This window comes from Tyto alba, unplaced genomic scaffold, assembly GCF_018691265.1.
Source record: "Tyto alba isolate M040663 unplaced genomic scaffold, T.alba_DEE_v4.0 Super-Scaffold_41, whole genome shotgun sequence".
Taxonomy (NCBI): Eukaryota; Metazoa; Chordata; class Aves; order Strigiformes; family Tytonidae; genus Tyto; species Tyto alba.
This window is the reverse complement of record NW_024881317.1, coordinates 8,889,198-8,954,776: the sequence shown is the minus strand read 5'-3', so window position 1 is coordinate 8,954,776 and position 65,579 is coordinate 8,889,198. Positions and strand designations below refer to the sequence as shown.

Sequence of the window (65,579 nt, the reverse complement as noted above, 5' to 3'; positions counted from 1 at the left end):
TCACGGCTCTCAGTTCAAACCCATCTTACTCTCAGGATGAAAAAGAGGGGTTTGTGTCCCTAGAACACTTACAATTTCTAGAATTATTGTATCCTTTTAAAAGCTAATTAGGTATTAAAAAAAAAAAACTAGCAGGGACATGAGAAGGAGGTATGGGATTCCAGACACTCTGTGCAAAGGTAGTTGATAGGGTGGTGCACAATTTAAGCCTGTGACCTGTCTCCAGGAAAAGGCACTGGAGGTATGGGGGATAACCCAGGAGCTTTGGGCTTGCTCATTAAAAGTACTGTTCATGCTTTTACAGTCAGTGTCTGAGGAGTTCAAAACACATTGAAACAGACATTTCTTGATCAGACGTCACAGGTTCCTTTAGATAACAGCATTTGTGTTCTCTCTGCTCCATGGTGCTGCTGAAGCCCTGGCACTGCGTGGAACTGAGGCGCACAGAGGCAAGGTGACTCGCTCAAGGCTATGGGTGAAGCCAGTGTCAGAGCCAGAACATCTCCCTTCCCAGCCCTCTTCCTCCTTTTAAAGCCAGGAAAGGCCCTGATCAGCTGCAGCAGCTCATGAGCAGGTTTGCCTGCACTGCTAAGCTGCCTTTTCTGAAGCAGTGATGGGCAACGATACTCTGTCAAGGTGAGGCTGCCACTTAGAAACCTCTGCTGTGCTTTGATCCAGGTCCAAAAAAAGTATAAAGCCAGCTCCCACCTACCTGCCAGTCTGGAGTTCATCTCCCAGCAGCAGTGGCTGGGAAATAGGGAGCGGAGGAAGCAGGTTGACATCCTCCACACCTCCCACGGTGGGAGGGAGACAAGCACTGTCAAAGCCAGCACAAGTCCTGCCCTGACTGATGTGAAACGAGCCTCTAATTGGGAGGGTGGGGAGAGGGCCGAGATGGCCCATTTTCTATGTTTCTGCTCAGGTGTTTGACACTTCACATCCTTTCTGGCTTTCAGCTTGAGTGTGCAAGTATGCATGGGAGAGAAATGCTGGGAGTTTAGGCACTGACATGTGCACTCACACAATTAGGTGTTCATACGCATCCTTTGGGGCTGCTCAGTACTGCTGGCAGACTGGACCATGCACACAGCCCTCGCTGCATGGGTGCTGCTGCAGCTCCCTCTTGCTTACCCAAGGGACAACCGTGGCTGTTCTGTTGGTGAAACTCCTACACCAGGTGGAAGCCCCTCCGGAGCTCATGCTGGGGCTGCATCAGCAAGGGTTGCCGCCAGTATTTCATGGGCAAAACCTGAATAGCCATTGCCCAAGTGCTGTTGTCAAGGTGCCTCACCGTCAGATTTGACCCTCATGTTTGGGTCCTGCACTTCTCCAAGCCAAGATCCCAGGACTGGGAAAGCATGGTGTGATGTAGAAGTGTCTATGTCCCTGCATAGCCCATGTCACTGGGTCATGGAGGCACACTGTATAGTCTTGCTTTGGGGTCCCATGGGAGGGTTGGGAAGAGACAGTGCTGAAACTCCTCTAGCTAAAAATTGGGAGGGTTCTAAAATCTCCCAGGATAGGCTTTACCCACTGAGATGTTATCCTGAGAGCATGGGAGGGGATTGAAAAGAAATGAGTCAACATCTGGGGATAAAATGGACACAGAGGATCCTTCCCCAAAAATGCAGCACCTGTCCCCCTTTATTCCAGAGTGAATATCAGCCTTGTTGGCGCAGGTGGAAAGCTCACCCCATATTTAAAAACAAACCCCATACACACACACAGCTTCTCCCAGCCCTGTTTGCATCCCAGATTGGAAACAGTGCCCTTCCTGAACCTCCCTCACTGGACAATGTACCTATTCAACCTGCAGCAACCAGGATGATCCAGCCCCCACTGAATGAGCTGCCTTCTGCTTGCAGCGGCCGTCCCTGTGCTGGCAGACATAAACAGCGGGGCTCGCCCCCACCCCGATATTGTGGCTTGTTCATCACCTGATAAAAATAGAAGCCCAGGATGGTGAGTGGGATGGTGCACACAGACTGGCGTTTGTTTGGCAGTGGACGTTTTAAAAAATATTTTCTTCTTTTTGCTTCTCCTGTCCTCTTGGTGTCTTTTGGATTGCTCAACAGGGCTGTACAGAGGGAGTGGGGATGGACACCTCTGGTCACGGGTTCGGCGCTGGGCAGGCTCACCCAGATAAGGCCTCTTGTGCTCTTCTTGGCTGCCCAGCATCTCATCATCATCCTCGGATGGCCACAGGCAGGGTGTGAAGGGAGGGTCTGGAAGGAATGGGCTCCACGAGCTTAAACATGCACAGTGTTGGGGCTTGCACTGCCATTTGGGCTGGGACGTGGCACATAGAGGGGATGGCTGGTGCCCTGGTGCTGCTCATCCCTCTGTGCTCACCGAGAGCACCCCAGGGAAACGTCCTCTTGCGTTTGGCTGGGGCTGTCGGGGTGCGGGGAAGGCTGACACCTCCTTGGCAAGGGGAGTGGGCGCTGGCGAGGCTGCAGCCCGGGGTGACAGGGCTGCACGGGGCTGTTAGTCAGCTGAGACGTGACTGCAGGGCCCATCAAGCTCCATCCACAGTGCCCCCACTGCACAAGGGACCTGCTGTCCCTCTTGCTGCACAGATCCATGCTCAGAGTGTGAAGTACGTGTCCGGCCTTCCTGGACATCCCTGGGTGATGGTGAAACAGCTTTTGCCCAGGAGGCACAGTGTGGACTGCTCCCTTGGCCAGGGTGATGCTGTGTGCCCCTCCCTGCCCATGCATGCTCCCCTCGCACACTGCTTGCATTCGAACACAAAACCCAGCTCTCCCTTTCTCCTTTTTTTTTTTTTCCTTTTGCACACATGCATGCCCTCACCTCACCTTGTTAATCAGCTGCTTGGGCTGAACCTAATGTCGCCCCCCCCCCACCACCCTCCCTGATGGAGACTTGCAGGCTCAGCAAGGAAATGTGGGGGTGGGCACCACGCAGAATATTTATACAATGAATGAATGAAAACAGTGCTAATTTTATGTTCCTCCCAGCCTGGGATGGAGCAACACGGGAATACAGCACCTTTTGTACAGGCATAGGACATCTCCTCTGTTTGCTTTTCTCCCAGAATGCCTCTTCTCGCCCCGCGCAGTATAAACAGGTCGCTGTTGACCTTGGAAGCTGGCGGAGAGATTACGTCAAACCCGGCAGGTTTGCTGGGCTGGATATTTACGGTCTTGCACCCTTTTGCTTTGGCTGCAGAGGTGACGTACGCTGCACACACTCAGCCGTGTGCCGGGCTCCAAAGCGGGGTCGGCCGCCTCTCCCTGCATGCCAGCACGGCAGCGGGGAAGCCCGGAGAGTCTCCCTGACCCCCAGGGAAATTGGCCACACAGGGGAAATTCAGCAGAGAGTTTCTCCTTTTTCTTTGTTTGCTTTTATTGTTGAACAAGGTTTTTGTGGTGTTTGTTTTGTTCCAGTGAAAGGTATTTGTTTGTCTGAGCTTGGTGAGGAAGAGGCAGGGAGTGGATGCAGGAGTGCAAAGAGCAGGCAGCAAATAGGGTCAGGCAGCAGGTATTGCTCCGTCTGCCTTCTTCAGAAAGGTTCTGTGACCTCAGTGGGCAGTGTTGGGCTCTTCGGATGCTTTGGAGGTGGGAGAGGCCACTGGAGAGGCTTTTGACACAAGCATACCAATGCCTCTCCACAAAGAAATATTTTAGCTGATTTGGTGGTGGTGAAATGGAAGCTCAACAGAAATGATAGCCTGACCCTGTGAAAGGGGCTGCTCAGCAGCTCTGGGTACGGCTTGTTCTCTGGCCAGTCTGGCTGAGAAACAGGAGGAATGAACCTGTGCATCTCAGTGCTGAGAGGTGAATGAGGTGCTCCTCACTCAGAGTCACTTATTTCTAGAGGGGGAAAGGCTTCCTCCTAGGAGTTAGAAGGAATATCTTATGCATCTCCCACTCAGGTGGTCATGACCATTGTGCCAGCAGCTTTAAAGTTCCTGCAAAGGACTAGGCCAAGGCGCCTGGTTGCAAAGAGATTTCTGCTTTCCAGGAATCCTCCAAGCTGAGCAGCTTCAGCTGATAAATAAGGGGATCTCAGACAGACTCAGTTTCTTTGGCAGGCAACAGCCCAGAGGTAATTTTTTAAGCAGAAAGTCCAAGAACAGTCACAGCAGGCAGTGGGCTTTTCTTACTGCCGTTAAATGTGTTTTTAGTCCTTCAGCAAGAAGTGTACACTCATCTTTTGGAGGTCAGAATTTTCTCTCATCCCATTAACACAAGAATTCTCTTGAGCCTTTTAACCCTCTCAGTCCTGCCCTGGAGTATTCATTTTCCCTTTCCCATTTATATCTCAGTTCCTAATCTGCAAGTGAAACAGGTTTCATGCTGTTAAACAACAAAATGTTGTAAAAAAATCAGTCTCAAAACCAAAATCCCACAAAAAGCTCCACAATTTTAGATTAATATTTATACAGACCAGCATATAACAGGTGTGAGTTTAAGATCACTGATGGACATTGCTATCTGACACCAGCCCTTTCCCACTTGAGTGGTCAGAGCTCAGTAGCAGACTTGTACAGAAGGAAAAGAGTGTAAGGGGCTTCTGCAGACATGGCACCTGAATACCTTAATAAATTATCCAGCCCCAGGGTTGACAGAGAGTTGGCGCCTTGTTCCTTCCACTTTTCTTACATTTATTATTAGTCTTTCCCTTTTTTCATTTTTTCACCTGTGGAACCTCATCCTCTGGTTTCAACATTTCACTCCTTGTTTTTCAGTCTTCAGCAAATGTATCTTTTTGTTTGCTGTGGAAGAGAGGACATTTCTCTGTCTGGATTGTAGGGTGGGTAGGTGGAGCTGGAGTTTTAATTTGGAAGGCCTAGAAATATCCTCAGGGTTACTCCTAATAGCACATCTCATCTTTTTCTGCCAGTGGAAGGTATAACCTGCCTCACCTTTTAGCTCTGAGTATTCAAGGGGATAGATCGAACCTTCCATTAAAAAAAAAACATGGTTGGAGAGCAGGTTGTGGCCCTTCCATCCTTCCCCCAGCACTAGAGCCGCTCTCTGGGGAGCATCAGGTGTTAGATACTCATATGGTCCTCCACCACCAAACACACCTCCAGACAGCCTCTTCCTTTTCCTTAGCTACTTGCAGCTGAGCCCTTTGCCACATTTTGATGTCTCTGTGCCCTCTGCTGAGTTTCTAGGCTGATGAGATGAACAATAGATGTTTGAGCCTGGGTTGAGGCATATGTGGTGTGGCTGGTAAGAAAAACTAGCCTTGGCTTGCGCTTGTGTTAGGACAGAACATCTTGAACTGCCCTAGGTTTTTGCATCCATGCTGGGATTAGATCCACACTCACTGTCAAATACTGGACCAGGTAAGGATGCAGAGGAAAAGTCCTCAGGACACCTTCCCAGCAGTCTGTATGCTTCTACTTTACTGCTTGCTGTTGCTTTCTTAAGAACCCACTGGGACTGTTCTCAGAGCCTTTAACAGGTCTCTCTTTGACAACTTCTGCTTCCTGGCATCTGTACTTTTTTTGTGAAACATCCCTCACTGGGCTGCGAAGTGGTGGGTGCACCTCCAGGAGGCATTTCTGTGGGCTCTCCAGAGGTTCCTGGTGCCTGAAGCTGGGTCAGGGTTGGACAAGTCCACCTGAGGAGAGGAAAGCAAAGGACTAAAATCCAAATCCTGCCTGTTCAACAGAGAAGCTCTGCAGATCAAGGGCTCCCTGAAAATGTTATTCCTCGGCTGAGATGCAGAGATCTCAGTGTCAATATTTGCGAAGTAGGAAGGGTCCTGCCAGCTGCAGCATTTCCAGAAACAAGCCTCTGTGCGCAGGGCCAGGGCAGCTGCTTGGGGCTCATCCTGGGACACCTGGGGCTGGGGCTGCTGCAGGAGCCCCCGGCCAGACCTGCCCTGTGAGGCTGGGGGGGGGCCAAGGTGGGATGGCCCTCCTCACAACCCTAATCTGCCCCTTTTGAGGTTTGGGTGAGATTTGTACTGTTCTTCAGAGAAGCAGACAGCAAGTGTTGCTTTGATGCTGTGGTATTTCTGCTACAGCAAAATGCATGAGTGAACCGGCTTTGATAAGGTGACAGTTGCCTGAGGGCATGAGGGAAGAGCCTTGGTGTCTGTAAAGGAGTAATGCTGCTCTGGTGCGGTCACTGTGTCAAAACACTGCTTACTCAGAGTGACAAGTTAAGGGTGACGTGAATCTCACAGCCCTGAAGTGGGTGAGAGTGGGCAAGAAGCTGAGTCTTGACATAATGATGCTGATGGCAGGCTGCAAGAGTAACGTCATTGTCCCCAGGAGGGGACCAGCCACCCCCAGAAAGAATGGGCTAGTAGCTTGGACCTGACATAATGCTGGGACCCTTCAGACGAGCGAGTAACAGACCTGGCATAGTTACAAGCTCAAGACTAGCAGCTCCGATAGCATGTAAACACGACTTCCTTCCCTTCTTTCTTTCTTCTTTGTGGTGTTTCAAATAAGTTCTAAATATGGGTATAATGTTCCCTGAAGTGTTAAGTGCTTGGAATTGATTTTGAAAAAAAAGATGTAAGAATACTTCCCTGTGTAGAAGGAGTGACAGCTATACTTTGTTTTGAAGATCATTCACTTTCTGGACCCTCTTTTCTCAAGCACTATTAGAAAAGGCCAGTTACATGGCCCAGATGGCAAGCAAAAACAAGAGCCACTGCAAGGGAGACTGGAACTGAGCAGAAACTGGAGGTTGGAAAAAGTGAAGCAATAAAGCAGAGCAGAATTAAGCAGGCTGAGGAAATCCCCAGCTGTGGGGACTCCAGATCGTTGGCAAAGTTGCCCTGAGGAGAGCTGGGCTGGAGCAGAGCTGCTACAGGGCAGGACGGAGGTGCAAGGAGAGATCCTTGGGCTGCAGGCGAAGGAGCACTGGGAAGGGTGCAGGGTCCGTAGGCTATGGCCAAGGTGCATTGTCAGGGCTGTGTGCATGCCTGGATGCTTTCCAAGGATAGAGCAGCAAGGTGTTGAGGTGCACTGGTGTGGCAAGGAGATTAAGCAGTCCCGTCACCTTCAAAACACAAAACAAATTCTCTTCCTGGATACTGTGAACGCATCTTGGCCTTTGTGAGAATAAAAGACTGACTGACCCATCCCTGCTTTTAAAGGATCCCCAGTTGCTGCCACCCTACCCCATATCCCTCCTTCCTTCAGAAACAGTCCTGGCATGGAACACACACATTCTGCCATTCAGCAGACAGCCTGTCCTTTGGCTTTGGACTATTCAGGTGAAAAAATAGCCTTCCAGGGCTTTGTGATTTGTTTTACCCTTTCCTTTGTTGGGTCCTTTTACAGGAACCAAAAACTAGCTGTTGTGAAAAGACAGCAGAGACTGTGTGGACCTTGGGTAACTTTTTTGAAGACGGTGAGACCTGCCAAACAGCCTGAGAGAAAGGATCTTACTGTGTTGATTTGTTTTCTTTGGTTTATGGGGGGAAAAAATATTTCACACATAATTAGAGCAGCCACAGAGAGATTGTATTAAAGGCGCTTTACTGGAAATTTCAAGGGACAGAACAAGGGAAACCTGTGTTAACACTAGCAACCAGGAGAAGGACCTTGCCTGCAAAATGGTGGGGAAGGACAATGTGGAGTGTTCAAGCTGCAAGAAAGAATCTCTTCAAGAGGGCAGCATGTGCATCAGGGTCTGGGATTAAACTAAGCTACTGCAAGCCATGATGCTCCCTGATTCCCTCCTCCAGATCTGTCAAGTGCTGCAGACTGCCAGCCTGGGTGGTCAGGTGTGGAGTGCATGGGTAAGACACCACTCCAATGGAGGGAGGAGAGCAGGGACCAAGAACCCAACTTACTTCTCAGTATCAGAAACCTTGGTGTCTCCTTTAGCTAAATCTACCCAGTTTCAGCCCTGTGTTGGTGGGTAAAACCAAGCCAGTTCTTTTGTGTTGAAGACCTCTCCAACATACTGTAAGAGCTCTTGCCTGCTTCTTTCATCTACTGATCCTACTCCACAGATAACAGTAGTTCTTTTAATGCAAAAACTCCCAAGACAGTTTGAAGTTATTCAACCTTATCCATACTCTTGTGACAAGCCCACCATAGACCTCTTTCTCTCCAAATGTTTCCATGAAATCCATCACTGGGGGCTCTGCATCCCCTGGAGTTCTGAGTTCCATGGTGGACCTTGCTGTGTCTGTGACTGTGTGTGTTTCCCTCCAAAAAGAGAGTTGTGTGAGTAAGGCATGACCTTATTTAAGTGTTTTTTTTTTTTTTTTGCTGTTGTTGGGATTTTTGTATCTCTTGGGCTCAGTGGTATCCCTGAAAATTAAGATCTTGAGTTTCTTGGGTTCTTGAGTTACTCTAGTTTGAGGGAAACCAATATGGGGAGTAGAGGACTGGTGTGTCCATGAGACCCATGTTGTTACCTTACTGGATGGCACCTATTGTTGATCTGTCTGGGCTCTCCACCCACGCTGAGGTGTCACTTTAGCTTGTGACACACAGAAGTACCATTATTCCTGCTTTATAAGTAGAGAAGTGAAGCACACAGCCTTGCCCAGGGCCATGTTAAAAATCTCTGCTTTACATGTATTTAGATGCCTACAAATATCCTTACAGTGGCCCGGTACACTTGTTACCAGGCAGGGGAAGCAGCATTTAGACTCTCTTGCTTGTGAATCCTGAGCCTCCATATGAAAACAAAGTGCTTGCTGCTGGCTGGTTTGTCTCCTTATTGTTGCTGCTTGCTTCATTTTTAAAGCTTACATCATTCTGTGGCCAGCAATGTCTTGGGTGTCTTACAAGAGCCACTCTTTCCCAGGTTACCTAAGGGCAATGCCAGAACTGAACAGCAGCTCTACAGAAAGCATGAATATACTGTGGCCGTTTATTTCCTACTGTGCTTAGGAGATGAGTGAAGCATATTTGTGGTGGTTGCTATTAGACATTAGGGAGGAGCATTGCCTGGTGGTTAGCGTAGGGCCGGGCAGTCAAGAATCCTGTGTTATATTCACAGCAATGCCACTGACTTGAAGGCAAAGTGACATGACCTGGTCTCTTCATCCTTGACAGGGACATCAGTACATTTAACTACTCCACAAGTGGGTTGGCAGCACCCAAATAACTCAGTAATTCAACAGCTGCCCAATTCTTTATGTGTTGCCTCAGCTGCCATACTGTGTTGCTCTGGCTATATGGTGGTGCCTGGCTAGAGGACATGGTTAAGGGTGTTGAGCATGGAGGACTGGAGAGGTGAAGCAAAGCACATGAGTCACTCAGCACTACACTCAAGTTGTGCCCATCCCTTTTTCTTGGAAGCATGTCTCCTTTTTTCTTCTCCTCTTGGACTTTGTACCTTACCCTGTCTGATAGTCCCTGCTGGAATATCCCTCTGGCTCTCCTGAATTTTCTGTCCTATCTCAAATCCAGAAAGCTGTTTCTCTGTGTGCGTCCCTGACTCCCAGCCCATGTCCTCTCTATCTTTGTGTGTGCCATGTGGGAAGAGGCAGCCAAACGTCCTCCATCAGTGCTGGGTGCTGTTGGTATGGAGGAGCTGGGGAGGCTGAATTTGAAGGCTGTGTCTGAACCAGCTTCTGGAGACAAGGAAGTCAAGGGAAAGGAAGGAAGGTAGAGGAGCAAAATCCAGATAAGATCCAGATTGTGGCAAGGAGGAAAATGAAGCCCCAGGCAGATCCTGCCTGCCTAAGCCCAAGTATCTTGGACTTTGTACCTTAATATTCCCTGCTGGAATATCCCCCTGGCTCTCCTGAAGTTTCTGTCCTATCTCAAATCCAGAAGGCCATTTCTCTGAGCGCATCCCTAACTCCCAGCCCATGCCCCTCTGTCTTTACACCTGCCAGCTTTACAACAACAGCTCTACAGAAAGCACAAACATAATGTGGCCGTTTATTTCCTACTTTTCTTAGGAGATGAGTGAAGCATATTTTTGGACATTAGGGAGGAGCATTGCCTGGTGGTTAGCGTAGGGACCAGAAAGATACTTGGGTTTAGGCAGTCAGAATCTGCCTGGTGAACCCCGTAAGTCAGAGGGGAAAGTGATGCTCTAGTACTGCTGGGTCTGAGAATGGACCCGAGGAGCATGGCACGCATCCAGGCTCTGCTGGCCAAGGAGCACGCAGGCATTAGGAATTAGATTAAGCAGGTGAGGATTTCTGCCCATTATTAAACTATTGCATGAAGCTCAGGATGCGGATTAATTGAGAAGCAATACCAGGAGGCAGGGAAGGCTCTGGGACAGTGTTTACAGCACTCTTCCCTGGTACAGGGAGAGGGTGGCCAAGAATAACCCTCTGTTAGCCATCAGCAAGTTGAGCTGGTTGGATTTTTCCATTTGCCCTGTGTGTGGCTCTCATCTTTGTCCCCTGACACTTGCCAGCCCTGGAAAAGCCACTGCCCCTGTTTTCCCCAGACAGGCTTCTCTATTCAAAACTGCTCAGCTTGTGGGGAGGATGCTGAGGTGTGAGGAAGGACAACATGCATTCTCAACAGCCCGTGAGACACTTAGGCGGCATCGGTCTCTTCGTTGCCACTCTTCCCTCGTTTATTGCCACACTGTTTACCTTCCAGTCTGGATGCAGAGGTGGAGGGCTGGCAGACATGCTTTGGCTTATGGTACCCTCAGGGTAAGAGACAAAAGATGGAGAAGGGAAGCAGAGCTGATGGCAGAGCAAGCCAGGTTGGCAGGGATTTTCCTTTGATGTGTGTCTCTGGGCAGCGCTGTTTCATACTCCCTTGGCCACTGCAATTATGCTGCTCTCTTCCCTGCCAATTTTCCATGTCCGTTAGTGCTGAGGTTGGTTTGTGACATTAATTCTTTCTCTGCTGAGGTGGGCGAATAAGCTACTGGCATGTCTTTGGTTTAAGAAAACCAGTGGTCCAGCACCTTTGCCATAGCCATGCAGTGTGTGGCACACCACAAGCAGAAGAGAGTGTGCACCAGAGCAAAACAGGGCAACACGAGTGGTGGGAAAGGGACATCTAGAAATAAAGTGGCCCACAGCATGTTCCCTTCCCATGCCTGGGCCTGGTGTTGCTCCACACCCCGGGAGTCCTCTGCACAGACCCCACAAACCGCAGTACTGCTCTCAGGTGGCATCCCTGCCAGCCAGGTACGTGATCACTGCACCAGCAAAAGGCTGGTAGTCCCTAGCCACAAGCACACTCAGAGTAAGAGTCCATCACTGTCCCTGCCATTTAGTTGAGCTGATGCTGAGAGCATCACATCTCCGCTGCTGTCCTTGCCAAGCTCTCTCACCCTTGTCATCTCCCATAGTCTCAAAACAAACCAAGGCACCTTAATTTTATCTTGCCTGCATAACCTGAACTAGAAAGGCAGTTTGAGCACAGGAGGAAAACTACCCCCTTGCTACATGACTAGGAGTTACTCAAGGACCCCTTTGGAAACCCAGCTTTGAGCATAAGGCTCATTTGAAAAACACTTAACAAGGAAACATAAGCATACACTGTGAAATAACAAATCAATTATTTTAAGTTCCATCAAAGCAGCAAGCCTGCAGAGAGTTGATGGGAAACTTCTGCCCCAAGATCAATGTCAGAGAGCCAGGATTAGAAACCAGTTGAGAGAGATCAGGTGGATTGAGAATAAATGGTGACTTTTCGATATAACAAAAGAGAGATGTCATGAGAGATTTACGAGGCTGAATGAAGAAGGGGCTGATCTGGTATAACAGCTTCTGACTCTTTGGACAGCAATATATTTTTGTCCCCCACCCGGATACAACCTCCCCATGGTACCTCTGTCTGTGCTGCAGCAAGCTCCTGCTCAGGGAACTTCAGGATGGAGAAAGAGGTTTCCTTTCTAGGCATGACCATGAGCTGCAGGGGAATGAAGGAACTGATTAATAAGAGCTGAGACCTCAATGGGATGCTTGACACAGCTTGGAGCTGACTGACCTCAAGTGCACTGAGACATAATTTTCTGTTCTGGGGTGAGTGCTAACACTGTCTTTGGAGAGGCTGCCAACCTGCTACTGTTGGAGACTCACAGATCCTAACTGCAGGGCCTGTGGCTACCTCCATATTTCATTTCACTTGTTGGAGACCTCTACATAAACAACAGCACTTGGTGGTACAAAAAAACACCAGTAGAGAGAGAGCAGGAGTGAGAAAAAGAAATTGTGAGATTGGTTTGATCAGAGATGTATTTTCTCTCTCTGTGTTGGCTGGAGAAGCACCTGCTTGGCCAGCAGTATGGCTGGAGTGAGGGACCAGAGGCACAGCAGGCAGCAGTTTGGGCATGTGGGTAGTACTGCACTCACATTAAATTAAGGTGGCCCTTATCTGACCAGAGAGCACACAGCAGAGCAAAACCTCAGACTGCAGTGATGTGAATCCATGGGCTGAGTGGTGTGGTGTGGTGGGACATCTCTCCCAGTGACACACTGATGCACTGGGAACCTCCTGCTCCCCCCTGCCCGAGCTCATTGGGGTGAGCCCAGTGTCTGGTTCATTGCTGCAGAGAAGCCAGCTGAATCTGCAGCACAGAAAAGCAGACATCTAGGGTTAGGTTCCTTCCAGCACTTGTGCTAACTCATTTAAATCTACGTGGGGTAACTGCACTTTGCTGTGCTGCTGGCAGTGCAGACATGCCCAAGAGCAGCCCCTTTACAGAAACTCATGAAAAACTGACTCAATGGCTTTAAAGAATGGGACCAAAGCTGCACACAGCCTCTGGGCTGAAAAGCAGGAATCTTGTTCCCAGTCCAGTGCTTAATTCACTAACCAAGCCACTTCAGGCTATTGAAATGCCCCTCTCTGAGGCCCAGGATCACATTAGAGTCTCAGCAGAAAATCCTGCTGAGCTCTAATCAGGTGTAGAGACGGATTTGATGGAGGATGGCTTTTCTTTGGGCCCTGCTCCAGCTGCTAGACATTTGTTCCAGCAACTGGTGGTGAATCTTTCTAAAAACATTGGCGGGCCTGATATAATAGGTATCTTGATCTGTTCTGGCTGGAGAGAAACAGAAATTAAAGCAATAGGGTACACTTCACGGCACTTGTGTGAAAATGGCCAAAGCTTTTGATGCTCTTAGCCAGAACTCTACAGGGGTCTTGGGGCAGTTTCCTTAAACAGTGCCTGTGTGGGGAAGGCAGCAGAGATATTATGGGAATGAAAGAAGTGGCCCTAACATAGAACTCATGGTTAGGCTTTGAAGATACCAAAGAGGATATAAATTCAGGGCACCTGCCAACGACAGCAGGAGAAGGTCTTTTGGGAGAAGGTTAAGATTCATCAGCAAAACAACATGGGAGTTCATGGAGTTGGATTTCTGGGTGATAAACATAAATGCTGAGGACTCTGTGGGTCTGGGGTACAAGCTGGATTAGTGAGGATGCTCTGCCTGTTGGCCATGATTTTCTTTCGGGCCATGGACAAAGAGGGCAGGAATTTAACGTACACTCTTGTTCTTAGTGGTAGCACAGATGCCGTTGCAACCTTCAGTTAAAAAAGAGACCTGTGTTTAATTTAAAGCAGTTTGTTAAGCCAGTGAGCAATTTGCATAACTGTGATTTGAGCAGAGGCAGCTCTGGTCATCTTGTCCTGGCTGCCAGTGTCCTGGAGCTGATGACCACAGGTATCTGGCAGGGAACAGTGACTGAAGACCCGCACTTCTGGAAGAACTGGAAGTCCTGCAGCTCCCCGCACACAGAGCGCCCTTGTTTATCAAGGCTCAGAGAGGGCCCTGCACTTTGCTGCATGCTCCCCAGCTTGGTTGGACAGCTGTTTTCTCCGTGTCACCCTCCCTTAACCAACAGGCTCCTGTGCCTCTTGCTTTTGTATTTTTCCCAGTAGAACTCAACAGATATCTCCAATTGAATCCTTTAACTGAATTAAGCAGGAGTTAAACTGATATCTGGGGTTAAACTTTTATCTGTATGGTCTGAGCACGGCCTTGCACTTGGCTATTGCAGAGAATTGGGCTACAGCCACCCACTGCATCTCATGAAGGACCATCTCATTGCTGGTCCTTCTAAGTTAGCAAAGCTGAATGCTCTGGGAGGTGGTTGGAGGGGTGAGGAGTTCTGTTTTCTAATTCCCTTCCCTGCCATGTTACCAAGCCACCGTGCACACTCTGGGATCTTCAGAGACAAGGGCAGGCTTGGTGGTGGGATTGGGAGATGCTGCAACTCCTGACCCTTAGTACCCTCCCCAGCTTGGCCCTGAATGACTGTACCACTCTAACCATGAGTTTCCGTGCTGGAAAAGAGTAACACCAGGAACTTGACTGACACCAAATGGAAAATAATCAGTAAGTGATGCTAAGGATTGGAATGTGTCAGATTTTAAGTTGTGTTAAGCGCATGGTACTTGGTGGGAGATATAAATTGTAGTGCTGTCCCTCCACGGGTTATCTACACCCTGGCAGGAGGAAGGATGTTCTGTGTAATACAGTGTTGACCTTTAACAGTTTCCTTCAGTTCCTTGCATTGCTTCTGAGGCTACATTGTGACCTCTGGCAAGTCTTGCACTCTCACTAATTCAATTTCTTAATACAAAAGAGAAGTGGCAGGACTGCCCTAGCAAAGATACGTGATAATAATACCCTTGAAGAGTGGATCACACAGATAGTCTGATGGTGGTAGCCACAAGAATAATGAAAATCAATGAATGAATGAAGCACTGACTACCTACTGCCTAGTAAAGCTGAAAGGGGAACCAGCATAATAATTTACCACTTTTCCAGACAGAGGGGACATGCTTTGCACAGTGTCTTCCTGCATCAGAGTGGGGAGACTTGCACAGGCCCCAGAACTCCCTGGTAGCTGTGGAGGCAAGGAAAGGATGGTTATGACAGTAACTCACAGGAAAATCATGAAGCTAAATGTCCTGGATGATGCTGGTTTGAGTAGAGGACAGTGGCACTTCCAGAAACTCCTTTGGAATTAGATGATCTCTCATCTCACTTACCAGAGAGCTTGTGGGACTAGGTTCAAGTTGGGAGAAATGTCCATAAATAATGAGCCGAGAGAACTGATCCATATGCAGAGCGTTAATACCCTGAAGACTCCCTCTAAAGATGTTAAAAAGCAAGAAGCTAGTGTGGCTGCATTCACTAGTGTGATTACCTGTGAATGAAGGCAGCAACTCTGACTCATGTGCTTATGGAGGAGAATTATAAAGAGATCTGTATTCCCAATTACTCCCCAGGCTGGAGGGCAGGAGCCAGGAGATAATGGCCAAATCAGATTCAGAGGTAGAGGGAAGCTGTTTCTCTTCTGCTGCACGGCTGAATGAAGCCCACAAACATGGGATTTGAATTTTCTTATCTCTTACATAACATCAGCTTACAAAAATATGGGCATGCCTCCACTACCGATATTCATACACATGTGCTGTCTCGGCACATTTTTGACATGAGGATGAGTCTTATCTCGGGTGTTGATCCTTGCCATGCTGCAAACAGGGCTTAAGGCACTTGCTGCTGCTGGCTCAGGGGATGCACTCTGAGCCCCGATCCCAAAAATCATCCTGAAGCTGCTCAGCTGCTGAGCTGGGAAATGTTTTATGAATAAAGGCAAATTAAATTTGGTTTCACATAATTTTCCCCAGTTTCTTTCCTGCTCGTTGACAGAGAGGAAATGCTTTTCACATGCCAGCTGGTGACACTGCTTCATTATAAATTGCTCACCTCCCGTTTTCAAGTCATGACTGCAAAATATTCAGACAGCTCTCAGATCAACCAGGCTGCCATCTCTGGGGCATCTGCTGGTTCTTGGGCTTGGAGTTGGCTAAGAGTTGCCTATAGATTTTACTCTTTTGCCTGGAGACAGGCTTGGAAATCCTGGGAATGTCCAGTCAATCCCTCCATTGTCCTCCTTGGTACCGGATCAGCTGTGGGAAAAAGGCCAGCCAGAGACCCTTTTCTAATGTCACCTTTGAAAGGACCAGGTCACTTGGTCTTGTCTCCCCTCTCTCTGCTCTCACTGCAGTGTCGGTGACTCCCTGAGGCCCGGGCCCTCCGAAAGCATCACGGTCCCCACAGCCCCGTGTTAAATACCACAGCACAGGAGTGTGTGTGCGGGGTGTCTGCAAAGTTCCCCCTGGGAGGAGGAGGGCTGGGAGCGAGCACTCACTGGTACTTTTCCACCCTCCTCCTCACCAGCTTCTGGCTGCCTCGCTGGGAGCTGTTTTTAGGGCTGAAGCCAAGAAGTGTCCCTTGACGTGGCAAACCATCCTTTGCAGTAACCACCTTTGTGGCAGCAGCAGCAGCAACATTTTCTCCAGCCTCATAGTCATCTTTATTTTCATTTCTCTCTCCCAGCCAGGCAGGGGAGGGAAGGCAGCCAGCAAGCTGGTGGGGACGGAGATGTCAGCTGCATGGGGAGAGGCAGGAATTTAGCAGCCCCTGGGCAAACTCAGCACTTCAGAGGGGCTGGCTGCCATTTGCACGCCTTTGTGGATTCCAACCCCTCAGAGTTGCTACCGAAGTTTAACTCTTCCAGTGCCAGGTTACCACAGCCGCAGGTGACTGTGGTCTCCCTCTCAAAAGACATCTGCTTTGATGCTCATGACACAAAATTTTGCTTGTGATGCAACATTTAGAAAGATGGTGAGTGAAGGAGAAGGTTGGAAAGCTCCCCGAGAGCAGGGACAAGCTCTGTGTCTCATTTCTGAGCCTTTTCTGAGTGATCTAGATGGATTTTGGTCTGTGTTTGGTCAGCATCCGGAAGTGATGCGTGTCTTTGGTCGACAGTGTTTTATTTCATAAAGAGACTCTTCAGTGCTGTAAAAATAATTGAGGTAAATCATAAATTACCTGTCAAAATAGAACTGAAAAGAGATCCTGAGGAGCCACTTTAGCCATGAGACCTGAAGATTTTTAGCCAAGTCCTAAAGACACTGATGGCATTAGAGGTGGGTGTACCGATGTCTGTGAAGATCGGTATTAAATCCTGCATGTCAAAGTTGGCAGCACCATGTAGTAGACATTTTACATGGCAATATGCACTTTGGGGAGGAAAGAGGGAAGGCGTTATCTACTTCTTTAGCTAACTTCAGTCTACCTCTTAATTGCCATCAGGTTATGAGGCTTTGCCTAGCCCAGCTGCAGTATGTGGTGCAGAGCATGGTCACCACTTCAAGGCTTTACCCCTTTGAGGTTCCCTCATTGGCTTGCACAACGAGATACTTTCTTGTCCTTGTGTGAGGATAGAGGTTGTGCCCAAGATGAAGAGCTGGACCCTGTGCCCATCCTCCGTATTGTTTTGGGCACATCCCTTAACCCAAGTTTCGTAATGGCTTTTAGCACAGGCGCTATCACAACCTCTGCATTTACGTAAGGAGGCAGGAGAGACAGCCAGGACCAGGCTGCCACAAGGGAGCCACATTTCCTGAAGAAGAGCAAACAAACCAAACCACCAAAGTCTCATTTTGCCATAACATGCCAACACCATCTTACATTCATAAACAACAGGAAAAAAAACAGTCAAAACCAGTCCTGGATGAAAAAACTCACCATGAACAACATGGCATTTTGTATTCTGTCTGGCAGCGGTGATTTGGTAGGGTTTTTTAAAAAATATGATGTTCCTTATCTTGAACAACAGAAAGCCATTTGAGAAAATCAGAGATCAGCCCAGCTCCATGAACCCCTCGGGCCATCATCCCTGTGAACCAATCCCCTCCACTCACCATATCCTGATTCTACCTGGGTCTGTAAGTCACTTCTTCTATGTCTCCATTTCCCCCCTCTTCATGACTCCAAACACTGTGCAGTCTATGGCTCTGGCTGGGGAACAAGTGAGGACCTGTGTGTGCTCTGACCGGAGCCAATTGCTGTGTGTAAAGTGATTGAATACAAAAATTAGAAATGAAAAGGAGGTTGGGGCGAGGCGGCCAAAGTAAACACACGTAGAAATGCAGGGAGAGAAGAAAGGCTTGTAAGATCCCTAAATTGGGCAGCTCTTGGAGTGTTATGATGGACACCAGGGAGAGAAACATGGTCTGGTTTTGCTCCTGTGGGGCTGTTCTGTGAAGCTCACCAGGACAAGGTCTGGTTACAGCACGGTGGGTAGAAGGGCTCTTTGCTCCAGAGATGTTTCTGAGTGTGAAGCTGAGCTGGGGTGGGATTTATGAACAGGATGGTTTAGCTCTGGGTGGTGCTGTGGGAGCAAAGAGCATTGTGCCCTTCCCACAGTTTGGTTTATTGTGGGGCGTCCCCCCAGCTTGCCATATCTCCCTGTCTCCCAGATAAAATCTTGCTTGTTCCCAGCTTCAATCCCTAGCTTCTTCATAGCTTCTTTGTCTCCGTCCACCTGAAGAGGAGATGCTGATTGTGATGGAGTTGATGGGAGCACCTGTTCAGCACCCTGACACCCCCACCACAAACCCTGGCATGGGAGCATGTTCTCCTATGTGTTTTTAAGGAGCATTTGAGTCATCCCAGACAGCCCATGGGTCATTTGTGTGCTGCGTCCTTTGTATACTTGGCATCTACATTTGGTGATTGGCCACCAGAGTCCAGCCCCCTGATTGTGTAAGGCATGTTTTCAAAAACAGGACAATAATAATGTGCTTCTCCTTAGACATTTGCTTCACAGGTAGATCTTTGTGCTACCATGTATACCATCATCAGACTCGCAAATATTTTTACAGGCTCCCAATAGTTGGAGGAGTGTTTGTGTATAACAAACATGACCCTAAATCACAGCAAATGGACCTTGGTGCCTTTGGGGGGAATAGTTGTCTACTGCACAGCCAGCATAAGTACTGAGAGAGGAAAACAGCTTTTCTCTAGATCAGTGGTCCCTCTCCGCTTTCATACTGGCAATGTTCAAAAGGCAGTACAATTTGGCAGTATTTTTGGTCTCTTGAGTTTGGGAATCCCAGCGACGGTATGCTTAAAATCCCAGCAGCTGTGGGGTTTGACATTGCGTGACTAGGTGATTTAGCAAAAGGATCAAGGTCACCCTATGTGCTCCAGAGTTTCCCATGTGCTTCTACCACCAGGTTCAGTTTACCTTTGAGCATATTGATCAATAAGAATTTTCTGTCCCACTTCTGCCCAGAGTGTCCTTGCACTGATGAGCAGAGGGTATCTAATCCGTGTTTATCAATCCAGTTCTTTCACTGGAGCTAAGAATGTCTTCAGTGACTTGATATATGGTGAAGAGATTTCAAATTTCCTCTGAAAATCAGCTTCACAGCAATTATAGAGACACTGGAAGTGTGTTCATACATGTCTATAGGTGACTGGAAGTGAGGTATGAAACGGTTGCGACATAAAATCAGCCACACTCCAGTGACTAAATGAAACCACACTGGTTTGTCCCAGCTGCAAATCTGATCTCTAGGACACATTTAATATATTATAGAAAGTAAGAAATTCACCCTCTAACAAGAAAAAAATTCAGAGAAATTGTATGCCCAAATCTGAGGTTGTTCTGCATCCATGAGTTGAGGAAGATGGAGCTGGTGCTGGCTTGGGCCTATTTTAGGAAGAAAGTGATATCTCTGTCAAGCTGTAATGAGAAACATGTACCTGTCTGCATAAATATCCATCAGGTAAAATAATGTGGACTCCAGCATCACTTGGGAAAAAATTAAATTGTTAGAATAAAAGATCAGCATGGGATTCAAGTCTCTCCTCGGAAGGAAAGGAATCATGCTGGCTCCCCTGGGGAATTTCTTTAGCAGATGGAAATCCTTATCCTTAAAGACAAAGATCATGTCTCCAAAAGAGGGTAAAGTACATTTTTTGTTTGTTTTAGCTTTCAACCTTATTGCTCTTAGTAAAACTTGAAGATACTCTTTCTTTACTTCTGGCTGTCTCTTTCTCTCTTACCGTACTCCTGGCTCAGCTTGTCCTATTATCTATATAGACAGAGGAAATATAACTAATCAGAAAAAGACAGTGATGAGATTAAGCAGAAAGGATGTTATTTTTGGTTTAGATTTGATAGGCATAACAGTAAAATCTGAGATGGCAGTAGGAATGATTAGTACCAAACTTTCTGCAAGCTCTGACAGGAAGCTGCCCTTTCCTCCCAGCCCCGGCTGCTGTTGTGGGGCTGTCAGGTATTCCTGGAAACACCCAGCAACTTTGGAAATCTACAGCACAGCAAACATCTGTTTAGATTTCAATTTCATGACTAAGGAAAAAGAGAAAAAGAAAAGACAATTTTGCTGTTGGCATATTGCCCTCCCTTTAGCTTGCATGTGGTTTGTCACACGGCAAGAGATTTAAATGGTTACATTTCCAACTAGCAGCAGGCAAGGAGCGTTTTGCTGATGCCCACAGCACCAGCCATTCAAAACTGCTGCTGAATACATGTTTTCCCATCTAATCACTGAAGGAAGCAAAGACCTGTTTGATCCACTATAGGGAAACCCACGTTTGTGTTTATTTTCCATTTTGCACTTGTTGATAGTGAACCAGGTGCAAATGTATTTCAGGAGCAGAAACCAAGGGCCGTCTATGTTGGTTTAGTGTTTTCTCAGAAGTGGGGTCGTGGGAAGAAGGCACTGCTTCCCCAGGCTTATGTGGATATACAGAATTCAGCCGTAATTTACACAGGCTGCAGCTTTGCTGCCTGGTTGCTGCTATGGTCTCTATTGCAACAATTAGCACCAAAAGAAGAAAAGAGAAAACAGAAAAGCCCAGGGGAACATAGTCTAAGTGTAAGAAACGAAAATGTTAACACAGGCCAAGAAAGATTTTTCTCCCACCGAAAATCTGTTGTGCTCACTCAGAAGCTGGCAGAGGGGCTGGAGCTGCATTCGCATCGGTGAACCTCCCTGAATGGCCCTTTTCAGCCTGCAGTTTGTGAAGCAAAGTGGGAAGGAGCCAAAACCAGGGCAGAGGAACATATAAATACTATGTGTAAGCAACCATGTTTTTTATTTGGAAGCAGGCGCATATAGTTGAGACTCACCTTGGATAACTCGCAGTGGGGGTGGGAGAGCTCCTCCCATCTCAGTCCACTACCGAAAAGGGAGTTTAAGGAGGTTTTGGTTATTTGCTGGGCTTTAGGAACTGCCTGTGCAGTGCAGAGGTACACCTCAGAAATGCTGCCAGCAGCAACTTGTGCTCCCAAGTGTTGGGGTGGGTTTTGCCATTGCTAGATGGGACAGACACACTCCCAACTTCCCATGGGTGAAACTTCCTGGGAGTATTAATGAAATACATGATGTGGGACTTACATGTAGAGTAGCAAGAGCATCCAGCCAGGGAGCTGACATGCTGACACAGAAATGTTGTCATGCTGAGTATGGCTTTGCTGCAAGTTCCTGTTGGGGACCTGTTCTAGTCTTGCAAGGGGAACAGCTTAATCTGATGTTGTGCACAGAGAATAAAACTTGGGTAGGGAGAAAGAAAAAAGGATGGACCTTCAACCCCCACTTCACCTTCAGCTATTCTCTAGCCATTTCTTCTCAGAAAAATTAAGAGCAGAGTGCTTAATTAGAAAAGGCTAGTTTATGTAATTATGCAGGATTTTCATGCTCAAGCCAAGTGCTCCACAGAAAGTTACAGGGAAGCGTGCAGGAGCAGGGCGAGCACAGTGAGTGTCCTGTGCTCAGCTGTAGCTGCCTCGTAATGGTGGTGTTGTGTGGTGGAGGAGCGGTGAAAGTGAGCTGCAACATTTCCCTGCCCCAAAATCCCACAGAGATTTGCAGTGTCTGGTGTGGGGCTGCTCTGCACACAACTGTGCGGCTGTCCCTCACAGCAGAGTAGGATGGGAATGGAATGGGAAAAGGCAGCAGAGCTGGCATATTCAGAAGAATTATGTTTTTTTAACTTTCCCACTGTAGAAAGCTCCATTCTTAATTCATTGGAGACAACAGGTATAATTAAAAAGAAAGCCTTGGAAGGTCAAGAATAGAAGAGACATTTTTCATGTGAAGTCAATATTTTGAGCTTCTCTTCCTGTGACAAATATCTGAAGCTAGTGAAGGCAAATGAAAGATTTTGTTTGTTTCTAGATTTTCTCATTTGGTTCAAGGACTGTGTCTCAGCGTGGAGATCTGCAGTGGGGTGGTACGGGTGGCTGTTTCTTGGCTCAGGTGGAGACCGACTCTTTTAGCAAGGTGAAAGGGGGAAAAGAAGGAGGGAAAACAGCAGAGTGGGCTCATATTATGTGCTAGCAGATGGAGGAAAGGGAATAAACAGAAGCTGTTTGCTTTCCCTCACTAGCAGAGACTAGCTGGGCAGGCAGGAAGGATGAGATGGGAGGGATGGGCAGGAAGGCTGGCAGATGGTCAGTCTTGTGGAGGGGAGTGGGTGGCTTGTGCAAAGGCGGCTGGAGGGGATGTGTCAGGCACAGGATGGAGTTCCCAGTTTGCTCAGGAAGTCAGCGGTATGAGTCCTCTTCCCTTCCTCCCGTCTTCCCATCTTCACGTGCTTAAGTGACACGTCCTGTTCATGATGCTAGCAGTTAAAGGGTTTCACTCATCCTCCTGAAGCTGCTCCTCGCCTCACTGAGGGACAGAGGTCCTGAGATTGGAAGGCAGAGGCACTGGCATTTCTTGCTACAAAAGAGGGAGAAAGATCTCTGGTCACTGGGAGAAGAATTGCTGGGTGCTCCTGAAGCACAAGATGAGTTGCTATCTCACTCACATACTGGTCCAAACTCCGACCTCAACTACCCCATGAAAGAGATACCTTCCTCCCTCCAAAAGCACCATGTAGTTTTACGGAGACTCTGTTGCTTCCCTCCTGCTTTTCCATCTGCTGTGGACCATGGATCTTCCAAAAGATGAAGACTTGATATACCTCTCCATCTCCTACTTTGAGAAGACCCTTGCCCTCCCCCAGCGCTCAGTCTCACCCTTTGCCGCCCCAGCACATCCATGATAGACCTGCTGGCAGGGCACTACCCCACCTGCTCCTGAGATGGGTGGCTGAACTTGCACAGCAAGGAAATCAGATGACTTATCATCAAAACAAGCTTTGAGAGCTGTACTCAGAGTAAAACCATTCACTTGCATCTTATTCTGCCTCATCGCCTCCTCATGTGATCGATCACGTGGACTGACTAACAGTGGTTTCCCCACTCAGGACAGCAGAACAGTTCCAGCAGGCAGTGGGAGGCTCAGCTATCTTCCTTTGGCTTTTCTCAGTGGATGTTACTGCTGAGTAAGAGCATGTAAAGCTGCTTTGTTCAATGGAGCTGGTGGGTTTGGATCTCCCTGCTGTTAACACCTATGTAAAAAGCATTAGTGTGTCATGGAGGGAAATACTGACTCCTGAAGCCAAGCGGATGGAGTGAGGATTAAAGCTACAGAAACATCTGTAATGGCGTGGAATCTTACTAGTAAAAAGCAGTTTAATCCAGTAGTACCTACATCTCCCCCAGGCCTTTCAGAAGAGGCAGGACCATTGCATACTGAGATCTGTAGTTCCTTTGAGCTGCAAACGTCCAGAGTGCAGGAAGATGCTCCTGTGGAGTTTCATCTGAAGAGCTGTCTCCCCATGATGCTGTAGTGATGAGATAAGATCACGTTGAATTCACTGCATTTGAATGGTTGCATCTTTTTTTTTTTTTTTTTTTTCCTCCTTTAAAACAGAAGAAAAATCCTTAGTTTTCTTTGATGTCTCCTTCCCTCTGGCCTTTGTCTTGGGAAGATGCTGTGTGACCCTATGTCACCACCTGAGAACCTCCCAGTGCAGGAGCATCCCTGGTTCAGAACCCTCCCATGCTCCCGGCTGGACAGGGTGGATCACAGAACACCCCGGTGCACCGGCAGTCCTGGCAGTGGCAGGGTGTATCCCACTGCTGGATGCAAGTGGGAGCAGCCCAGAGCCAGAAGCAGACTCTCACTAGCCTCCAGGCATGGCTGGAACACGTAAGGGCAACAAAAAGCATCATGCCCAGCTGGGTTATGCAGGCAGGCCCAGGGCTGTTACCCACTTAAGTATTCCATGTCGGGCTGGTCAGATCACCTCAGTGTGAAAATGATTCAGGGGGTTTTATAGCATTTTTCAAATAAACATGCAGTGCAGACTATTTTCATTACTTTCTCAGCCTCCTGTAAAATTTGTCAACAGAGTGCTCGGGGAACAAATTAACTGTGTGTGCCTGGGGTGGAGAGCTCTGCAACAAGGTCTGCCCCTCACTGCCAGCAGAGCTGCAGGATGGATGGAGCTCCCATGCCCCTTTGTCAAATCAGGAGCCAAGAGGACAACTGGCTTTGAGAAATACCCTAGGGTAGGCATTAGCAGGTTCCATGAGCCCAGAGCTGGCCGACTATGTCAAAAAATATCAATACCAGTGAGGCTCAGTGGGTGTTGGGAATCAGACAACCTTTCCCATGGGGAACTCCACTGGGATGGAGGTGAAACTGTCCCAGGAAGAAACTTCAGTCTTGTCACCTCCTCCCAGCCTTCAAAGAGAGCATTTAATCTCAGTGTGTGTCCTGCTGAGCGCGCGGTTGAGTGGCCAGGTTTATGGAGGGTGAAATCATTAACACTCTGGGAGCATGAATGCCCCGCTTCTGCGGGAGCAGCCGGGCAGGCTCGGTGGGGCTGAGGTGTGAGCGAGCCAGCTGAGACCTGAAAGGGCTCAAACATCCCCCAGCACATCAGGGCAACTCTTGTTCAAATGAGACTTTTTAAAACATTTTACATAATGTTGAAAAACACTCATTAATTAGCAACGCCTATTTCTCTTTGTCCCTTAGGTGACAGAGATGCAGTCTCAGGCTCTTCCCTTTCATTTCTCCCCATTTCCTCTCTCCAAAACCCTTTCTTTTTTTTGATGTTCTTTCATTGTTGCCAAAACTACCAACAGCATTTCTCTATGGGAGGGTGGGGGGCTAAATGTGGGAATACAAGCTTGTGTAGTGGCAGCCGTGCCTGGCATGTTGGGAGAAGCTCCAGAAGTTTGCTGGGTGTGCTGGGACCTGCGCTAAACCGCTCTTGCTGCCTTTGCAGGCAGCCAAAAGGATGGGCCCCGACTCCTGCAGCTCACAGCTCCCGGGATGTGCAGGTCTAAGGCAGTGATGACAATGGCAGAGGAGTCAGGCCCCACCGCCGTCTGTGCCTGGCGTCAGATCCCCACTGCATCCTTTTTCACACCAGCCAGCAGAATCACCCCAGAGTCATAGACCCTCAGGCTTTTTGTTAGCTGGAAAGTTTCGGTTTGTTTCTGATCAAATGAAACCATATTTCTAAAGATGTGAGTCCTCAGTGAAAGTCTCAGAAGAGCTCTAGTGGGAACAAGGCAGACTAAAAGGAGAATGGCTCTCGAAAGCTCTTCTGTCACATATATGCTTTTCTTTGCTGCTCTGAGTCAGCATTTGGCCTTGCACTTTTGCTTTTCTCAGCCCAACTAGAAGAGTGGAAGAACTGGAGTTCCCAAGTATTTAGTAACTAATGTGACTAAAGAATAAAAACAGTGATTCATGCATTTATTTTTGAGCTTGAATTGCTGCTATTTACAGGTGGTAGAACATTTTTTCTGGGTGAAAATATTTGCAAACCCCCATCTTCTTTAAGCTTTACTGATCATCTACTCACATGTTCTTGTCATACAGGTGCTATTTTTTACTGTTGCTCTTTTAAACTGATTTCCTGTTCTTCATTCAGAAAGGAAAAAAATAACAACCAACACCCTCAAGAACAAAATCAAACCCAAACCAAAATCAAAGCTTAGCTCAATTTAGCTCCTGAGTGGCACAGTGTAAGGAAATAGCCATCAGATACTTCTCATCCTAAAAATCACTAAAGAGAGTTTCATTGGCAGGTAGCAAATGTTCTCAAAGTTGGGGTCACTCAACTATCAAACTGAAGGAAAGACCATGCTCTGACAAATAGCAACTCAAAGAGGAGACAGCTGCTCCTGTGGGAATTCACATCAAATCATTCTCCAAACTTTTCCAATAGTAAGATACTCCAGTAACCAAATTTGGAATTCCACTTGTGACTGACAACTTTTCCTTCTCCATGAGCACCTAATCCCCACCTCTGGTGTAACCCTGAGCACCTAATCTCCACCTCTGATGTAACCCAGTCATCGCACTTTTTGGGTTACCCAGGTTAAAAAAAAAAGAAATATTGAACTGTGGCAGCTTCAAATGTTTTTTCCATTAAAGCTGCTTGGCGCAGAGATTTCCCTTCTGTCTCACCCTTTGGAGCGCTGCCTCACACTTTAACCGCATTTAGGCTCAGGACGTCGAGAAGTCTGAGCCCAAGTAGTTTGGGAGTAAACAGGGCTGATAGAAATACCTCTGGACAATGTCTCTATATTTAAAAAGCAACTATATATACTATGTTTACAGACTATTAATGGGGTCTTTGGCCACACAAGTGAATTCAGTCACCGAGCTTGAGAGCACATTCAATTATTAGTCATCTCCTTGACATCTCTGAGACAGATCCCGCTAGGAAGGGCTGTATGGGAGCTACAGCCTGTGTCAAAGAGGGCATAGACCTTAGCCAGATTAACCACAAACCCACTGGGATGGGTGGCTTAGACACAGGGCTGTTGAGGAAGAACAGATTTGTTCCAAGTTCTTCCAACGTCACCAAATAATTCTTGTCATCAGTTGACATGGATGCTACAGTTTGGGTGGGAAAAAAAGATCAGATTTATTGAATCCTTTTGTCTCCTCTGACTTTACAGTTGTGCTTTTGTTCCTGTCTCTCTCATTGGTATTTCCTTGGCAGCTCATAAGGGATTTCTTTTTTTGAATGATTGAGCTCATTTTGCGCCAAAAGAGAAAGGAGAGACAACCATTCTCCAAAGCTCAGGAAGTGTGACATCACCCAAAATGCAGACCCAGCTTTTTGGCGGCCAGGTGGTAAAATGAAATATTCTCAGCCATCTCAGCATCTCCACTGCAAGGAAATTAGAAGCAGAAACTTGGGATGACAGCCCTTGGCAGCTCTATTCAACTTCAGTTCGGGACACTAAAAATGCCAGCTTGGTAAGGCTGCTAAAGAGAATAATAAAAAGGCCTAAATTTTGCCAGGATTGTGGATTTCTGTTTCACCGCTGAGCAGAAGCTGTGAGTGGTGACTCACACGTCGCTTGACACAGTCTGGCACTTCTGGTAGATCATCGGCCCGGGGAATCTCAGAGCTGCTGTTATCCCAGCCAACCCAGTGCCTCATCTCGGCAGCTCTGGCATGGGAACGGCAGCACTCGCACACAGAGGGCAGGGGAAGCTGGCAGAAAAACGGGCATTTTACTCTGCACCCAGACAGGCTGCAGAGCATGGGAGTTAACACACATCTAACAGCAAGGGCCATGGTTAGGCTAATTTTTGGAAGAGCACATTTCCGTTTCAGCAGTGGGCACAGGCACTGGGTTTTTACAGAGATTAACATTTTGGGAAAGCAAATTGGCCAGAAGTTGTGCAGTGGGACAGCTGGCTGTTAGGGTTTGGGAAAGCAGAGCTTTGTTTCCAAAAGGTATGTTTCTCCTCATTGATAGGAAGAACAATTTCTGCCACTGCAGGATTTGCCGGGTGACATTTTATGGCCTGGGTGCATGCAGTGAGGTCTGTTGGAAAAACCACCAGTTGAGGTCTTAAACCCTTTGCCTCTGTGCATTTCTCATGTCTTCATGCTTTGATTAGCTTGACACAAATTCTTTATCTCATGAAGGGATTTGACAGTTTTATACTGCTGATTGGTATCTGCCATGTGCAAAACAGGCAGGCAGCTTCCCAAGCTGATGTATGACAGCAAAGAGTCCTGCAGTCTGAAACTCATTCCAGATAGATGCCAAAGGCTGCACAAGTAACACCATATACCCGGTCCTCCACAACAGGGACAGCACAGATGGCCAAACGGGGTGGTCACACATCCCATATACATGATACAATTCTGTTGTAACCTCTGGGTATTATGAGCCTGTCTTGTGGGAGCCATTCCCAAGGGAGATTTCAGCTGCAGTGTTTGAAAGGGCCTTCCCTACCTCCTAGCAGAAATATTAATATATCCCCTCCCAGCACAAGAAGGGTAACTTTCAGCTGGGAACCCAAACCATCACAGAAATAAGAAATGAACCATATATGCCTTAAGTGGGTTCAGGTCACCCAACCTGTTCTCAAGGCTGCATGCCACCTGGGAAGGAGCAGAGTTTTGGGAGGGAGAGTTGGACTCAGGCAGCCCTGACTGCTGTACCATAACCAACCCCATGCAGCACAACAAATGTGCCATCGATCCCCTGTAGCATCACACTTGCACAGCAGAGCGAGCGCTCTTTGCTGCAGCAGTGTCACAGAACAAAAGGAGAATATCAAGAGCCAGATGTGCGGCCAGAGCAGGGCAGCTGGATTAGCTGCTAATGCTAGGGTGCCCTCCACCCATGGCTGGATGCAAGTGGAGAAAGTGTCTCAAGGTCCTTCAGAGCTTGCTGGGTGCTAGGCTCTGCCAAACTGCAGCAACGTGTAGTCCTACAGGCTGTTGTACCTGCTGAAGGACCAAGCCACAGTGCAAACAGCTCATCTCGAGCTCCGGGGCTGCTTTTTGACATGGGGCTGGCTTGGGTTGGCTATTGCTACACTGCACCTTGTTGGGCTCTTTTGTGGCATCCTGTGAATCTGCCTGCGTGTGGCCTTCATGGGAAGGTGGAAGGAGCAGCCCCTGGTGCTCCCCCTCGATGGTGAGCTTCACCCCATGGTTATCCTGCAGTCAATACTGCTGCTGCTGTCGTGGCTGTTTGATAGAGACACCAAAGATGTTAGAAGTGGGGAGCAGACACCTTCTCTGTCCTGCTCAGACAGAGTCTCCTCAGCTTTTCTAGTCTTTTTTTAATTGTTTTTACTTGATCTGCAGCATTAGTCGTATTTCTACTTTCATTTTTGGCAGGTGTATCTGTGATGGCTTTCTTTAGAGCAAACCTGGAGGTGACTGTTTCTGTTTATTTTTAGAGAAGAGCCTATATGTAAACGTTCTACTCCTCTTCCACCCCAGGGCTGGGTTCAGAGGAAAGCATTGAGAAAAGCAAAGACAAGGAGAAAATAAAAATCCTGGCTCCTAGCTCTCACACATGTGAGGAGATCCGAGAACCAGGTAGAGCCTTCTCATGTTGAGTCCTTAAAAGCTTCATTGTGATGTCTTTGCAAGAACATATTTATTTTGTTTCCTGAGCCGTATGAGCAGGGCATTGTATCTGCTGGATTAAGGCAGCTCTGTGCTGCTCAGAGAACTATGAAATCCCTCCTCTGTCAGGCTGATGTGAAAGGATCCCATTCATCTGAGCACTCCTGCCCCGTGGGGTCTGCTTAGCATTCATCCCAAAGTGCGACAGAGCTCCTACTGCTGTCTCTGGCTCGCACCGCTCCTTCCCTCCTCTCCCACATCCCTGCTGCCCCACATGTGCCGGCAGCCAAGAAAAGAGAATAGGGAACCTTTGCTCCGTGGCTGCTCACGGGCTGCTTTTTACTTATTGGTATGCAGCGGGCATTTGCCCCAGTACCCTACTTCACGCCAGTAAATGCTCCTGGCCCCGCTATGTGCCAGCGACGTGCGGCGCAGCAGATCCAAGGGATGGGGGCACTGTGGGAGGGCAGCCACTGGTGACGACATGTGAATCAGCAGCATCCGTGCCACGGCAGCCGGACACTGACTGAAACGAGCGGTGCGGGCTGGGGGGGACAGGAGGAAAGGGTGCGTGTGAGCATGAGCGTGTGTAACTGTGCCTGTGCACGCACAGAGGTCAACATGTGAAGAGGGATGTGATGCATGGGAGCTGGGAGAGACAGGAGGGGATGTAAATCAGCAAAGCAGCTTGGTGTTGCAGATGTGTTGGAGAGATCAAGGGCTTGACCAGTTTCCGCTTTCTTCTCCTATGTTTGCTTTAATGGTGACCAGCCGTTCGGTTTTGTTCATAGTTTGGATTCCTGATATGAAGCCAGTTACTATTTATTTGCTCTAATTTTGATTTTCTAACATCTGTCTAGGGTCTGACCTTTTTTTTTTGGCAACTACTGGTTAGAGACATCATTGGGGAAAAATTGTGAGGACAGCTCTTGAGAATTAAGCATTGTCTAAGCCAGACACTTGTTTCCTTTCTTGCTTAGACCATGTCCAGATGAGATTGGACCTGTGCCTGAGCATCTGTGCTCAACAAAGCTCCCAAATCACTTGTACCTGAGAGATAAGGGTGGCTCTAAATCAGCGCAGCCCATGCAGTATGTGGGACTGAAAGAGCAGACATTGCTCGGAGCTGTTTCTCCATCTGAGGATGGTTATTTCTGCATGCACATGAACGTACAGCATTGTCAGTTGAAACTTAGTATTGAAAAATGGGTTGGTCAGTTTGGACAAGACCTTGAGGCTTCAGGCAGGCCTTGTTCTTTCAGATCATCAGTGACACAAGGAGTTGGAGGCACAGATTACAGTCAGGGGCTGGCATCCTCCCAGGCCCCTCTGCACCTCCCAGGTCCTGGATGGGACTGGACGGGATATAAAGGATCCTCCGATGGGTTGTTCTGTCTGTATGTGTGGCCCTTGCAGCAGAAGGAAGTATCCAAAGTCTCCTTGGGAAACGAAGAGCACAGCGACAGCAGAGGAAGCCAGCCAAACCTCACAGTGTGTGGCCACATTGAACCTCAGCTTTGCCCATCAATAACACCATTTATTGTTTTTAGAGGGAAAAATATACGTTTGTGAAAACAAGATTTCCCAAGCTGACTGCTTCTTCGGTGAGGGGGAGAAAGGGGTCTCTGGCGTGGCTGGAAAGCACCGCTTTGCTGCCTTCTGGGCCCCTCCAGAGGCATCGCATTTCACTCAAGTTGTCATTTCTGGTTACACTTCCAGCCCTTTCTATTAACGGTAGGCAAGAAACAAGCGCCCCTTTCTTCCCACCACGGGACTTGCACGGGTGTGTGTGGGGAAGCTTGTCCCTGAAGAAAGGACTACTGAGGAGGTGCAATCCCATTGCACCCTCCTGGTGATGGCTTGGCCACATCCTGCACGGGCGAGAGTGCGCCTGCAAGCCCAGGAGCAACTGAAACTCCATCTCGATAGCTGAGGGCTGACCTCACTGGAGACATGATGTAATCACAGAGCTCGGGAGAGAAAGCCCTGGGGACCGGCTGCTTAAAACACTGATGCCTTATTCGTGGAACAACACTTCCAGTCTTCAAGCCTTAAGAAGCTCTGGTCTGTTGGCAGGACGCTGCTCAGGGCTTGCCGGAGGCTGTGGGGCTGGGGGAAGCTGAGCACCAGCTGCGGTGGGAGCCCCAGGCTCCACCAATGCCTCTGGGGACATCTTCCCAGTGTCACTCTGAAGCAGCGAGCAGTGCTCTCTGCTAAGGGGCCCCCGTTGTTCAAGACGTTTGCAGATTTTGGTGGTATGTTTTACAAGATCAGCTGCTGAAATGCAGCAGAGGCAATACCTGCCACTTCCACATGGCAGATGGTGTCTGGGACATTGCATCCCGCTCCCAAGTGTTGGCTTTGCTCCCCTATACACTGCAGTTCCTCCTGCAGTCAATGGAGTTACATCCAAGTAACCAAGAGAAACCCGTGGGTGTTTAAGCACATGCTTTATACACTGATAAGTGACTTCAGCATCTCACTGCTGGCTGGTACCATATTGTCCAGGGTCAGTGCACAACCACTGAGCACAATGCCACCAGCTCCCTTGCACCCATTCACTCAGACCCTCATCACACTGTTTTTTGGTGCCACTTTCTGGGTTCATACTAGTGGGAGTAGGCTCACTGGCAGGCATTTTCAGCCCTGTGGGAAGGAGAATATAGCTGCAGACATGAAGATGGTGACTCTTTTTTGGAGGGGAGGAGCAGATAAAATTTGCACCTCCTAGAAGACTCCTTCAAGGAAGAAAAGGTCTTCATCACATTACAGGAGACAGCAGTCTCATGACAGCTTGATTCATGTGGCGTTTGTTAAATAGAAGCCAGCTCTCTCTAGGAATGGGTTTTCCTGAGAAATTCCTACACTAATGTATGCAATCTGCCTGTGGAAGGGGTGTTACGCATCCTCTTGGGGCCTCATCCAGCAAGGGTGTGAATCTGTCACAGTTCCCTGGGGCTCAGCTGGGCTCATCAGCTCCAGAAGGAAAGGTTCAGGCTTCTGTATGCTCTGCCTATCAGCCAAGACATGCCAGCCAAGCCTTCATATATGTATGCAGGCAGCTGAGCATGCAAACCACACTAGTTATATTTCCTGAATGTAATTTGTGCCTAAAACACCAGCAATCCTGCGTCTAAACATTGCCAGGCTTCTGTTCCTCCAGCCCCACACATGTGATCCATCTAGAAAAGAAGATTTACCAGTACCAGGCACAGAAGCTGTGCTCAGTCCAGCAGGACCAGCTCAGAGCTGAAGGTCCTGATGTGGTCCTAGTTTCTACATTTGGAACTTTGGGCTTCAGGCTGGGAGGATCAAAGAGAGTTTCTAGAGCACAGGCTTATGGGTCTGTTAGCTCCAATGCTATTAAATGATCAACTGCATTAGCTGTCAGTGGTAAGCCCCAGCAGGGAACACTGTGCCTGGGACTGACCACCCAGTCATGACCAGGTCCGATGCAAATGCTGACTGGCATTCGGAGGAACAGACTCCAGTGGAGTTTCTTTAGTCATTATATGATTCACACATTGGCAAGTGTGAATTCGTCCTGCCTTGTGCCATCTGAGGGGTTCTGTTGTCCCTTGTCATCACAAGAAGGCTGGGCTGGGAGACAGACCAGCTCAGAAGGGGACTTAGAGACAGAGTCTTTGTTGAGAAAAAAGAAGCACCCAAATGACTCTTTTCTCAGTCATTTTAGCTAATTATAAAGTCATTGACTGCTATTCCCCAAACCACCCTGCGTGAGGGAGCTTAATCACTGATGACAATCTTTTGGCATTTTCAGAGTTGTCACAAGAACACACACCAGACACCTCCATGCAACGGCAACATCCGCCCTGACAGAATGAAGACTCCACATTATCAGCTCCATCATTCTCTCTGTCAAATTCTCTATGTTTGCCCCACTAGCCACACCATAATGTTAACTTAAGGTAGATATGGACGTCTCAACTGTTTACAGAGATTCCTTCTAACAAACAATACAAATATCATCTGCTTTCAAAAGCCCCTCTTGTGGCCTGCAGTATCCAAGAGAGGAACGGACAAGAGTCCATTTGTGGGCTGTGTTAGACTGATTGGAGAGTTGGATTTACAAACTCCTCTATTTTGTTCATGGAGTCTCCTGAACATCTTTGACACTACTGGTTTGAATGTGGAGAATATGCAAACAACTTTCAGCTCCAAGATAAAGACAGGCAAGAAACAATATTGTCAACAGGGAAAAAGAAAGAACCACTTGCCCAGGGTTTGGACCATGGGAACTTGGGGAAAGCTCTGTTTCATCTAGCCAGACCCAGGACCAGTTTAAAGTTCATCTAAGCATCACAACCAGCCAGCCCCTCCTGCCAGACATGAGAGTGGTCTCAGCCGTGAGCCAAGACTCTTGCACTGAACATCCAAAGGTGCTGGCTAAGCCCCTTCCCTCTCCAGACATAATCCTAATTGCTGATGCTTGGCAGCCACTCCGTCATGAGCAATAAGGGAAATTCATATTTTGTATTTTAAATGTGTTTATTAGCCAAGAAGTTATCACCTGAAAGTGGACACTAGGGCATGTCCAGAAACCTCTTTCCCTAAGGTTCCCACCAACAATGTAGGTACTGTAATGTCTCATGGCAGCTTGGTACCAGTTTCACGGCTGCTAAAGCTGTGCAGAAGTCTAACGAAATCCAAGGGTCTTTTTTAATGTCACAGTATACTTTTTGAATGACTAACTGAGAAGTAACATTTTTTGAGAAGCTTTACGGTCACTGGAGGAAATTTGTGAGTCTCACTGTGTGGCTATTTGATGATGGAGAGCACGTAAAACGATCTCTTGGGATGAAGCTGGCATGCCTGCTCTCTTTATGCTTGTGATCTGGTGCAAATTCATGCTCTGGTCTTGCAGTGTGAATATCCCACTCATCTGACTTCTCCACACCCCCAGTTAATTACAACTCTGCGTTTGCTTAAAGAACCCCAGGTGCAAACATACAGATTAGAGGCAGTTACAGGAATAGGCTAGTTGGCTTGCAGAGCTAAAAGGTTATTGTTGTTTCCAAGGAGGTTTTATACAGTGTGCGTGTGTGTGTGCATACATATATTTATATTTCAATTATATTTATGTTATTATTTCAATTACAACCATCCATCTCTTCATAATGCCTGATTTCATTCTGCACTGGATTAAGCCTTGGTTGAATGCCAGCTCTGAAATGGCATGAATGAGTCTTCACAGCGTGGGGAACCTTTCATCATGAAGGTCTTGAAATAAATGTCACCACTGCTCTCATCTCTTTCTCTGAAACCCTCTTTTGCCTCATCCCTCCTTCCTGCTCACTGAGGACACTATGGCAGTGTATTGACTTGTGAAGAAAGAAACTCTTCTTAGGTATCATACGTGCCCTTCAGTTGGAGGGAAGTTGGGAGCCTTGGACAGTTTGTATTTGACTGTCCCTTGAGATACTGTGACAAGAGTCTTGTCTTCACTGCCTAAATAAAAGCAACTGAAACCCATTATGCTCCTCAGCTCAGATGCAGAGATGAGGAGGAGGCATTAAGTTTCTCTTGCAAGGCAAATTTACCTGAGACAACCCTTGGCAGCATTCACACGTCCTACTTGCCCTGGGATAAACACATGCCTTTACTGTTAGAAAAGGCAAGATCAGTGAGTTCCAGGATCATTCCTGACCCATCACACTGTGCAGTCAGAGTGAAGACTCAATAAAATATCTATTTAATTAAAAAATGCAGACAGGCTTCAGCTTAGCCAACTGTACCTTGTTGAGGAGTCTTAAAGACTACAAGTGAAGTGATTAGATCAGACCATTTTTGAGATACAGCACAAGGGTTTGGAAGGAAATATCTCTCAGCTTTCCTTGTGGCCTCTACTGTCAGCACTGCTTTGCAGATATAGTCAGATTTTGTATGTGTCCAAAAACATCACTACAGCCTACTCACAAGAGCTGTAAAGCTGAATGTTGTTTCTGGGGATGGCTGAGTTGGGACAGGGATGCCAACCTGGCTGAAGGAAGATGCAGTGGCATTTTCTGAATCGGAATGAGGAGTCCTGGGCTGTCTGACCCACGAGGTGGAGGGGAAGCACTGTGCACATGTATGGAGAGAGGCAAGGAGAAGGGGTCTGGAGCTGACAGAGGGAGATACATCCAGCTTGTACATCTGTGGTCCTGCCATATGGGAACACAACCCTCCAACCTCAGATATACATAAGCAATGCAATGTCTAGGAACCATAAACAGCTCCACAGTCCTTTGGGAGGCTTTTAGCTAACACAAGGTGGGGCAGAGGGTGAGGGTGTCACACCCTAATGCTTTGCCATCTTGGTCCTTGGGGCATTTTGTATTCTAGACTGATATTTAGGAGCGAGGGACACATCGTCTCTTGAACACCAGGATGCCCAAAATGATGAGGGTGTGAATCATCATGTGGAAAGCCACATCTGAACAATAGTCAAATTCCTGAGGATTCATATCTTCAGAGCTTTCAGATGCACCCATGCCAGGAGAAGGAGGCATAGTTCAAAATGAGACAGTTTGAAGTCTGTTTTCTAAGGGTCTAGAAACCATTTTACAGCTTCAGTCATTCTCACATGTTGCAATTATTGTCTTAGTAAATACATCAACATGGAAGCATAAACTCCTTTAAAGCTAAGGAAATACCCCAAACACCAACAAATGGATAAGCTGCTGTGAGCTCTGGTGGAATAAATCCCAGGCTCCTGTGGGCTTGGATGATTCAGGCTTTGCATTCTCATGGTTTATGATTCCACCAGATTTCCTTGATGCAATTATTTTCTTGCGACTCTGCAGTCTACAAATTCTAAATATAGCCTTGCACATAAAATAATACCCTCATTCCTGAAACAGTCACTTGCCTAAAATCCTGCCAAACAGGCGCTTTTTATATTAGTCATGAGCTGTGGCTGACAAGAAGTTCCTCTTTGCAGACCCCTTCCAGAAATCTTGTGGAAAAGTTGTTTTTTCTTTTTTTTTTTTTTTTTTTTTTTTTTGTTTGGTTGTTTTTGTTTTTTTTTCCTCTATTTTAAATAATTCCAGGCTAGCTGAGCATATCAGGCAGGAAAATATTAACATTTTCCAGAAGTGGCTGATGTCTCATGCACCCTTTAACAGTTGCTGCTGGTCCTTTAACAGATGTGTGGGAGGGATGTGAGTGACTGAGCTGGGAAGTGGTGTCGTTGCTCAACACCAATAAAGACACATGAGGCTGGGCTTTGAAAATAGCTTTTATAGTCTAGGAAGGACGAGTGAATGAACCTAGAGACCCTCTTATGGTAGTTAGTGACAAAATGCCCTGGTGAATCTGAGGTTCAGACTCCCATCATCTCGTTCCTTATGTTTTCACAGCTCAGGTGCTGAACAAGATGAAAGCTATAAAATGCTCCCAAGATCAAAAGAGTCCTTCAGGACTCCACCCAGGGGTGGAAGAGACCTTCAGTGCTGAGAGGTGGAGGAGCAGGCTCTCTTCATGGTCAGAGCTGTGGGTATCTGCTTAGGTCAGTGCCACAGAAGCCTTCATCTTCACCCGTTCCTGCTCACCAAAATGAAGTGGGAGCCGGAGCTCCAGCTGTTCCTGTACTAGCCAAAGGCAACAGGCTTAGACAATGAATAGAATAGAATAGAATAGAATAGAATGGAATGGAATGGAATGGAATGGAATGGAATGGAATGGAATGGAATGGAATGGAATGGAATAGAATAATTTCAGTTGAAAGGGACCTATAACAATTGTCTAGTCCAACTTTCTTCCTTCCATGGGGAAAAATGAGCCCCTGGCCCTTTCCTGTTCCCTGAAAGGGACAACAGCAATGACCCTTAGGCTGATGTTCTTCATCAGATTGTGTGCTGTGTGGATACCAGGACCTCCCTGCCTCTCCACTGTTTAGCACAGTCCCAATGCCTTCCTGCATCTCAAAGTCAAGGTAGCGGGATTTGGGGTCAGGCAGAGAGCGGCACTGTGCAATCGGGTGTCCATTGCAGAGCAGTCTGGGATTTGGTCTTTTGTTCAAGCACTGTTAGGAGGAGGAGAAGGGAGAGGAGGTGCAGGGTGTGGTGCCACTGCAATTTTCCTAGTGGCAAAGCCAGCTGAAGTTCACATCTTGCCAGCCTCCTGTTACTCGTTCCTCCCTGCTGTGAAGCAGCCAGCCACCCCACTCCATTGTGCCAAGTCATGTCTAACTGGGTCAGGGATCTGTGTTTAAAAAAAGCCCTTGAGAATAAACATAATCTTTCTTACAAACCTTGATAATTTCACTGATTTTAAGCACAAAAAAAGGTACTCATCAACAGGACTTTGGGTGAGGGAAGGAAAAAGAGGAGGGAGTGGAACCTCCCCTGTCTGGTTTTCCACCGAGACATCAGTTCAAGCCCACTGAATGTGGTCGTCAGCACGGACTCAGGAGGGACCACTCACATTGCCTCCTGGAGACAGTTAACCTGAGTAACAGATAACCTGTCTTTTCTCAGCAAATACACAGGGATCAACAAATTTTGACTCTGCTCCTCTAGCCTGTACCTCAACTGCCTACCAGGGGTGGTGTGGGTTGTCAAAGGAGAGTACAAAGCAAGCGCAAAAGCATCCTGTTGGCACGCTGGGAGGCCAGCTGGAAGGGATGCAGCTCTTGTGTGAGATAACATTCTGCAGAGGCGAATGATAGCTGATGGGATGTGTAGCCAACAACATGGGACTAGAGCTGTCATTGCCATGGTTGCTCTCCAGGGACCTAAGAAGCGTATTCCTTGTTCTTGAACTCAGAAGCATGACTATTTTAACCCTGCTTTCCATGGCAACAGAGACAGAGCAATGACATCTCTGCTTCACGTACCCCCTTGTTGTTCTCATGAAGTGTTTGCTCAGATCCAACCACCTGAACTAGTGTCTCTGAGCTAAGCCAAGCCTTCCCCACTCTCTACAGCTCCCAGACAAGATTCTTTCAAGAACAGCTTGTTCCTTTTCAGCCTCGGTAGTAGGATTATTAAATAAAACTTGGATCCAGCTCTTGAAACCTTCCCCCAAGATGCCTTTTAATTAAAGCTGTGGAAAGAAAAGACCAGTCTAAACGTTGTAACATTTTTAATTAGTGGAACCTTTATTTTATTCGCTAAAAAACAAGATTACCTGTAAGTCCATTAAAGTGAGCCCTTCGTTGAAAGGCTTTGCAGTGTATGTGAAAGGGAGATTTAAAGTGTATTAATGAAGGCCTAAATGTCTTAAACATGATAAAATAATTGAAGAATTTTTTTTTTGATGGAAAAGCTTAAATAAGTTTTTATTCACACCACGCTGAGTGTGTATCTTTGTGCACTATTGCCTTTGAAGTTCACTTGGACATACACTTGCATGAGCACACAACTGCCTTCATCCAGACTCACCCATTCACCCATCCTTATTACCATAGAGAACTGGTCCTTTCCTGATAATTCCTGAATAAAGATGTGTCTCTGAGATAGTAAATACATGCTCAACTCACTAACACTTCAGCTGCAAGCCCTCTTATTTATGGTCCCATGACTTATTTATTGCAATGGAAGACTCTGTCTCCTTTGGATTCAGGGGTTTTTAGGAAAGGGAGTTTATTGTCTCCTATAAAAATTAGTTAAGATTTTCAGAATCAGTTATTCTACATTTTACAGCTATCACTCAGGGATATGAAAGTATCCAGGTCAATTCCTAAAAGTCAAAAATGGTGGCAAAATTTGTTCCCCTTGAGGGATGTCTACTAATGGGGCTCATTGGTCCTGACTTTGTAGAGTACAGCCTACTCTTATGCTTTATTCTCTAGGAAACCACCACATGCTTTATTGAGCAATGTTCATAGAATCTTCATAACCTTCTGGTTGAGGAACCTGCTTGGAAGAGGCAATGCTTTTGTTCACATAGATGTAGAAAAGTTAAATTGCTCTACCTGTCTCCCCACTTGGGTGTCTAGAAAACACCATTGTAGTTCTGCCTCTGTGGAGAGACAAGCCGAGCAGCAGAAAACAAACCAAGCCAGGGCTAATCTGTCCATCCAAGAGCTCCACTGAATAAAGGGAATTGCAGCGGAGGGGTCCTGGGGCGTATCACCCAGCATGATACAGCTCTTTCCCTGCAGTCCTCAAGCAAAAAAATAACCCTTCCCCCCACCCTTCAAAAGACATATTCCTTATGATAGTAAAAAAATACTGATTACTGTTAAAAACCCAAACCCTGCAGGAAAACAGGGAGGGGGAGTTTATGGCCATTGACCTTTTAACTCAGGTTGGTTCATAAAGAGCTGTCTTTCTGTTGCACCACTGGGATTGTACAAGTTTCTTGGCCATGAATGGCAGCTTTGTAGGATTCTACTGTGTGGTCATTCACAGGCAATCTGTTGGTCTTTTTAGAGATGTTTAATAAAAAAGAAAACCTATCTGAAATACAGGCGGAGGGGGGTGAGCTGAGTATCAGCTAGCGGCCCAATCAATGAGTGAATGTGTTTGGGTCTCCTCCCGGAAGAGAAAGCTTGTTTTAGGAATTTAGCCTGGCACTTGCGGGGGTTCTGTTTGTATAGCCCTTTCATTTAAAAAAATACATGCAGGCAATTAAGGAGAGATGGCTTGGAGCAGGCACAGGGGGAAGAGACAGGGAGGGAAGGAAGAGAGGAACCAAGTAAAAAGGAACAACTGTTAGAATTCAGAAGAGGGCAACAAAGAAGGATAAAGCCAGGAGCAATGGTATCTTCTTGTTCTTTTGGCACCATACAATTCACTGACTGATGGAATGTGCTCACTGTGGTGGAGTAGTATCTCCTGAGGTTAGGGGAACCCTGGTCCATGTGTGTTGGTGCTTGCTCCATCCCCTGCCTCTCCCCTCCACTGGCTGGTACAGTTTTGCTGGATGTTGCCTCTCATCTGGTGATTTGCTAGCAGACCTTCTGCCGGGCCGTGTGATAGAGATCCAGCACCGGTCCCCATGACGCTGTGCCTAGGGGAAAGCAGCTTAGACTGAACCTCCAGGCACCAAAACTCCATCAACCAACACGCTTCATCAGGAATGGAACAATTTGGAACAAAATCTGCTTTTTGTTATTTGTTTAAGAACCAAGCACAATGGGGCATGGGACAGGACTGGGATGACTGGATTCCACCACACTGTAGATACAAGGGATGAATACCTTGCATGCCGGCAGATGGATCCATAAGGCATTTCCAGAGAATCCAAGCATGACCTGGTTGAAGCTGATTTATGGGATGTTTGTCCACAAGGCAAAAACTTTCTTGGTCTCCTAGAGAGTGAAGGGGTCACCTTTACCTGACTGTCACACTGCAAGCTGGGCTGCTTCCAGCCTGACCAAGCACCGGGCTGCCCAGCACACCACTGGGCAAGCCGGTCCAAGGAGCATCCACCGGGATGGACAGATGCTGCCAGTCTCTCTTGTGAGTTCAGTAGGAAGCTGACAACACAAGCCAGCTCTTGCAGAAAGACCAGCCACACCACAAAAGGCTGCCTTTGGGCTGACAGAGAAGACGGAGTCTCTGTCAGCCTGTGGTCACCAGAGTCCCCAGGCACCTGATGGAAGAAGTGTGTTAACTCCGCTGCACTAGTCAGCCTCCAATAAACCTGCCTCCCCAAGTTAGCCAGCAGCTTCACTTGGACAATGTGCTTTCCTTTCAAGTTGTTGCTATGAAACATTAAAACAACTACCCCCATTTCTCAATGGAGAGGGAAAACTGCTTTCATATAGCTTGGTAAACCATGCTGAGCTCCTTGTATCATGAAGGCAATGTAAGTGCCAGGCACAACCACTAGCTAAGCTAATTTTCTCCATGTGCATGTGTTTTTATATGCATTTTTATACAAGTATAAGATGTATATATAAATCTTTACATAATTCATCAAAATATTGGTCTGTATAATTTTCACCTTGCAACATGTGGCTTGTTAAAGTCTCTGCATCACCCTGTAGTGACCAAAAAAAGGATCTCAGTTGTGCTCTCCTACTCTACTGATAGCCCTGCTATCTATAATCTACCTTCGCCTTCACTCCTAAAGAAAATTAGAGACTTAATCTGTGAATAGTTACTAAGAACATTTAAGGATAAAATAAGTATGTAGCCTGGGGATAAGAAATGTTCACTGTTCCTCACTGGGGCTTTCAAAGGGCTTAAAGAAAATACCTCCCACCAGCTGGTCTACAAAATGTGTGACTTGTACATTTGTAAATCTGAAAAGTCAACAACCATATATGATATTAAGATTTGCCAGGCAGAACCCGCAAGTCATACACAGAGACCTTTGCTCTGTCCTTGCTAACTTGAGGACTGGATTTTAGTTGCGACTGGCCAGAGGAAAAGAAATACCTTGTGGAGAAAAACTTCCCATTAACATAAAGCCAAAAGCATCAGCCTGTGAACAGCTAGACGTGCCTTTACTTCAAGGCACATTGGGAGCAAGAAGGAAGGGACATGGGGGGTGCCCCATGACACATGCAGAAAGTTCCAAAATTAGACCAGCCCCTGACCTGGCCAACAAGTGGTGGAGGGCCTGGACTGGAGATAAATAGCTGTGAGTTCTCTGTACCCACAGCACGGAGAAAGAGATGTCTGCTTCAGGAAAGACATTGCTGTACACCTCTGAAGGAGAGGAGCGGGGAGGAAATGGAGTAAAATCCTCATCTGGATCCTGTTGCACCTCTCAGTCAGGACCAGGGCTGTGTAGCCCTCCTGAAATGCTTTATTCCTAGATATACATTGGGGAAATGCTGGTGTCTCTTTTTTTCAGCATTTCTGAGGAGCTGAACTGGAGGCCAAAACAAACCAGGGACTGCTATCAATGGCTCCATTGAGTGCCGGGGCAGGCACAGCACAGAGTTGCAGGGCACAGACTTTGAAATGGGGGTGCCTGTCCAATCTGTGGATCCATACGATAATGAAGTACTGGGACAAGGAGGGGAAGGATAGAGGGGTTGTCACTGAAAGTGTGGAAACTGCACGGATTCGGAGTTTCCACTCAGAAGTTCTTATAAGGTGCGAATTTTGGCAGAGCTTCACGGCTCCCATGGTAACCCAAGGAGGATGGAGCCAGGATGTCTGGGGAAAAAGATGGCAGGGGTATGTTTTAGAGTCCCAGTAGCTATCCCCTTGCATACATGAACTGGAAGCCCCTGGCATGACACAGCATGTAGGGAAACACCACAGACCCTGACAAGATCGTTTGCCCCCAGGGCACGGGAGGCAGGTATGGTCGAGGCTCTGCCCTGGGTGCAACGTTGCCTTCAGCATCGCCTTTTGCCCCTGCTCACAGGGTTCACCAGCAAAAACACAGACCTCTGACCAGCTAACAGCTTCTGCCAGCTGCACGCACACACAGAAGTCAGCACTTCATGCCTCTCCTGGCTGTCTGGGGTGAGACAGATGTTCAGTGACTCAGCAGGGAAAAAAGCAAAGATATGTGTTCTAGGATATCAAAACTCATTTCCTCGCCTGCTCATTTAATGGGTGTGAAATATTCACCTAATTTCTAAAAGAAATACTTACCTAAATATCCCACCCCCAAGCCTCCAGCTTTCTGCACATGGTGGTGCAGCAGTCTTGGTGCCACAGCTGGCAGCTGCCTTCCCTTATCTTCCAGACAAGAGCTCTACCCCTGGGTGAGGGGGAGGTAAAGATGTGCAAAAGAGGTAGGAACAAGGTACTACCAGGATAGTGTGCATTGCTGCAAGGAAAATATGCAAGGCATCAGGGATCTCTGGAGGAAGGGAGCTGGGCAAGATCATCCCTTCTGCAGACAAAGGCTGTAGGCACCAGCCAGTCACTTCTCTGCCATGTGAACTGAGCACACTTTTCTGGTGTGTTCACTTGGTCTTAGAGACCTGCTTTCCCTCTGTTTCCCCAAAAAGAGAGGGACAGAAGATTGTACTTGATCTTGGGCAGGAAGAGCAGCCTGGCCAGGACACAAGGACATGTTCTGCATTAACTCTCGTCACATAATGACTGTTGGATTTGTTGTCCAGTGTCCCTAGGCAGGAGTGTTTCTCAGGAGAACATCAGCATGTACTATGCTGATAAAGGAAGCTCACGTTCTTTTGGGTTTTATCTCTTTAAAAAATGGAGGCAGGCACAGCTTTTATCTGAATGATCAGATCACTGGCAGGGTTGTTGCTACAGACAGCATGGATGGGTGAGGTGTGGCTTGGGGGACTGTGCACAGGGAAAGTCATAGCTACCTCTGCTTTCCCCAGCCATGATGGGTCAGATCTGGAAACAGAAGCACCCATGTGTACTGAGGTTTGGAAAACAAGCACACTACTTGAAGAGCAATCCTTCAGGGCTCTCCTTCTCCTGCTCTCCTAATGGCAGTCAGTGCTACTAGGGTTTCAGCCCCAGTTGTTGTCCTGCAGCTGGTGAAGTGGTGAGAGGGGTCTGTGGTATTAGCACAAGCTCAGGCTGGCCTCAGGGAAGGAAACAGAGGATCTTGCATTGCTGGGGCAAACACAGCATGCTTTGGTACAGTGTACAGCCTGGGCTATGGCTCATCCCAGAGCTTGGCCAGCCCAGCAAAACCCAGAAAGAGTCCTGGGATGACAGAAGGAGCTCTCAACTCTTCATCTGACTACGGCTTTTGTGAGTCAAGTTGTGTTTGCATAAACTGGACCTGGTTGCTAGCTGCAGGTTTTCCTGCCTATAACCACCATGCCTTTTAAGGCTTTTAGCAGCGCCATAATAGTAATTATTACTGGCAACTCTAGCTCTGCCTTACTGCGGGCACATCCTGGATGGAGCAGCCAGTGTGTGATAACACTAGGGAATAAGATTATTTGGGCAATTTTTCTTCTTTTGACAGCACTTGAGCTATAAGAGATTCCAGTAAGAGAAATTACTGGCAGAATGGACATGGAAAGAGTGATTTTTAAGCAAATATTGAAGTGAGTGTTTGGAGTGAGAGATTGAGAAAGAAATTTGACCTGTGTCCCATCAGAGCAAGCAATGCAGCTTTGACACCACAGACGTCCTACAGTCCGACACCTAGGGAGAGAAGGAGTTCAAGAACTCATTTCAAATAAACACACACTTTGCAGAAAGCTGTGTTTTCTTTTCAAGCAGTGGATGAGGGAAAAAGGCAAAAGTCTTTAGTAACCCACGGACTGACAGGTTTTTCCCCATTTCTATTGAGTGAAGGGAAGATACGCCAACACACCTTATCCAAACAGTGGGTGTACCAGCCTCTGTTCTGAAGTTCTGCCTTTATTCACAGCCTGAGCTGTGGTGCGTGGTGGGAGGAAAGTGCTCCCTTTGCAGCCCCCATGGCAGAGCCAGGGCTCACAGTAGCCTTTGGATAAGCCCATGGCATGGACCTTATGGAAGACTTTTTGTTCTTCAAAGCCTGCAGCTATCTTGAAACCGAAAGTCTTGTTTCACTCTGCCTTACTCAGCTCTGTCTTTCCCATACAATGGAGATCAGAATGTGTGTCATACTCCCACCACTGGAGAGCTGCCAGACTTGCTTTAGGGTGACACACTGATATTTCTGTGCCATAGCACCAGTGTGTCTGGGCTGCTCTCAACTCAAAGCAGCACTCTCCAGTGGGTAAGAGAATGGGTGCCTATATTTTGGCAAGGTAGTGGTTTGCAGCAGCACATGCATATATGTCCCTTTCCCTTTCGGGTTCAGATTTTGCAAGCCTATTGCTCTTCTTATGCAGCTCAAATTCACCTGCCAGATCTGCCCTGGGGCAAACAACTGTCTCTCCAGAGCCCAGCAGTGCAGGCTGGAACCTCACCCACTTACAGTAGGGAAGCACAACTGCCAGAGGACTTAGTGCTGGGAAAGGCGGGACTGTCTTAGAGAAAAAAAAAAAAAAAAGAAAAAAAAAAAGACTTGTTGGAAAAGAAATGTCAGAGCAACAAAAGAAAATCCAGATGTGCTGCATTCACATGGTAATGGGCTAATTGGAGACAGCCCCACCTGATTTCTAGCAGCTTAGCATTTCTCTTGCTGTTTATTGACAGGATTTTCTCATTATTGGTGCATCTTTAGGAGAAAATACTATTCTTGCTTGGCATTTGATTTTCTTTCAGAAATACTGTTTTTATTACTGTACCTTCAGCAAGATTTCCTAATAAGAAACTTGAGAGCTTTTAGCTCAGCTGGAGTTTTGCCATGGACTTCTGCAAGGACACAATCTTGGCTTAACCCAAAGGGCTGAGGATAGGGCTGGAAGGCAGCTGCAACAGTGTGTCTCTGCAGATGCCATCCTACGCTGCAGAAACTGAAATTATAGCAGTGCAGAGTTGCTGTCACAGTTATATCAGTGCATTTGTATCTCTCACAAGAGGTCTAGAGGGGCACTGGATACAAAGCAGTATTTCAAAGTAAGGCACAGCGTGCAAGATTAATCCAAAACTCTCCTGGTAAAGGGCAGCAAACAGAGGGAAGACTCTCTGGGACGAGGATGTGTTCACCAAACAGGCAGATACACCTTTCCCTGCTCTTGCATCTCTTAAGAGAAAGATTTTGATTCCCAGTTTATTTTTAATAAGGCAGGTCCAGAGAGGTTTCAGTTAAGTATCTAAGAGCCGGTACATTTTTCAGCTGTCTGCTCCAATAGGGAATCTAGCCCCTTTCCCATTAAACTCACAAGACACCTGCAGCTGGCGAGTCACCTGGTGCTGAGCTGTGACTGATGCTTTGCAGGCCAAAGTGGTCCCATCTGTGTTCCTGCTGTCTCTAGGGTTGTTACACCAGGGAGAGCTTGGCCCCAAGTAGACAGCAAGCTCACTCCTGATTTGAGCCAGAGGAAGGTACATGCATGCAAAGCCCATGATACCTTGCATTCCCCACAGCCTGCTTTTCCACCCCTAAGAAAAAAACCACAGCCCAGCTGCATGACTGGCCCCTGTGCAGAGGAAAGCTCATTTCCAGTAGGACAAACCCAGAGTGAAGTGGATTTCAGCATCCCCAGCACAAACTGAGGAAGCTGAATTAATTTCAGACATTTCTGGAATCTCAACTATTTCATCGAGCAGCTGTACCCTGCCACAGGTGCTCAGTGCTAAGGGCTGGTGAGAAGCAAGCTAATAGCCCAGCACAGAAAGAAACAGAGGAGGGAAGGCCAAGGCCAGGCTGGTTCCATGCCAGTGCTGGCTGCAGCCTCCTGCCCACCTTATTGCCATCCCGCCAGCACCTCAGAGCTTCTGCCACGTCCCTCTGAAACACTGAAGGGGACCAAGTGGCAAGAGACATTCTTTGTCCCTGACTGATAACACATCCTTTCTCAGAGCCCTACCCACTGCCAAGCTTTAAATCTTGCTCTTGGGGCCATCTGAACCCGAAGCAGGTGCTGGGTGAGCAAACTCACCGGCAGGCTCTCCTGGGACTAGAGCCACCTGTGTGTGACAACAGGCACGTAGGCTTGGTGGCCCTTCAGAAGAGACATTACTCTAAGGGGTGGAACAGGCAAAAAAAAAAAAAAAAAAAAAAAAAAAAAGAAAAAAAAAAGTCAGTCCCCTTCAAGGTTTTCAGTGGTGTAATAAAAGTCCCTGTGTCCTGGATGCCAGGGAGGTCTGAGGGAGGGGGAAGAGAGGGAGAAAGTGAATCAAATGGGCCTCTCAGGAGCAGAGAGAGCACTTAATCTTCTCTAGCCCATTTAGTACAGATGCTGTTGAAGCCTCCCTGTCATGATAGCTGGCAGAGCTTGGTCCACATGGTCTTTTGTAGACACGGTGCCGTCTCAGAGGAGGGCTGAGCTGGCAGAGAGGAGCAGGGCAGGAAGGGAAGGGTGTGTGCTGGCTTGAGAAATACTGATCAGCTTAAATACACAGGATGAATCTGAGAGTACAGTATGTCCAGGAGCACAGGGACAGTGTGCACCTCACCTTGGGATGAAACACAGTCTTTGTCTCGGCACTTGCATAGTTCTATTCCAGGTTCACCCACCTATGAGTAAGATGAGCTACAAGGTGGCGTGGTTTGGTGGGAGACCATAAGGCTGAGAATTGAAAGTATTTGTATCTGAAAGTCACCTTCACATGTGGTCACCAGTGATGTCAGAAGGGGCCAAAGCCTGGAAGGCTGAGTCAGGGTACAGCCCCAACCCAAGCAGAGGAAAGAAAGAGGAAGACACTTGTGTTACATGGCCATGGCACAGACAGTGCTCTGGGCAATGACAGTAGGGATTAGGGGTGGGCTACAGCTTCTGGCAGATCTTCAGCTTTTCCCCTATCCCATGGAGGCAGCAGAACCCCCTGCTCTCCACTGCTGTGCTTCCTACTACATCTGCACAGCGCCCTCCACTTAGACCACTTGCCTCACCCTGTGGTGATATTTAGGATGCTCTGGCACCCATCGATGCAGATACATAAGAGCAGGAGGAAGACCCCAGGAGCACAGGCTAGCAGACTGCAAACCTCAGCCATGATCACAGCCCTGCCCAGCTCTGCCAATCCTTCCTATCCCCTTGATCCATGGCTATCCCGCTCATAGCAGCTGTGCCCCAGATGTGCCTCTGAGCACCTATAGCTCTCAGTACTAGCGTTGTACCCATATTATCACCAGTGCTCCTATAGAACAGTTCTCCCCCAAGACCATACCCCAACAGCTCAAGAGCATCTTTGGGGTTTTTTGCTACAGCTGTCCTTCTGTCTTCAACAGTGAAGGACACCTTGTTCATTTGATGAGCACTAGAAAAGAGACAGACCCAAACCCTGCTGCTGCAGTAAGTGATGAAAAAAGCACCAAGTAGCTGCAGGACCAGCTGACACCCCCAGCATAGGGTGTTTGCACAGGGTGCAGCCTAAGAGCTATTTCTGAAAGACAGAGAAACTCCTTGGAAGTTACACCACAGCACATCCCTCAGAAAACACATTCTCAGCTAAAATACCATTTTTCTGGTAGAAAAATAGATCCCTAAGTGCTTCTTTTCTGATAAGACTATAGAAGACTAAATAACTAAAACTAACTCAGAGTGAACAAGCCTGGTTAGCAGGCTCAGATGCAGAAAACAACCCATCCCTCACCCTGGGCTCCCACATGCTCACTTAAAACAGCACCAGAGGCAGCTCTGGCTTTATATAGGACAGAAGCTCAGCAGTGAGGCTATATAAAGCTGTATAAGACCAGGTTCATCAGGGACCTCTTCCTTTTGTGTAAGAATTTAGATGATGGGGGAGAGAAGAGAAATTCTTTTTGTTAGGCTGCTGGTGTACAGCCAGCAGTACCCATAGAGTTGGGGAAAAATTGTGCTGTGGAGATGAGGAGTACTAGAAGTACCTAAAAATAAAAGCCTTTGGATTATAAGGACTTAAAAGAAAGCTATTCCTTAAACAGTTAGCAGCTGCAGCCTAGGGTCAGCAATGTCTTCCACCTGAGGCCGTGTGAACTAAGAACATTAATTGAGCCTCCTGGGTATGTAAGCCTCTTATCTACTTATACACAGCACTTCATCTGAGCTGGAAAAAAAAATGAGATTATTAGCTATTTTTAATGAACAGCAGTAGGATGTGCATGCTCACCTACTCCTTGCTGGAAGATGCTTCCTCCTCTCTATGTTTCTCTTTAAAACTCTTAGCTTTTTAGGATATGAGCCAAGACTTCACAAGGGATGTAGGTGTCAGAGGAAGGGAGATGGCTCCTATTCATCATTTAGGGGCTGAGGGCGCTCTCAAAGCTTCTGCTCAGCTCCTTAATCCTACAGGTGCTGCTCAGTTTTTCATATCTGACATCTCAAAACTGTCACGTGGGGCTCTCCCTGCCTTCCTGTCTTGCTTAAATGACTCCCTATTTAGTGAGGCAGCCTTTGAAACCTCTTTCCTCATCACCATGCCCATGCTCTGTGTCTGGGGTGCCCATCAGAAGGGGAAGGTGGATGGGCCACAGCTCCTGGTGGGCACAGACACCTCGAAGATGGACATGATGGGGTGGAGGTTACGCTTTGGGTAATTTAAATGCAACTTGCAGTCTATGGAAGAGCCTCGATAAGACCCATGTTCCTATGTTGGAGAGCAGCAGACTCTGCTCTGGGTTGTGCTTATGGCTTGGGGAATGGGGGCCTGGTGGCAGGGGGATGGCTGGGAGCTACCCACACTTTTGCCCCATGCTTTTTAGGGAACATAAGAAGCAAAGCAGTGTGAAATCAGCACCATATTAATGCCAGCCCCAAACTGCCCTCATCCTCTTGCCACCAACAGTGGGGGGATGTGCTGGCTCACCAGTCCCAGGGCCTTGTGCCTGGAGGAGGAAGCAGATAAGGAAGAGCCTATCTGCAGAAGCAGATTAAACACACTCACCCCCACCCCACCCCCCCCCCCCCCCGGAGTTTCCCAAGGCAGTCTGTCGCCAGTAAAGGGCTCCTGGGAGCCCTATCTTCCCTCCCACTGCCAGTCCTGCCTGTCACCCTGCTGCTGGCGTGCCTCCTGATGTGATCCCTGCTCTGGATGACCTCATGATCCGAGGGTGACTTCCACTGACTGCTGCCTTTTCTTTAATGTCTCAGAGAGCTGTGTTTTCTTTTCTGATTCCTTTTCCTGATTGTTTTGAATGACAGATGCCCTCTGCCCCCACTCCCTTTAAAAGCCATGGGTTTTCTTGCTGCTAGTGGGCTGTAAACATCTTTCCTGTTACAAATGTACCCTTTCAGTTGCTTTCTGGCTTGAAGCAGTGTTGCTTATTTGTTTCTGTTTGGAAGTTGATTCTCATTTATTTCCACCTCCTCTGTAAGATTCTAGTGCGGCAAGGAGAAATGGGGTAATTTCCCCTCTCCTAAGCTATGCTTCCGACCTAAATTACACCCGGATCCACCCATAACCTTAAAGATGCTATACTTGAGAAAGGATTCACATCAGAATGAGCGTTTGAGAGTGCTTCAGGGCACTCCTTGCCCTCCCATTGTGTTTGGATCTGAAGGCTAATTGGGAACCTCAGCCATGGGGAACCAGCAGTGTTCTGTGGCTCTGCCGAAATGGTTTCTAAGCAAGGGCAGGGTGAGACACAGGAGCAGAGCAAGACCCAAAACAGGGTTTTGTCATCCTCTCTGCTCACACCTAGGTTCAACCCAAGGCTTTACTCAGTCCCTCTCCCTGCAGGGAACAAGCACACCATAAAGTTGGTCACTGATGGAGCTAGAGGCAGGGGCAGGCACCTTGCAGCTTTGTTTCCTGGCCCTAATCCTGCTCCAAGAGGCTGATTCTTCCCAAAATCCTTCAATCATTTTTTAGCTCCATTCTCAGTTCAATTTTTCAAAGCTATCTCTCCCGCTGTGTCTGAGGACTGATCTAACATCCTTCTCACACATATTGCTTCTTGTCCCTGCTTAGTTGCTTTTGCCCATAGGAAGTAGGGGGGGGTGTGGGAAATAAAACCCCTGTAACTGAAGTTCTCCAAGTGGTTTGCAAACCTCTTTTCTCCCCACTGTGATGCTGCTTGTTCTGGTGGTGGGAAAATTGAGTCAGGGAGCAGTGATGGGGTCATGTGCACTTCTGGCACCAAGTGCCTGGCAGCGCCGGAGCAGAACTGGTTTGCAGGATCCCCGCCTTTCCACCCATCTGCTTTAACCCACTAACCAGCCCCTGCAGTACAAAACAGGCTGTGGTTGGCAGCAGTCGCTTTACACTGGAGCCTAATAGTGCCAACCCCTGGGATGGTGACGATCGTTCAGGCAGGGGGGGTGACACGAAGCAGAGAGGGAGCTTTTAAAACGCTGGGGGGGTTGGCGCGAGTTGAAGAAGTGCAGCAGTAAGAAGGCTCTCTTCCAAACTTATATATATGATTTAAAAAAAAAAAACAAAAACAAAAACAACAAAAAAAAAAACCAAAAAAAAACAAAAAAAAAACAAAAAAAAAACAAAAAAAAAAACAAAAAAAAACAAACCCAAAATCTGGAGCTAAAAAGGCAGCTTGAGGAACGAAGCTGCTGGAGTTTTCCAAGAAGGCTCCCAAGATGCACAATGGGAACATCTGTACCTTGGCCGGCGCCTTGGAAGGGTCTCAGGCCACAGAGTGGGGCTGGCGTCAGCTGGCTACAGCCCTGCCTTGATGCCGTCCTCTCCCCCAAACCCCTGCCTCGGCACGGCTCCTCCCGCCGCCCAGCTTGCCTTGCAGCAAGCCGTAAATCCCGCTTCCCACATCTTCTCCTTCGCCATGGGCTCCGTGGGTTTTGAGCAGCCTAGCATCCTGCGGCAGGAGCTGGGCAGAGGGAGGTTTGGCCCTGGGAACAACCGTCCTCTGTGCTGCCTGTGAAAGGCAGTTTCATAAGGCTCTTGCTCAAAACAGCCCGTTATCGGGATCTGCCGAGCGGGTCAGCCCTGCTCCTGGGGATGGAGACACAGGACAAATAGGTGCACACACACATAGTGTCTTGGTCCTGGCACGGGTGTTTTCCAGCCTCGGGGCGGGGTGCAGGCAGCCAGGATTGATCCTGATCCTGCCTGTGAAGGCTATCAGGGGGCTGGGGGATGGCTTTCTGCCCCCCTGCCTTCATACCTGGTGCCCACTCCCAGCGAGGGGGTGAGTGTGTGCCCAAAACCCCTTGGTGAAGCCCAGCAAAGCCCCACAGGTTCCCGCTGCAGCAATTCCCGTGCAGGGAGCTGTCGGGAGGTGACATGGGTCCCCTGGGGAGAGGCAGCTGTGGCCTGAGGTGGGGGATGCATTTAGAGGCAAGTCCAAGGGAAGCCTCCCTCTTCTTAAACCCTTTCCCCATCAGCTGCTTCATCTTTCTCCGCACACCCACTGCTTCCATCCCCTCCCGGGGGGCTTGGTTTTTGCCTGGTGCCAACAAAGGGGCTTTGAGAGGAGACAGAGCTCACCTGTGCCAAGCGTTTCCCACCACCTGGGACAAGTAGCAGCAATCAGCCCTGGCTGGACTGGACTGCAGTCCCTGGTCAGCCTCTCGGTGAGGCCACCGATGCTGCCGCACAGCTGGCAGAGCTGCAGAAGGGACCGTGCCCCAGGGATGCAAACTGGGGCTTTGGTTTAGCCTGCTTCATCCTGGCTAGCATCCATGCAGGACAGCCTGAAGACAGAGAGGCTTGGGGATGGAGGAGGGGGACAGCTTTCTGGATGTTCCCCTCTCTGTGCCCATATTCCTTCATCAAAGTACAAATTAATGGATTTATGCTCTGCTAAATTCTTTGTGAACTTGGGAAACTTGCTGAAATGGGTCAAAACCAGACACCTTTAACAATTTTTGTGGTCTCTTAATAAAAATTTCACCTGTTTGAGCAAGCAGGTAGAGACTTGGTCCCCTGCTGCAAGTCTTCTCTCCTGAGATACAAGTAAACATGGAAAACACATTCATGTTCAATGTAGCATAGGCTCCAAAAACAACTTCTTCATAAGGGGATATTCTGAGCTTACACAAAGGTAAATTATAGAGATGACAAAGGTGTGTAGCTTTACTGAAGTGTTTTTCCTGACACTGGGCTTAGTTGCTAAACATGGGTTTTTATTTGCAGGGTTGAAGGCTAAAGGGGCAGGTCTGTCTCCTACCCAGAGCGAAGGTTTCTGAGGGTGGGAGTCAGCGGGGAGGAAGGTGCCATTGCTAGTTGTGGGATGAACCTGTGTCTGTCCAAGGCAGGAGCATCATTCGATCATTGAAGAGCAGCCCCCACAGAGGTACTGGGGACTGAATTCTCAATTTAATGGGTTGACTTGGCCAAGCTTTCCTTCAACGAGGGACACCTGGAAGATCAAAAGCAGGCTTTGTAGGCAGTTGTGTTCATGTGCTCATTCTCCACATTTGTCACCAAAATGAGAGAGTCTGGGGTGGCCTCTAAGTGCCATTTTGCCCTCTTTTACATCTTTGGAGCCAATGATGCCAGAGAACAAGAGGAACATTCCTGCTTCCTGCTGACATTAGTACCTCAAGGAATGGGTGTCACCATTCAGGACATTTGTGCTGCTGCTGCTGAAGGCAAACAATTTCTCCCACATTATTTCCAGTTCTATCTGCCCAGTATCAAAAAAAAAAAAAACCAAAACCAAAACCCACAAACATAACATTAAAAATTAGGAGCAGTCTCGTCTCTGGCCTTTGTGGTTCTTCAGGACCCAGAGCAGTGTAAGTCCCCACCCACGGGCAGGACTCAGGGTTTACCTGGGGCAGGGCAGAGGTGAGCGGTAACAAGGAACCATTTTTGGTGCAACTTTTTCACCCAGAACTGCATATTAATGTCATCTTAAAATTACAACAAATGCTGCTCTGTGTAGTTCTGGCTTTGATCTTTTCCATCATTCTGGTATTTTCAGAGACCAGAAGATTAAGCGGAATGCTGGTATGTCCTACAGTGCCACCACAGAGTGACCTTGTGTGACTTGGCCCCTGGAAGTTGCCTGGGATTCCCATCTTATAAAGGCAGGAGTGGTTTCTAATGAAAGGGAAAGAGTCTCCATCCTGGCCAGGTGAAGGTCAAATGCCAAGAGTGGCCTCCCAGGGTGGCAAACAGCCCCCAGTGCTGACCTGCATCAGCCCCAGCTATTCCTGCCCTGGGTTCATGGGTGGCATTGCAGATGCCCTGCATCCCTGTCCCATCGCATCCTCCTGCTCCGTGTCAGGGCTCCTCCCTAACAGAAACAGCTAATGCTGCTTTATGCCCATTGATTTCCATTTCTAAATGAATAAATATTCTCCTAGTAACACTAATATGTGTTAGCTTGTCTTCCTTCTCTTTCCCTGCTGCACCAGAGCTGCAGAACCATGGCTGTACACATTTTTTTGATGACGTTTGTAGATGGTTAGTTGCTATTTTACTCAAATGCATTCACCATGGAATTGCCTCTTTGCCCATCCCATCTTCTCTTCCTGTCTTGGGGATGTAAACCACTTTCACAGTGGTAGAAAAATAAAATACTGAAGGATTCAGATAGACCTGGGGTATGGGAGAGAGGCTTGTGCTTGCAGCGTGTTACCAGACCCAGACCCCAAAGCCCACAAAATGGGCAGGGATTTAATTGAGCGATGCAAGTGGCTTTCACTCTCCTTTTGTGCTCGTGGCCTGCCTAAAATACACCATGGGAACCCGGAGCAGAGCTGGGCCCCGTCCCATCTCCAGACTGCGAGGGGATAACTCAGAAACCAGCAGCCCGAGGGCACCATCTAGTGAATAGCTGGGACTGCACAAACCTGGAATGGGCAGAAATGGAGTGAAAACCGTGAGGGGGGATCCCCAGGGGGTCAGGGCAGAGGAGTGGAGAGTCACGCTTTGTGCTTTCCCCTCTCTCCAGTTATTTTTTAATTTTCTCCATCAGGTTCCCCCAGAGAAGAGCCTTCACAGTGCTCCATCCATCGCGGCAGAGATGTTGGCCTGGGGCATACCACACTTGCTGCTCTGCCCCAGTCAGGTGCCATTGGAAAGATGATGTTATTCTGTTTTCTTGCCTGGGAAAAAACAGACAAAAGAAGGGTTATTTCTAATGCCTTGCGAGTGGGTCTGGGTGTGTGAGAGAAGAGTGATTCAGGCGGCTCTGTTGTGGGGCAGGTCTGAGCTGGAGACATGGGCTGTGCTTTCAGCTAAACTGAAGCTTCCCTTTTGAATTAGAAAACTTAAAAACCACCATAGGAGCTTTAACATCTCCCCATGACCCCCAGGGTGAACCGGTACGGGAAAAACAGGCTGAAAGACCTCAGGTTTGGTGCAGAGCTTTGAGATCCCTGAGATGATGCAGAAACTGGGGATGAAGTAACTGCCATGCCACACGGTTGCTGCTGCTCCCAGTGCCGGGTCGGCTGAGCTGGGTCCTCTCCCCGCCATTGCCTTACTGGGAATTGCACACCTTGCCAGGAGAGACCTGACTTGCAGCTTGCTGTTTCCCAAGGAAGAGGCGTTTCTGCAGCCCAAAAGCAATGCTGTGCCTCACTATCCTCTGCCATTGTCCCCAGATGCCAGCCTGCCTCCTGCAACATGTCTCCGTGCCCACTGACCCCAGGGCCAGCCCCTGGTCCCCCCCAGCCATGAGATCAGTAGTTATTTTGCAATCTGGCTCACAGAGAAGCTATTCCTAAGGCATGGGCTTATGCTCACCCATCTAACTGCTGTGCTCAGAGCCCTTTCTCTGGGCAGCTGTTGGAGGAGACAATCTCAGGACAGGGACAAGGGAAGGTGACATCCCTGAGCAAGACCACAGTGGTGACCAGCTCCTCGGCTCCTCCTTTTCCCGGCAGTGCTGGGAAGCACCCCTACATGCCCCCAGCACTGCACCCCACGAACCCTCCTGCCCAAAAGGTGACATTTTCAGCAGCTGACGGCACCCACGGCCACTTGGCATCCAGCCCCCAGCTCACCCCATGGTTGCAGGGCTGTAGGATGCCTGAAGAGGGGGGTCCCCTTGCCATGCTGGGGGTGAACCTGGCACCCAGACTGCCTGCGCAGGGGATGGAGGCACAGCTGAGCGGGAAGGGGTTTCTCCCCCAGGGGTTTCCTTGTGTCGTGCCTGCAGCAAACCCTTCCCATGCACCCAATGCACCTGTGGAACAGGGACTGAGGGGTACACAGGTACTCGCATCGGGCCACCCCAGCCCATCCAGTGCAGCCTTTGCACCCTCCTTTGGGGCCAGGTCCCCGGGGAGGATGGAGTGTGCCAGGAATTGTGCCTTTTCCTCTCATCTGCAGACAGTCACAATGGTTAAGTGGCTTGTTTTTCATTAGGGAAAGGCTGTTGCTAGGCCACCCTAGTCCCTAGCATTGGTCGAGAAGGGTTTCTGCAGCCAATCCGGGAGGCCGTGCTGGCGGTTCGCACACGCACACACATGCACACATGCACACACACACGCACACCCCTCCTGCAGCCAAAGTGCTAAGCGGCTGCCAGATGTGCCTATTCATTTCCACATCACACCTATTCGCTTCTTCCGGCCAAGTGGGTTATTAAAACTCCTGAGATTTTAATTTATAGCAAGCTGTGAGTTTTCTGCCTTCTAATTTATGTTTGGGATGTAGAGGAGAGGGGCGATGGTGGGTGGGGGTACTGATGGGGCTGGGGCACAGGGAGGCTTGTTCCTCCCTCCGCTGCAACTGGTTTAGTCTCTGGTGAGTCGCCTGAGTGAAGTCTCTCCTCTCTGCCTGCAAACAGGGCAAATCATCCCTCTGTGTCCCCACAGCGAGGGGACAGACTGCCCCAGGATAGGGGCTTGCTCTTATTGTTATGAGGTGCTGGCATTACTCCACCCCTGGGCATCTGGGGCTTATGTGGCACTTCAGCCACGTGTACCGTGAGAACCAGAGCCACCATCAAAGCAAACCAGGTGTTTGATCAGGGGATGCCACTCCCAGCCATGGTCCCCATGCAAACAGCCCCCCAGCAGCCAGGATTGGTGCTGGGCCATGGCCAGGAGCTGTCAATGCAGGAGGGTCAGCCACATCCCTGGTGCAGGGTCCCCTGGTACAGCCGCTGTTTCAAACACCCTATGGGTATCTGACGCCAACATGAAGAAAACTGGGGACAATCCACATGAAACTCAGTTTCTGAGTGTCCCCCCCAATGAAAACCCCCATGTAGCAGGAGGGCGAGAAGTGGGGAGCTCAATAAAAGCAAGGGAAAGCATTGAATTACCATCTGCTTCTCAAGGAGAAGCTGTTGCTAGACAAAGGTAAAAGCCATCGCCATCAGCTCCCATTGGCTCAGCTCCTCTCCAGTGACGGGCTTATCAATTACCTGCTCTCGCAGCTGGCTGGAAAAAACTCATTTGACAATGTTTTCCCTCTGATAAAAAAGCCCATTGCTGGATTTGTGGGTTTGGGTTAATCATTATTCAGGGTTGTTGAGATAATGGCCAAGTTTTCTGCAGATTCTTCAATTATCACAAAATTTACTGTAAATGGTGAGCCAGAACAGGTCTTCTTCGCCTGCCTAAAGATGCTCAGCCTGCCTAAAGATGTTCAGCCTCCCATCATGAGCATCAGCAGGCCGCTCGAGTGATGAACCAGAGTGAAGGTTGGCTGCTTTCAGCCATAGCAACTCCCTGGCATGCAGGTGAATATTCAAAAACACCTGTGAAAATCCTGATTAGCTCTTGAAGGGTTCACTGGGTGCAAACAGCATGAACGTTGCCATTCAGATTATTCAGAACAAACATCACTTCGTAGGCAGGGAGCAAGTTGCCACCACCCCTCATCATCCGTGGTGGGGTTTGCTTATCAGCAACCCTGTCTTGGGAGGCTGGAGGGGCTGCAATGAACAATGTCAGGGCTTTTCCAGACCTTCAAATCTGATGTAAATGGGGATTGACCTCCCAAGATTTTTTTCTCAGCCTCCCCAGGAGCTGGAGATCATGGCACAGAAGCAGAGCTTGCAGGGCACGTGAACACCAAAGAGCAGCCGGCCTTTGGCTGCCTTGTTGCCTTCAAATCTCTCCCCGAAGCAGGGGAGGGTATTTTGGCAGGAGCGCTAAATAAGTGTGGTGGCACTGGGGACAAACTCTTAGAGGCAGCCTGGGACTTTCCCAGCATCTCATGCCACTGTGCAAGCCCGGAGCCGTGCAGGTAGGCTACGGGAGTTCTGCCATGGGCAGGGGGGGAAAAAGCTGCCCTGAATCACAGGGGATGAGTGCTTAGAGAAACCTGTGCCTTGCCTGGCGCTCAGCCCAGGCTTACTTTTGGAAGAGGGGCTCACTAAATTGTTTGGATGCTCAAAACTTCAGAAATGTTGGGGTTTGGTTTGGGTTTTTGGTTGGTGTTTTCTTTTTCTTTTTTTTTTTTTTTTTTTTATTCCCCTTAATTACGCCATCCCCTTGCCACTGGCTGACGGCAAGGCAGGCTGAGTCACAGGCTGATAAAGCCTGGTAGCCTTCCACCTCCTTTTGCAGCTTTCTTCAGCCTCACCCCAAAACACCTGTGTCTCACATCAAACCATCACGTAGCTTAGAGCAAGTCAGTGCTATGGGGTGGTAAGACATGGGGGGCTGAGGGGACAAGCTGGGAGCCGTGGGGTACTGCATGCAAACTTCCCACTAACTGATGTACTCCCTGAGGGGATGCAGTTATATGGGCTAGGTTATACGGCCACAAGCATCCCTCCACTGTGCCCTTCCTCCGGGTCTGCTTTCCTGGGAGCAGAAGACAGCACTGCTGCATCAGCCTTACCATCTGCTGACCCGCCGAGCTTTCACCTTTCCTAAAGCTTTGCTTGTCTCCTACCACCCCGGGAAAGGTGGAAGCAGCAGGGAGGAAACAGAGAATAACCTGTGCCAGCTGTGCTCCTCCTGTACCCCCCTGGGTGCCGCCATGGGGGTTCAGGTCTCTCCCATACCCTGCCAGGTCCTGCTGACATTGCACAGCATCATGCTGGGGCTCAGCTGTGCTGCATCCTGAGGCTCACACGGAGGTTGGTGCTGGCTGTGTTTTACAGCTTGCTGCATCAGGAACACGCCTGGGACAAACGGGCACAAGCAGCATTTAAAGACCTACTGCGAGGCCATGTTTCCTACCAGGTCTGGTGGAAAGTGCCTAGATCACGAGCTCACGGCACAGCCCAGGTTATTATTATTTCTCTTGAAGGATGGTTGTGCTTGGGCCATGGGGAGGGCAAAGCTTTTTAGACACAGCTGATGCTGCAAAGCATTTCTGAGCTGTCCCCCGGCTTCCTCTGCCGGGCAGGGAGGAGTTAAGATGGGAAGCGCAAGATGCGTCTTGTAACAGCACTGATGTGTGCGTCAGGTATGCCTGCGTCACCCGGCTGCCTTGGCCGCTTCCCAAGGCTGGGCCTGAGCTCCCCTTCCCTCCCCCTGGCCACTGGGAAAAGCCTGGGACCCATCCAGCCTGGCTGCAGGGGATGTGGTCTCCATGTCAGTGTGGCTGCTGTACCCGCTGTGCTGTACCCGGGCTCCCCAGAGCCCTCCAGCCCCCTCCCATCTCACAGACCAGGCAGTGGGATTGCGGGACCCCTGTGCTAAAGGGGTGGCTTCAGCCTTGAGGCACCCGGCAAAAAAAAAATATCAATTTTCTGTAACAATTGCGGTTCCCCAGGGAGGTGTGTGACTCCCCACGTTCAGCCCCAAACCGCGCCTCTGGTGCTTGCACACCCGGCTGGGGTGCATCTGTGCAGCCACAGGTACCTACATATGTCACCCAAGAGGCAGCAGCCTGCGGGCAGAGCCACTGCAGGTGACCCTCTCCCCGTCCCCACACCATCACAGCAGCCCACACCACAGCTGAGCATCGTGCCCACCCCTCAGAGCAGGCACAGCTCTCCCTCCCAGACTCTGCGTGCATCCCTGACTTGTGGGGTGGGCAAATCCCAACCCAGGCAGCTCCCGGAGCTGGGGCAGCCCGGCTACTGGAGGGTGACATAGCAGGATGCTTTCTCTTGCACTGGGTTTTCTCCAGGCAACCGGCAGCACTGGACCACAGGGCTCTAGCTGAGCCCATCCCCTGCTGCTCCTGCCTTCACAGGGGTGTCCCCAGAGCAGAGGGGACCAACCCCAAGGAACTGCTTACTCCAGCCACCATCAGGCCACTCAAAGCACCTTTTCTGGCTGTAGGTGGGTTTTAAACCCTGGCATGGCATGGTAGACATTGCCAACCTCATCCCTGCCCTCTCCTCTCCTGAAGAGCTGCCAGATGAGATCATGCAGTACATACACAAGGGTTTAGCTAGAACAATTTTTAATTCAGAATTGGACAATTATGTGAATGGTCTAGTTGAAGTGCATTCTATGCTCTTGTCCATGCTGGACACTGATTAGATCCAGACTTTCTTTTCAGGCTTCACTGTGCAAAGAAAGTGAGGAGGAAACTGCTTAACTGGCCTCAGATGGTTTGCAGCCTTTGGGCATCAGTAAGACACCTCAGTCCTCCCCCAGGAAGGCCCACTGCTGCAGCCATCACACCCCCATGGGGGCTCCTCCAGGCTGACACCAGGACCCTGCTCACCCCTGAGCACCAAGTGACAGGTGACCACGGCGCAGCCATCGCGCTTATTTCTGTGCAATACCACGAGGCTGCAGACAGCATTTTTGGGAGACTGCCGGTGTCCAAGTGTTACCATTTGTCCATCCCTGAGCAGGGCTGGGGGTGTCCGACTCCCCTGTGCTGCTGCCCACAGCGGGGTTGGGTGCCGGGCAGAGCCCATGAGGCACAAGCCCTGGGAAGGAGGTCAGCAGCCATCTCCACCTTTAATAGCCGAAGGCACCAGGATGGCCTGAAACATGTGGAGGAGACACTGTCCCCCATCACAGGCTGCTTGCCATCAGGTCTGTGGGCCAGTACTGGTCATCCATGTACTGGCTGCTGTCTGCGGTGGGGTCTGTGACGGGGCTTGGGGGCCGGGGGGGCATGCTATGGGCCAGCTCCATCTCCCACTGCACCTCCACCAGTCTGTACAGCTCCATGGCTGTCTGAGCATCCTCCACCGATGAGTGCCCTTTGCAGCCGACCTGAACAAAGGGAGAAAAGCCACGTTAGATAAAGAGGGCAGCAAAAATCCCACGTGTCGTGTCTGCTTGCTCAGGATACAAGTGCAGGGGGTTTTGGAGATGGCAAAGGTCCAACGCAGCCAAGGAGATGCAGACATCTCTTGAACACTTTCTGGAGGGCACAGATCCTGCCCTTGCTTTACCGAGATGCTTAATGTTCAGCTTGAGGGGTCCTGAGCTCCCCCAGCTTGATCACAGAAGCACAGGATGAACAAGGTTCATCTCCATCTCACATAGAGCAGCCATGGAGATGGGGGGGACACAGGCTCATAGCAAACCCAGGAACCCCTCCCCATCTCAAGGTTTCTGGTGCTTACCTGGATCTTTTTCTGGAGCAGGTGCAGGGCCAACCTCTTGAGCGAGACGATGGCCCTGCTGGGCAGCCCTGCCCTCTGATTCAGCATGGGGATCCGGCTGGTGTCACGAGTCCTGTCTTTTGGATGGAAGTACTTCAGGGCTTGGAAGTCATGGTGGATGGCGTGTCCTACTACAATCTTGTCTTTCAAGATCTTCAGGATCTGGAAGTGTCAGAAAGGGTTAGACAGGCAGTACAGCAAGAGACACCAATGAAGCATAAAATAAACCATTTTGTGTTAAATTCCGTTTCCTCAGTTCTAGCTTTTTGTCGTGGTTTGAACCCGGCTGGCAGCCAAACACCACGCAGCTCACCCTTTCACTGCTCAGGGCATGGGGGGAGGGAATTGGAGGGGTAAAGGGAGACTTGTAGGTTGAGATAAACACAGTTTAATAATTGGAATAAAACAGTAACAGGAAGTACAAATGGGCAATGCACAATGCGACTGCTCACCACCTGCTGACTGATACCCAGCCCATTCCTGGCTAGCAATCCTGAAACACCAAAATCCCGAAATTACAATCCCAGAAGTGAAAGGGAACCCCCTCCTTCACAGACACCCCTCCTTTATATACTGAGCATGACGTTACATGATGTGGAATATTTCATTGGCCAATGTGAGTCTGGTGCTCTGGCCGCGCTCCCCCCCTGCTTCTTGTGCACATGCACACGGGCAGGCCACAGGGAGTTGGAGAGTCCTTAATCTCTTGGCAACAACTGGAAACATCAGTGTATTATCAGCATTCTTCTTGTACCAAATCCCATCCTGAATCCAAAGCACAGCACTATTTAGCTACTAAGAAGGAACATTAACTCTATCCCAGCCAAAACCAGGACACTTTTACCTTCCCAGAATAGAGAAGTAACAAGCAAACCAACACACTGCACAGCTTCAGAGGCTCCCCGTCCTGTGCTTGTGTCTGTGCCTCAGCACAGGTCACTAAATATCCCAGCTGGCATCTGGCAGGTAACACACTGACTTTTTTTTTTTTTTTCTTTTTCTTTTTTTTAAATTTATCTCTTTTTCCTCACCTCCCCCTGGGCAGCCTTAAAAGGAATTGCACCCTTCATGTGCTCCTTAGTGATGCCGCTCCAGCGTGTCCGGTAGTCCACGATGGGGAGCTCGGGCTGGACGTACTTGTCGTAGATGACATCCCCCTCGTAGTTCACCACAGAGCACCGCGCCAGCTCGCTCAGCCTGCCCTGGGGACCAGTGCCCACCATCTCGCAGTCGATAGCCACGTACTTGCCCGGGCGCAGGAGCGTGGAGGACATCCGCACGCGCTTGGAGCTGCCCTTCTTCTGGGACAGCAGCACGGAGTGGTGCCTGGCTATGCTATCCGGAGAGGCGGATGGGGACAGGGATGGGGACACGACCTGTTTGGGCTTGGGGACCTTCCCGCAGCGCGCTGCCGTGGTGCCAGCTGTCTTGGTGGCTGTGCTACGTCCCTCCGGCCCCGCCACGGGGGTCTGGCTGCCTAGGCGTCTGCGGGGGTTCAGCAGCCCCTTCTGCTCCAGCAGCGCCCTGCGCTCCATGAACCGCTGGTGCTTACGGCTCTTCTTCTTACCGCAACCCTGCGTTGAGCCGGGACCCTCCGGGGGCTGAGCGCAGCCCCCCGCGGCGGGGCCATGGGTGACCTTCGGGGCGGGCAGCAGCAGGCTCATCTGGCCTTTTCCCGGAGGCATCCCTGCCGGAGTGGGCACAGGGGAGGGGGGCATGAGTGCCCCTGCAGCCCTCATGCCCCCCCCGGTCAAAAGTGCCCACACACCCCACAGCAACAACCCGCCTTCCGCGACGGACACCCCCCCCCCCCGCCCCGCCCCCCCTCGCACGGTGTGGGCAGTGCGAACACGGGACACGTCGTCGCACCTTGTCCCCACGCCACCGCCCCCTCATTGCCCGGCCCCACCCGCGGTCCCAGGGCCCCGCGCACCCCCTTACCGATCCGCAGCCCCCTGCCCACCCCATTATACGCCCCCGAGGGCCCTGCCTGCCCATTACGTGGGCCCTCCCCACCTCACTCCCAGCCCCAGGCCCCCGCCAGCCCCATTACCCGCCCCCAAACCCCCACCCGCCCCACTGGCCACCCCCAGGCCCCCGCTCGCCCTCGGCCCCCCCTCCCCCGCTCGCCCGGGACCCACCGGGACTCGCCCGCACCCGGCGCGGCTCCCACGTGTCTCACCCGGAAGCCGCCGCGCTCACATGCCCGGGCAAGTCCCGCCGTGACCACGCCCTCTCCGTTTCCCCATTGGCTGCGCGGGGAGGGAGGGGGCGTCGATTTGCATACGGGGAGGGGCGGTGCCCGCAGCCGCGGCGGGGCGGGGCCGCCGCCGCCTCACTATAAGGCGGCTCGGTTGTAACGCGGGGAGCGTTTATACCCCGCCAAGACTTGGGTTTTTGGCCCGTCCCACCTCTACGCCTGGTGGGAAGGGACCGTTCTGGATGGCGGGGTTGGGGATGCACACCGAGGTACTCACCCCCTGCGCCCTGGAGCTCAGCCCAGCACCGGTGCGCTGCAGATTTGCTGGGGTGCAGTGCTGATCCTGTCAGCATCCCTTCTTCTGCCAGGGACCCTCGGGCTGCTGGCTGGGGCAGCACCGCCCTTGCAGGGCGGGCTGAGGCGCCGCAGCAGTGGGTTGGCATCCTCAGGGCTCTCCCGGGGTGTTCCCCGGGGTTGCGGGGGGCCAGGGTGCAGGCGCGGGGGGTTTCAGACCTGCCTCTCGTTGCTTCGCTCTCGAGGCTCACAAAAGCAACGGCCGAGGTGGTCAGAAATGGAGAAGGGCCACAGGCAGCCCCGGTCACCAGCTCGTCCCCGTGCCTTGAGCATCGCCAGAGGGGCCGTGCGCCCTAAGGCAGACTGTGACTTGTTGTGGTGGGATGAGCCATACAACAACAAAATCACTAGTCTTCCAGAGGGAGCCAGGCACCGTGTCTGTCCTCGTCCCGCGGGCCCCACGCTGAGCTTCCCCTCTCCCTGCCACCAAGGGGGCTTAAGCGATGCGGGGATGCAGAACAAGTGTTTTCACACTCTGCTATTACCCCTTTTCATCACTCATGAGCTTTTTCTGCCTGGTCAGAAAAAAAAAATTTAGATTACTCTGCAATTTTTTTATTTTTTTTTTTTTTTTCCCCCTGGCTTCTTAAACCTGTAGCTCTGTGTTTTGCATATATTGCTTCTGTCCCTGCTGTTCAGCTAAATAATTCCTCTAATAAGAGTAGTTCAAGTGTCCCACACTAACTTTCTAGAGAGCCCTGGCTGGTCTCTATGTAGAAATTGTCTTGGTTCCTGGCATTTTTGGAGAAACCATGCAGCACAGCTCTCAGGGACAGTTCATTTGGGGTTCCTGAGCCACTTCGCCCCATTTTTCTCCCACTAAGTGACTGTGTGAGCTAATCATCACTGCACAAGTGGGAGCAAGCTTGAGCCCCTGTGCAAGAGAAACAGGTTTGTGTTGCCCGTGGCATTTCTCCACCGGATCTGGGCGGGCGAGGAGGTGGCGTGTCCCACTGCTTTTCTCCCTCATGCCCTGCAGTGGGGTGGGAGATTCAAGTGCCTCAACCGTTTGGTGCATCTTGGCTGATATATTCTCCCTGGACACGTTGCTGTTGCACTCGTGGGTCTGATCAGTCTTGGCTTACCCACAACAAACCCATCCATCTCCTCTCATCTTTGTTTGGTGACACCTTCTTTCCCAGGCTTTATGTTTTGGAAGGGGCACACATCTCCCCTTGGCAGTGTGAAATCTTAGCTGTACTGTTGTGATTATAGAAAAACCTCAACAGGAGAAAAATTTGGCATATGAGGAGGAAGAGAAAAGCTTTTTCTGATTCCCCAAGGCCACGATAGACCAGGCTGCAAAGGAACAGCAGTGTAATTTTTGTCCACTATCCCAGATACAAGGATAGAGGTGGAAAAAAGTCAAAATAGTTTTAAATGGACCCATCTGTGTACCATGGCCTCCTGTGTTCCTGCTGACCTCTGGGTTACCAGAAGGCGGTCCTCACATCAACTCCAGCTTCAACTTCTGCAGGGAAAAAACAGCAGCAAAGGAAAAGATGCAAACAAGGTGCAGAAAGTCAGGGGGTAAATGCAGGCAGTGGCATTCCTGCTGGGATCTGCACTGGAGCCTGAAGGGAGTTACAAGCACCAAGGGAGGACCTTGGCCATGTTAAGGGTACGGCTTGCACCCACTCCCCTGGGAGAAGCCTTGTGCCCAGTGGGGATGCTGCTTGTCTCCACAAGGTCTTGTGGACTCACTGGGGGTGGAGAGTTTGGCAGCAGATGGTGGAAATCCCATTTCGGATGTGGCAGATGAGCCGAGAGCTGAGATGAAGGCAGAGCGCGCCAGAGCCCGGGAGAGGTTTCTGTGGTGTTTGCACAATTTGAAATAATAACGAAATCTGTAAAACTCTGGGTAGAGCACGACTAGAATAACAGGCTAAATTTGTCAGATGAATAATTTACTATAAGTGATTGGCCCTGCTCCAAGCAAGATGAGCACCAGCCTGATCTCAGGCAGAACAGCCTGGGTGGCTCTGTCCTCAGCTCAGAGCTGGTCCCTCTCTTGCCACTTGGTCCCTGCTCCTGCAATAACAGCCAGTCTCCAGCCAAGGTGCCTGTCCCCAGGTCATCGCTGCCTGGGGCTTCAGGGCCTCCTGCAGAGCTCATGGACCCCTTGTCTGTGGTTTATTTTCAAGGTGCTACTTTGCAGAGCAGAGGTGATGGCAGCGGGTGTCTGTCACAGGCTCCGGGCTCATGGAGTCACCTGTCCTCTTCCTCTTTCCCTTCTCCAGCTGATTCTCTGTCCTCAGCTGCGGTGCTAAGCGGATGGAGGAACAGAGACATCTTGACATTTGGGATGGGAAGGGAGATGAAG

General features: G+C 49.2%; 1 protein-coding gene across 2 annotated transcripts; it reads right to left on the bottom strand.

Moving 5' to 3' along the window:
• Nucleotides 1-59,520: 59,520 nt before the first annotated feature.
• LOC104357704 (apoptosis-enhancing nuclease) lies at nt 59,521-62,950 on the bottom strand. Of its 2 annotated transcripts, none has more exons than XM_042804389.1 (4): nt 62,885-62,950; nt 61,734-62,389; nt 60,664-60,864; nt 59,521-60,307 (listed from the first exon to the last, which is right to left on the bottom strand). In XM_042804389.1, exons 2-4 carry the CDS (start codon nt 62,385-62,387, stop codon nt 60,104-60,106), a joined length of 1,059 nt encoding a protein of 352 aa, XP_042660323.1. In that variant the 5' UTR covers nt 62,388-62,389; nt 62,885-62,950; the 3' UTR covers nt 59,521-60,103. The 2 variants fall into 2 exon arrangements, with proteins under 2 accessions (XP_042660323.1, XP_042660324.1); XM_042804390.1 differs by having other exon boundaries at nt 62,844-62,911.
• Nucleotides 62,951-65,579: the final 2,629 nt, after the last annotated feature.

Excerpts from the sequence above, each read along its gene's own strand:
- LOC104357704 (XM_042804389.1), bottom strand. The coding sequence starts at position 62,387 with ATGCCTCCGGGAAAAGGCCAGATGAGCCTGCTGCTGCCCGCCCCGAAG. Across the intron at positions 60,865-61,733 it reads TTAAGGCTGCCCAGGGGGAG|ATCCTGAAGATCTTGAAAGA; the intron begins GTGAGGAAAAAG and ends TGACACTTCCAG. Across the intron at positions 60,308-60,663 it reads TGCTCCAGAAAAAGATCCAG|GTCGGCTGCAAAGGGCACTC; the intron begins GTAAGCACCAGA and ends CCCTTTGTTCAG.